This window comes from Pelophylax lessonae, assembly GCF_965119305.1.
Source record: "Pelophylax lessonae genome assembly, chromosome: 7".
NCBI classification, from domain to species: domain Eukaryota; kingdom Metazoa; phylum Chordata; class Amphibia; order Anura; family Ranidae; genus Pelophylax; species Pelophylax lessonae.
The window spans coordinates 2,109,154-2,170,101 of record NC_138774.1 but is presented as its reverse complement, the minus strand read 5'-3'; the positions used below and the strand labels follow the sequence as shown (position 1 = coordinate 2,170,101).

General features: G+C 48.6%; 1 protein-coding gene across 1 annotated transcript; it reads left to right on the top strand.

Moving 5' to 3' along the window:
• Window positions 1-224: 224 nt before the first annotated feature.
• Window positions 225-46,318, top strand: GPR4 (G protein-coupled receptor 4; the record flags this gene model as incomplete). Its single annotated transcript, XM_082263850.1, has 2 exons — window positions 225-395; window positions 45,088-46,318. The coding sequence occupies exon 2, from the start codon at window positions 45,254-45,256 to the stop codon at window positions 46,316-46,318; it is 1,065 nt and encodes a 354-aa protein (XP_082119976.1). The 5' UTR covers window positions 225-395; window positions 45,088-45,253.
• Between the last annotated feature and the right edge of the window lie 14,630 nt (window positions 46,319-60,948).

The following is a 60,948-nucleotide window of genomic DNA, read 5'->3' as shown; positions in this document are numbered from 1 at the left end:
GCTTTGTCTGGAGAAAAATGATCCCTTCTGCATTACTATTTCTAACTTCTTTGAACAACTTCACATTGCTCTGCAGGGAGAGACTGCGATGTGCTGCAATTTCCTCACTCAGTCTGCTTCACACATGGTTAATGGTTAGTCCAACCTCCAGTGCTCTCTCCATCTCAGAAGCTGGAGCTTTGTACTGTACCAGCTCCAGTCTGCCCAGAGCCCAGAGCGGAGACTCCTCTGTGAGCCAGAAGAAGGAGCTGTGCCTAGGAGACCGAGCTGTGCCTAGGCACCCACCTGCTGCCAGTCAGGACAGTCTGCACCGGCTGGGACATGCTGGGCTCTTCCCCAACAGGACGGTGCTGAAGAGGAGCAGAGGAGGGCGAAGCCCATTGTGGGGGACACAGGTAACCAAAACCTTTACTACAATAAACTATAATATACTCTATGAAGTATACTACACTTACTATACCATACACTATATAATATACTACACTTACTATACCATACACTATATAATATACTACACTTACTATACCATACACTATATAATATACTACACTTACTATACCATACACCATATAATATACTACACTTACTATACCATACACCATATAATATACTACACTTACTATACCATACACCATATAATATACTACACTTACTATACCATACACTATATAATATACTACACTTACTATACCATACACTATATAATATACTACACTTACTATACCATACACTATATAATATACTACACTTACTATACCATACACTATATAATATACTACACTTACTATACCATACACTATATAATATACTACACTTACTATACCATACACCATATAATATACTACACTTACTATACCATACACCATATAATATACTACACTTACTATACCATACACTATATAATATACTACACTTACTATACCATACACTATATAATATACTACACTTACTATACCATACACTATATAATATACTACACTTACTATACCATACACTATATAATATACTACACTTACTATACCATACACTATATAATATACTACACTTACTATACCATACACCATATAATATACTACACTTACTATACCATACACCATATAATATACTACACTTACTATACCATACACTATATAATATACTACACTTACTATACCATACACTATATAATATACGTCACTTACTATACCATACACTATATAATATACTACACTTACTATACCATACACCATATAATATACGTCACTTACTATACCATACACTATATAATATACTACACTTACTATACCATACACCATATAATATACTACACTTACTATACCATACACCATATAATATACTACACTTACTATACCATACACTATATAATATACTACACTTACTATACCATACACCATATAATATACTACACTTACTATACCATACACTATATAATATACTACACTTACTATACCATACACTATATAATATACTACACTTACTATACCATACACTATATAATATACTACACTTACTATACCATACACTATATAATATACTACACTTACTATACCATACACTATATAATATACTACACTTACTATACCATACACCATATAATATACTACACTTACTATACCATACACCATATAATATACTACACTTACTATACCATACACTATATAATATACTACACTTACTATACCATACACCATATAATATACGTCACTTACTATACCATACACTATATAATATACTACACTTACTATACCATACACCATATAATATACTACACTTACTATACCATACACCATATAATATACTACACTTACTATACCATACACTATATAATATACTACACTTACTATACCATACACCATATAATATACTACACTTACTATACCATACACTATATAATATACTACACTTACTATACCATACACTATATAATATACTACACTTACTATACCATACACCATATAATATACTACACTTACTATACCATACACTATATAATATACTACACTTACTATACCATACACCATATAATATACTACACTTACTATACCATACACTATATAATATACTACACTTACTATACCATACACTATATAATATACTACACTTACTATACCATACACTATATAATATACTACACTTACTATACCATACACTATATAATATACGTCAATTACTATACCATACACTATATAATATACTACAACACACTATATTATACTCTACAAAATATACTACAATATACCATACTGCAATAACCTTACACTATACAATACACTCTACTATAATATACTAAATAATACCCGAGGATATACAAAATATTATGCTACACTATACACTTTACTACAATATACTATTTTATACTCTATAAAACATACTACGCTTACTATACCATACACTATATAATATACTACACTTACTATACCATACACTATATAATATACTACACTTACTATACCATACACTATATAATATACTACACTTACTATACCATACACTATATAATATACTACACTTACTATACCATACACTATATAATATACTACAATAACCTTACACTATGCTATAACATACTAAATAATACATTATGATATACAAAATATTATACTACACTATACACTATGCTACAATACAAATCAGCATACTCACCATATACTATAGAATATACTACACAATACAATATATACACCGAACAATACACAGTACTATACAGTATTATATACTATACAATACAGACTATACCGTACATTACACAATCCACTATCCGGGGACGGAGCGTTCATTCTGAAACATTCATTAGACAACAATAGTTTCCGCAGCAGAGTACAGATCGGGAGAGGAGGATCTCAGTGTTCTCCTGCACTTCCCCATCGATCTTTATTTCCTCTTCTGATCCAGCACAGTATAGAGGAGTATAGATCAGCACAGTATAGAGGAGTATAGATCAGCAGAGTATAGAGGAGTATAGATCAGCAGAGTATAGAGGAGTATAGATCAGCAGAGTATAGATCAGCAGAGTATAGAGGAGTATAGATCAGCAGAGTATAGATCAGCACAGTATAGAGGAGTATAGATCAGCAGAGTATAGATCAGCAGAGTATAGAGGAGTATAGATCAGCAGAGTATAGATCAGCACAGTATAGAGGAGTATAGATCAGCACAGTATAGAGGAGTATAGATCAGCACAGTATAGATCAGCACAGTATAGAGGAGTATAGATCAGCACAGTATAGAGGAGTATAGATCAGCACAGTATAGATCAGCACAGTATAGAGGAGTATAGATCAGCACAGTATAGAGGAGTATAGATCAGCAGAGTATAGATCAGCACAGTATAGAGGAGTATAGATCAGCAGAGTATAGATCAGCACAGTATAGAGGAGTATAGATCAGCACATTATAGATCAGCAGAGTGTAGAGGAGTATAGATCAGCAGAGTATAGATCAGCACAGTATAGAGGAGTATAGATCAGCAGAGTATAGATCAGCACAGTATAGAGGAGTATAGATCAGCACAGTATAGAGGAGTATAGATCAGCACAGTATAGATCAGCACAATATAGAGGAGTATAGATCAGCAGAGTATAGATCAGCACAGTATAGAGGAGTATAGATCAGCAGAGTATAGATCAGCAGAGTATAGAGGAGTATAGATCAGCAGAGTATAGATCAGCACAGTATAGAGGAGTATAGATCAGCAGAGTATAGATCAGGAGAGTATAGAGGAGTGTAGAAGTGTAAAGATCAGGAGAGTATATAGAAGAATATTGATCAGACAAGTATAGTAGTGTATAGAAGAGTATAGATTAGGAAAGCATAGTAGAGTGTTAACCAGCAGAGTTTGGAAGAGAATAGAAGAGTATAGATCAGGAACACAAAATATAGAAGATTATAGATCAGAAAAGTATAGTAGAGTATAGACCAGGAGAGTATAGAAGAGAGTAGAAGAGCATAGAGCAGGAGAATAATGAAGAGTAGAGATCAGGGAAGTATAGAATATAGAAGATTATAGACCAGGAGAGTATAGTAGAGTATAGGCCAAGAGAGTATAGGAGAGTATAGATCAGTAGAGCATAACATAATATATATCAAGAGAGTATACAGTAGAAGAGTATAGATCATGAGAGTATAGAAGAGTATAGATCAGGAGAGTATAGAAGAGTATAGATCAGGAGAGTATAGAAGAGTATAGATCAGGAGAGTATAGAAGAGTATAGATCAGGAGAGTATAGAAGAGTATAGATCAGGAGAGTATAGAAGAGTATAGATCATGAGAGTATAGAAGCGTATAGATCAGGAGAGTATAGAAGAGTATAGATCAGGAGAGTATAGAAGAGTATAGATCAGGAGATTATAGAAGAGTATAGATCAGGAGAGTATAGAAGAGTATAGATCAGGAGATGAGGACCACAATCTGCTAATAACACCTTATCTCTGCCCTCCACTTCACTTTCCATCCTCACCCCTCTCCTGATCCAGCAGAGTATTGCAGAGTATTGGAGAGTATTGGAGAGTATTGGAGAGAATATCTATTCCTGAATCCTCTCTAATCCTACAGCTGACAACACACAATCCAATAATTACAAGTGTCACCCGGAACGACATTATTGGTCCAAACCTGAACTCCCGGACGGGATGACAAGTGTCTCCAGCAGTGAGGAGAACTCGGATCACACAAGAATTTTCCCCTAATTGTTGGAGTATCTCCTGTTCTGGTCCTGATCCCTCCGAAGGTCCTCACAGAATCAGGGTAGGATCACAACCAATCTATAACTTATCACTAAGAGAGGACAACCCAACTCTGCACTGTCCTCATTGTCCGCACTCTCTTCATTGTTCTCTACTATACTCTCCTGATCCTACACTCTCTCCTCTGTGATCCTACTATCTCTTCTCTGATCCTGCACTGTCTCCTCTCTGATCCTGCACTCTCTCCTCTGTGATCCTGCACTCTCTCCTCTGTGATCCTGCACTCTCTCCTCTGTGATCCCGCACTCCTTGTTCTATGATCCCGCACTCTCTCCAAGGATCCTGCACTCTCTCCTGGAAGCCTGCACTCTCTCCTCTGTGATCCTACTCTCTCCTTAGTGATTCTACACCCTCTCTTCAGTGATCCTGCGCTCTCTCCTCTGTGATCTTACTCTCTCTCTCCTCTGAAATCCTGCACTCTCTCCTATGTGATCCTACACTCTCTCCTCAGTGATCCTACACTCTCTCCTCAGTGATCCTACACTCTCTCCTCAGTGATCCTACACTCTCTCCTCTATGATCCTACACTCTCTCCTCTCTGATCCTGCTCTCTCTCCTCTGTGATCCTGCACTCCATGCTCTATGATCCCGTACTCTCTCCAAGGATTCTGAACTCTCTCCTGGAAGCCTCCAATCTCTCCTATGATCCTAATCTCTCTTCTCTGATCCTGCAATTTCTCCTCTGTGATCCTGCAATTTCTCCTCTGTGATCCTGCACTCTCTCCTCTGTGATCCTGCACTCTCTCCTCTGTGATCCTATACTCTCTCCTCTGTGATCCTGCACTCTCTCCTCTGTGATCCTATACTCTCTCCTCTGTGATCCTGCACTCTCTCCTCTGTGATCCTGCACTCTCTCCTCTGTGATCCTGCACTCTCTCCTCTGTGATCCTATACTCTCTCCTCTGTGATCCTGCACTCTCTCCTCTGTGATCCTGCACTCTCTCCTCCTTGATCCTGCACTCTCTCCTCTGTGATCCTACTATCTCTTCTCTGATCCTGCACTGTCTCCTCTGTGATCCTGCACTCTCTCCTCTGTGATCCCGCACTGTCTCGTCTGTGATCCTGCACTCTCTCCTCTGTGATCCCGCACTCTCTCCTCTGTGATCCCGCACTCTCTCCTCTGTGATCCCGCACTCTCTCCTCTGTGATCCTGCACTCTCTCCTCTATGATCCTGCAGTCTCTCCTCTGTGATCCTGCACGGTCTCCTCTGTGATCCTGCACTCTCTCCTCTGCGATCCCGCACTCTCTCCTCTGTGATCCTACACTCTCTCCTCCTTGATCCTGCACTCTCTCCTCTGTGATCCCGCACTCTCTCCTCTGTGATCCCGCACTCTCTCCTCTGTGATCCTGCACTCTCTCCTCCTTGATCCTGCACGGTCTCCTCTGTGATCCTACACTCTCTCCTCTGTGATCCCGCACTCTCTCCTCTGTGATCCCGCACTCTCTCCTCAGTGATCCTACACTCTCTCCTCCTGGATCCTGTACTCTCTCCTCTGTGATCCTGCACTCTCTCCTCTGTGATCCTGCACTCTCTCCTCTGTGATCCCGCACTCTCTCCTCTGTGATCCTACACTCTCTCCTCTGTGAACCTACACTCTCTCCTCTGTGATCCTGCACTCTCTCCTCTGTGATCCTGCACTCTCTCCTCCTTGATCCTGCACGGTCTCCTCTGTGATCCTGCACTCTCTCCTCTGTGATCCTGCACTCTCTCCTCCTTGATCCTGCACGGTCTCCTCTATGATCCTGCACTCTCTCCTCTGTGATCCTGCACTCTCTCCTCTGTGATCCTGCACTCTCTCCTCTGTGATCCTGCACTCTCTCCTCCTTGATCCTGCACGGTCTCCTCTGTGATCCTGCACTCTCTCCTCTGTGATCCTGCACTCTCTCCTCTGTGATCCTACACTCTCTCCTCCTTGATCCTGCACGGTCTCCTCTGTGATCCTGCACTCTCGCCTCTGTGATCCTGCACTCTCTCCTCTGTGATCCTGCACTCTCTCCTCTGTGATCCTGCACTCTCTCCTCTTTGATCCTACACTTTCTCCTCAGTGATCCTACACTCTCTCCTCTGTGATCCTGCACTCTCGCCTCTGTGATCCTGCACTCTCTCCTCTGTGATCCTACACTCTCTCCTCTGTGATCCTACACTCTCTCCTCTATGATCCTACACTCTCTCCTCTATGATCCTACACTCTCTCCTCTGTGATCCTGCACTCTCGCCTCTGTGATCCTGCACTCTCTCCTCTGTGATCCTGCACTCTCTCCTCTGTGATCCTACACTCTCTCCTCTATGATCCTACACTCTCTCCTCTATGATCCTACACTCTCTCCTCTGTGATCCTACACTTTCTCCTCAGTGATCCTACACTCTCTCCTCTGTGATCCCGCACTCTCTCCTCAGTGATCCTACACTCTCTCCTCTATGATCCTACACTCTCTCCTCTCTGATCCTGCTCTCTCTCCTCTCTGATCCTGCACTCCTTGTTCTATGATCCTGTACTCTCTCCAAGGATCCTGCACTCTCTCCTGGAAGCCTGCACTCTCTCCTCTGTGATCCTACACTCTCCTTAGTGATTCTACACCCTCTGTTCATTGATCCTGCGCTCTCTCCTCTGTGATCCTAAACTCTCCCCTCAGTGATCCTGCACTCCTTGCTCTATGATCCCGTACTCTCTCCAAGGATTCTGAACTCTCTCCTGGAAGCCTCCAATCTCTCCTATGATCCTAATCTCTCTTCTCTGATCCTGCACTCTCTCCTCTGTGATCCTGCACTCTCTCCTCTGTGATCCTACACTCTCTCCTCTGTGATCCCGCAATTTCTCCTCTGTGATCCTACACTCTCTCCTCTGTGATCCTGCACTCTCTCCTCCTTGATCCTGCACTCTCTCCTCTGTGATCCTGCACTCTCTCCTCTGTGATCCTGCACTCTCTCCTCCTTGATCCTGCACTGTCTCCTCTGTGATCCTGCACTCTCTCCTCTGTGATCCTGCACTCTCTCCTCAGTGATCCTGCACTCTCTCCTCTGTGATCCTGCACTCTCTCCTCTGTGATCCTACTATCTCTTCTCTGATCCTGCACTCTCTCCTCTGTGATCCTGTACTCTCTCCTCTGTGATCCTGCACTCTCTCCTCTGTGATCCCGCACTCTCTCCTCTGTGATCCTGCACTCTCTCCTCTGTGATTCTGCACTCTCTCCTCTTTGATCATGCACTTTCTCCTCTGTGATCCTACACTCTCTCCTCCTTAATCCTGCACTCTCTTCTCTGTGATCCCGCACTCTCTCCTCTGTGATCCTGCACTCTCTCCTCTGTGATCCTGCACTCTCTCCTCTGTGATCCCGCACTCTCTCCTCAGTGATCCTGCACTCTCTCCTCTGTGATCCTACACTCTCTCCTCTGTGATCCTGCACTCTCTCCTCTGTGATCCTGCACTCTCTCCTCTGTGATCCTACACTCTCTCCTCTGTGATCCTACACTCCTTGCTCTGTGATCCCATACTCTCTCTTAGGTTCCTGCACTCACTCCTAGAGGCCTGCATTATCTCCTGGGATCCCGCACTCTCTCTCTCTGTGATCCTGCACTCTCTCCTTTGTGATCCTACACTCTCTTATCATGTAATCTCTCCTGGAAGCATCCAATCTCTCCTGTGATCCTGCAGTCCCTCCTCTGTGATCCTACACTCTCTCCTCCTTGATCCTGCACTCTCTTCTCTGTGATCCCGCACTCTCTCCTCAGTGATCCTGCACTCTCTCCTCAGTGATCCTGCACTCTCTCCTCTGTGATCCTGCACTCTCTCTTCTGTGATCCTGCACTATCTCCTCTATGATCCTGCACTCTCTCCTCTGTGATCCTGCACTCTCTCCTCTATGACCCTGCACTCTCTCCTCTGTGATCCTCTACTCTCTCCTCTGTGATCCTACACTCTCTCCTCTGTGATCCTGCACTCTCTCCTCTGTGATCCTGTGCTCTCTCCTCTGTGATCCTGCACTCTCTTCTCTGTGATCCTACACTCTCTCCTCTGTGATCCTACACTCTCTCCTCTGTGATCCTACACTCTCTCCTCTGTGATCCCGCACTCTCTTCTGTGTGATCCTGCACTCTCTCCTCTGTGATCCTGCACTCTCTCCTCTGTGATCCCGCACTCTCTCCTCTGTGATCCTACACTCTCTCCTCTGTGATCCTACACTCTCTTCTCTGTGATCCTCTACTCTCTCCTCTGTGATCCTGCACTCTCTCCTCTGTGATCCTGCACTCTCTCCTCTGTGATCCTCTACTCTCTCCTCTGTGATCCTGCACTCTCTCCTCTGTGATCCCGCACTCTCTCCTCTGTGATCCTACACTCTCTCCTCTGTGATCCTACACTCTCTTCTCTGTGATCCTCTACTCTCTCCTCTGTGATCCTGCACTCTCTCCTCTGTGATCCTGCACTCTCTCCTCTGTGATCCTCTACTCTCTCCTCTGTGATCCTACACTCTCTCCTCCTTGATCCCGCACTCTCTCCTCTGTGATCCTGAACTCTCTCCTCTGTGATCCCGCACTCTCTTCTCTGTGATCCTGCACTCTCTCCTCTGTGATCCTACACTCTCTCCTCTGTGATCCTACACTCTCTCCTCTGTGATCCCGCACTCTCTTCTCTGTGATCCTACACTCTCTCCTCCTTGGTCCTGCACTCTCTCCTCTGTGATCCTGCACTCTCTCCTCTATGATCCTGCACTCTCTCCTCTATGATCCTGCACTCTCTCCTCTGTGATCCTGCACTCTCTCCTCAGTGATCCTGCACTCTCTCCTCTGTGATCCTACACTCTCTCCTCTGTGATCCTACACTCTCTCCTCTGTGATCCCGCACTCTCTTCTGTGTGATCCTACACTCTCTCCTCTGTGATCCCGCACTCTCTCCTCAGTGATCCTACACTCTCTCCTCTATGACCCTACACTCTCTCCTCAGTGATCCTGCACTCTCTCCTCTCTGATCCTGCACTCCTTGTTCTATGATCCTGTACTCTCTCCAAGGATCCTGCACTCTCTCCTGGAAGCCTGCACTCTCTCCTCTGTGATCCTACACTCTCCTTAGTGATTCTACACCCTCTGTTCATTGATCCTGCGCTCTCTCCTCTGTGATCCTACACTCTCTCCTCTGTGATCCTGTGCTCTCTCCTCTGTGATCCTGCACTCCTTGCTCTATGATCCCGTACTCTCTCCAAGGATTCTGAACTCTCTCCTGGAAGCCTCCAATCTCTCCTATGATCCTAATCTCTCTTCTCTGATCCTGCACTCTCTCCTCTGTGATCCTACACTCTCTCCTCTGTGATCCCGCAATTTCTCCTCTGTGATCCTACACTCTCTCCTCTGTGATCCTGCACTCTCTCCTCTGTTATCCTGCACTCTCTCCTCCTTGATCCTGCACTCTCTCCTCTGTGATCCTGCACTCTCTCCTCCTTGATCCTGCACTGTCTCCTCTGTGATCCTGCACTCTCTCCTCTGTGATCCTGCACTCTCTCCTCAGTGATCCTGCACTCTCTCCTCTGTGATCCTGCACTCTCTCCTCTGTGATCCTACTATCTCTTCTCTGATCCTGCACTCTCTCCTCTGTGATCCTGTACTCTCTCCTCTGTGATCCTGCACTCTCTCCTCTGTGATCCCGCTCTCTCTCCTCTGTGATCCTGTACTCTCTCCTCTGTGATCCTGCACTCTCTCCTCTGTGATCCCGCACTCTCTCCTCTGTGATCCTGCACTCTCTCCTCTGTGATCCTGCACTCTCTCCTCTGTGATCCTGCACTCTCTCCTCTGTGATTCTGCACTTTCTCCTCTGTGATCCTGCACTCTCTCCTCTGTGATCCTGCACTCTCTTCTCTGTGATTCTGTACTCTCTCCTCTGTGATTCTGCACTTTCTCCTCTGTGATCCTACACTCTCTCCTCCTTGATCCTGCACTCTCTTCTCTGTGATCCCGCACTCTCTCCTCTGTGATCCTGCACTCTCTCCTCTGTGATCCTGCACTCTCTCCTCTGTGATCCCGCACTCTCTCCTCAGTGATCCTGCACTCTCTCCTCTGTGATCCTACACTCTCTCCTCTGTGATCCTGCACTCTCTCCTCTGTGATCCTACACTCTCTCCTCTGTGATCCTACACTCCTTGCTCTGTGATCCCGCACTCTCTCCTCTGTGATCCTACACTCCTTGCTCTGTGATCCCATACTCTCTCTTAGGTTCCTGCACTCACTCCTAGAGGCCTGCATTATCTCCTGGGATCCCCCACTCTCCCACATAATCCAGCACTCTCTCTCTGTGATCCTGCACTCTCTCCTTTGTGATCCTACACTCTCTTATCATGTAATCTCTCCTGGAAGCATCCAATCTCTCCTGTGATCCTGCACTCTCTTCTCTGTGATTCTGTACTCTCTCCTCTGTGATCCTGCAGTCCCTCCTCTGTGATCCTACACTCTCTCCTCCTTGATCCTGCACTCTCTTCTCTGTGATCCCGCACTCTCTCCTCAGTGATCCTGCACTCTCTCCTCAGTGATCCTGCACTCTCTCCTCTGTGATCCCGCACTCTCTCCTCTGTGATCCTGCACTCTCTCCTCTGTGATCCCGCACTCTCTCCTCTGTGATCCTGCACTCTCTCCTCTGTGATCCCGCACTCTCTCCTCTGTGATCCTGCACTCTCTCCTCTGTGATCCTGCACTCTCTCCTCTATGATCCTGCACTTTCTCCTCTGTGATCCTGCACTCTCTCCTCTATGACCCTGCACTCTCTCCTCTGTGATCCTCTACTCTCTCCTCTGTGATCCTACACTCTCTCCTCTGTGATCCTGCACTCTCTCCTCTGTGATCCTGCACTCTCTCCTCTGTGATCCTCTACTCTCTCCTCTGTGATCCTGCACTCTCTCCTCTGTGATCCTGCACTCTCTCCTCTGTGATCCTCTACTCTCTCCTCTGTGATCCTACACTCTCTCCTCAGTGATCCTGCACTCTCTCCTCTCTGATCCCGCACTCTCTACTCTGTGATACTGAACTCTCTCCTCTGTGATCCTACACCCTCTCCTCTGTGATCCTACACTCTCTCCTCTGTGATCCCGCACTCTCTTCTCTGTGATCCTGCACTCTCTCCTCTGTGATCCTACACTCTCTCCTCTGTGATCCTACACTCTCTCCTCTGTGATCCTGCACTCTCTCCTCTATGATCCTGCACTCTCTCCTCTGTGATCCTGCACTCTCTCCTCAGTGATCCTGCACTCTCTCCTCTGTGATCCTACACTCTCTCCTCTGTGATCCTACACTCTCTCCTCTGTGATCCTACAATCTCTCCTCTGTGATCCTGCACTCTCTCCTCTGTGATCCTGCACTCTCTCCTCTGTGATCCTCTACTCTCTCCTCTGTGATCCTACACTCTCTCCTCAGTGATCCTGCACTCTCTCCTCTGTGATCCTACACTCTCTCCTCAGTGATCCTGCACTCTCTCCTCTGTGATCCTGCACTCTCTCCTCTGTGATCCTGCGCTCTTTCCTCTGTGATCCTGCACTCTCTCCTCTACGATCCTGCACTCTCTCCTCTGTGTTCCTGCACTCTCTCCTCTGTGATCCCGCACTCTGTCCTCTGTGATCCTGAACTCTCTCCTCTGTGATCCTGCACTCTCTCCTCTGTGATCCTGCGCTCTTTCCTCTGTGATCCTGCACTCTCTCCTCTATATTCTGCACTCTCTCCTCTGCGATCCTGCACTCTCTCCTCTTTGATCCTGCACTCTCTCCTCTGTGATCCTGCACTCTCTCCTCTGTGATCCCGCACTCTGTCCTCTGTGATCCTGAACTCTCTCCTCTGTGATCCTGCACTCTCTCCTCTGTGATCCTGCGCTCTTTCCTCTGTGATCCTGCACTCTCTCCTCTATATTCTGCACTCTCTCCTCTGCGATCCTGCACTCTCTCCTCTTTGATCCTGCACTCTCTCCTCTGTGATCCTGCACTCTTTCCTCTGTGATCCCACACTCACTCCTCTGTGATCCTACACTCTCTCCTGGGATCCCGCACTCTCTCCTGGGATCCCGCACTCTCTCCTGGGATCCCGCACTCTCTCCTCTGTGATCCTGCACTCTCTCCTCTGTGATCCCACACTCTCTTCTCTGTGATCCCGCACTCTCTCCTCTGTGATCCTGCACTCTCTTCTCTGTGATCCCGCACTCTCTCCTCTGTGATCCCGCACTCTCTCCTCTGGGATCCCGCACTCTCTCCTGGGATCCCCACTCTCTCCTCTGTGATCCCACACTCTCTCCTCTGTGATCCCACACTCTCTCCTCTGTGATCTCACACTCTCCCCTCTGTGATCCTGCACTCTCTCCTCTGTGATCCTGCACTCTCTCCTCTGTGATCCTGCACTCTCTCCTCTATGATCCTGCACTCTCTCCTCTGTGATCCTACACTCTCTCCTCTGTGATCCTGCACTCTCTCCTCTGCGATCCTGCACTCTCTCCTCTGTGATCCTACACTCTCTCCTCTGTGATCCTGCACTCTCTCCTGTGATCCTGCACTCTCTCCTGGGATCCCGCACTCTCTCCTCTGTGATCCTGCACTCTCTCCTCTGTGATCCCACACTCTCTTCTCTGTGATCCCACACTCTCTCCTCTGTGATCCCACACTCTCTCCTCTGTGATCCTGCACTCTCTCCTCTGGGATCCCGCACTCTCTCCTGGGATCCCGCACTCTCTCCTCTGTGATCCCACACTCTCTCCTCTGTGATCCCCCACTCTCTCCTCTGTGATCTCACACTCTCTCCTCTGTGATCCTGCACTCTCTCCTCTATGATCCTGCACTCTCTCCTCAGTGATCCTGCACTCTCTCCTCTGTGATCCTGCACTCTCTCCTCTGCGATCCTGCACTCTCTCCTCTGTGATCCTGCACTCTCTCCTCTGTGATCCTGCACTCTCTCCTGTGATCCTGCACTCTCTCCTGGGATCCCGCACTCTCTCCTCTGTGATCCTGCACTCTCTCCTCTGTGATCCCACACTCTCTTCTCTGTGATCCTGCACTCTCTGCTCTGGGATCCCACACTCTCTCCTCGGTGATCCCACACTCTCTCCTCTGTGATCCTGCACTCTCTCCTCTGTGATCCCACACTCTCTTCTCTGTGATCCTGCACTCTTTGCTCTGGGATCCCACACTCTCTTCTCTGTGATCCCGCACTCTCTCCTCTGTGATCCTGCACTCTCTCCTCTGGGATCCCGCACTCTCTCCTCTGTGATCCCACACTCTCTCCTCTGTGATCCCACACTCTCTCCTCTGTGATCTCACACTCTCTCCTCTGTGATCCTACACTCTCTCCTCTGTGATCCTGCACTCTCTCCTCTGCGATCCTGCACTCTCTCCTCTGTGATCCTGCACTCTCTCCTCTGCGATCCTGAACTCTCTCCTCTGTGATCCCGCACTCTCTCCTCTGTGATCCTGCACTCTCTCCTGTGATTCTGCACTCTCTCCTCTGTGATCCCGCACTCTCTCCTCTGTGATCCTAGACTCTCTCCTCTGTGATCCCACACTCTCTCCTCTGTGATCCCACACTCTCTCCTCTGTGATCTCACACTCTCTCCTCTGTGATCCTGCACTCTCTCCTCTGCGATCCTGCACTCTCTCCTCTGCGATCCTGCACTCTCTCCTCTGTGATCCTGCACTCTCTCCTGTGATCCTGCACTCTCTCCTCTGTGATCCTGCACTCTCTCCTCTGTGATCCTGCACTCTCTCCTCTGTGATCCTGCACTCTCTCCTGTGATCCTGCACTCTCTCCTCTGTGATCCTGCACTCTCTCCTCTGTGATCCTGCACTCTCTCCTCTGTGATCCTGCACTCTCTCCTCTGTGATCCTGCACTCTCTTCTCTGTGATCCTGCACTCTCTCCTCTGTGATCCTGCACTCTCTCCTCTGTGATCCTAGACTCTCTCCTCTGTGATCCTGCACTCTCTCCTCTGTGATCCTGCACTCTCTCCTCTGTGATCCTGCACTCTCTCCTCTGTGATCTCACACTCTCTCCTCTGTGATCCTGCACTCTCTCCTCTGTGATCCTGCACTCTCTCCTCTGTGATCCTGCACTCTCTCCTCTGTGATCTCGCACTCTCTCCTCTGTGATCCTGCACTCTCTCCTCTGTGATCCTACACTCTCTCCTCTGTGATCCTGCACTCTCTCCTCTGTGATCCCGCACTGTCTCCTCTGTGATCCTAGACTCTCTCCTCTGTGATCCCGCACTCTCTCCTCTGTGATCCTGCACTCTCTCCTGGGATCCTGCACTCTCTCCTCTGTGATCCTGCACTCTCTCCTCTGTGATCCTGCACTCTCTCCTCTGCGATCCTGCACTCTCTCCTCTGGGATCCCGCACTCTCTCCTCTGTGATCCTGCACTCTCTCCTCTGTGATCCCGCACTCTCTTCTCTGTGATCCCGCACTCTCTCCTCTGTGATCCTGCACTCTCTCCTGGGATCCTGCACTCTCTCCTCTGTGATCCTGCACTCTCTCCTCTGGGATCCTACACTCTCTTCTCTGTGATCCTGCACTCTCTCCTCTGTGATCCTGCACTCTCTCCTCTGTGATCCCGCACTCTCTCCTCTGTGATCCTGCACTCTCTCCTCTGTGATCCTGCACTCTCTCCTCTCTGACCTCTCATTCATATTTTGCATTGTCTGCACTCCTTCATGCTGGTTCTTATCTTCCTTTGTTATCGGTCACCTCCTCCGCCTTATCCTGCAGAAGAGATTCCACCCTCCCCGTTCCACACCATCTCCCTCATTCCAGACTTCCTAACTGGGTTCTGCTCTCGCTGTAAGTCACTTTCTAATCACTTCCAGTATGTAAATATTTATATACAAAGCAGGCAGCTCATTAATTATTGACACAGCTACCCTGTGCCCCGGTCCTAACATTCTAGAAGCTTCTATCCCTCTCCCATGACGGATAAAGTGTCAGAGAAGTCTCATTTGCTGTATTATCCAGACACAAAAACTGAGATCCCAAGGCAGCAGAGAGCGGCGCTCATTTCAACTCTTCTAAGGCGTCTCACTTCCACAGATAACCCCTCCTCCGCACCCAAAACTGATAAAAATACCCCCCAACCTAATACAGCCCCCACACTTTACCTCCGATACCCTAGAGCAAACACGCTCAACCAGCATTCCATGGAACCTTCTTTTACAGGTTCCTAAAGCTGTGGTAGATTGACTTTCCATATGGCGGTGCCTAACAATTTCCAGGTTCATCCCCACTTGACAGAGCCATGACACCAATGATCTTCTAAGGGTGGCATTCTATCTATCATTGTAGAGACAGAATTCCTCCCAACAACTCCTAATGGACTAATCATAGCAAGAGTGTTCCCTGAGACCAGAAAATGAAATGGGTTTTTCTGGGGAGGAAAAAAGATTCAGATAGGTTGTCCTAGAGCCTCCACATGTTGGAGCCATTTAAGATATACAAGCGAGGCCCAGGATGACCGGCGTCAAGTTCTCGCTCGAAGTTTCAGGAGGTCCATTGCAAGGCTATGTGTGGAGTCCACCACTTTACTGCGCTCCGTCCACAATCAGTGTGTTCACCCCAGGAAGATGAGACCGGGCCCCGTACTATTTCCAAGTAAAATACATAGCCCAGTCTCTGAAGTGATCCTGAAAGCCAGGCTCCCCAAAATAAAATATATAGTCTACTCTTCTACAGTGGAAGGAAAACCCCCCAATTCTGGTACAATCAAAAAAGATAATCCTGTCTCTTCAACAGCACTGGGAGCTCCATGGACACCCTTAATGCAAAACTCTCCTCTACAATATGGCTTCCCCCTCCACAGAATGGACCCCCCCCCCTTCATTGTCCTCCGTAGAATGGAACCCTTCTCTCTGCTCCCCTTCTCAATATGGAACCATTTCTCTGCTCCACTCCTTGGTACGGCACGCTGTCGTAGTCAGTATGGATCCCCCTCCACTCTCCTCCTCAGTATGGCACTGCCCTTTCCACTGTCCTCCCTAATATTGAACACCCCTCTCTGCTCTCTTCATCGGTATGGAACCCCACACCTTCTCTCTGCTGTCATCTGTTGTATTGACCCCCCCCCCCCTTCGCTCTCCTCAGTATGAAACCACTCCTCTGCTCTTCTCCTCACTATGGCACCCCCTTAGTATTGCATTCCCTTTCTCTCCATTCCCACTCTGTATGGCACCCCACTCTGCTCTTCTCAGGATGGCACCCCCTCTGCTTTATTCTCACTATAGCACCTCCACTCTCCTCCTCAGCCTGGCTTCACCCCACTTCTCTATTTGACATTCCTCCTCAGTAGGCCCAAAATTCTACCCCCACACATGTAGTTCTCCTAATTGATATGGCATCCCATCCCCCTCAGCTCTTTTTCTTAGTATGTCACCCCATCTGGTTATCTCCTTAGTAAAGCATTTCCCCCTCTCTGCTCTTGTTTTCCATATAGTACCCTCCTCTCCTCCACAGTATGACAACCTCCTCTCCACTCATGGAGAGCCTTGTGGGGTGAGCTTAGGTTTAGGATAGTTCAGGTTATTTTTCCACAATGAAGAGGAGGGCTAGGGGTTTCCATATTGAGAGAGTGGAGGGGTGAGATACTGAGGAGAAGAGCGGACTGGGGAGAGGTTGCCATACTGGGAAGAGCAGAGGGGGGAGAGGTTGCCATAGTGAGGAGAAGAGCGGAGTGGGTAGAGGTTGCCATAATGAGGAGAAGAGCAGAGTGGGGAGAGGTTACCATACTGAGGAGAAGGGAGGAGTGGGGAGAGGTTGCTCTACTGACAAGAAGAGCGGAGTGGGGGAGAGGTTGCCATAATGAGGAGAAGAGGGGAGTGGAGAGAGGTTGCCATAATGAGGAGAAGAGGGGAGTGGGGAAAGGTTGCCATACTGTGGAGAAGAGCGGAGAGGGGAGAGGTTGCCATACTGAGGAGAAGAGGAAAGTGGGGAGAGGTTGCCATACTGAGAAGAAGAGCCGAGTGGGGAGAGGGTGTGACAGACCCATCTGAGGCTAGCCTGCAGTCCCCTTCAAATGCCTCTGTCCCAGGTGGGTCTGTCACAGAGGGGAGTGGGGGGAGGTTGCCATACTGAGGAGAAGCATGGAATGGGGAGAGGATGCCATACTGAGGAGAAGAGCGGAGTAAGGCGAGGTTGCCATACTGAGGAGAAGATCGGAGTGGGGAGCGGTTGCGATACTGAGGAGAAGAGCGGAGTTGGGAGAGGTTGCAATACTGAGGAGAAGAGTTGAGTGGGGAGAGGTTGCAATACTGAGGAGAAGAGTTGAGTGGGGAGAGGTTGCCATATTGAAGAGAAGAGCAGAGTGGGGAGAGGTTGCCATAGTGAGGAGATAGGAAGAGTGGGGGAGAGGTTGCTCCACTGAGAAGAAGAGCAGTGTAGGGAGAGGTTGCCATAATGAGGAGAAGAGGGGAGCGGTGAAGAGGTTTCCATACTGTGGAGAAGAGCGGAGTGGGGAGAGGGTGCCATACAGAGGAGAAGAGCAGAGTGGGGAGAGGTTTCCATACTGAGGAGAAGGGAGGAGTGGGGAGAGGTTGCTCTACTGAGAAGAAGAGCGGAGTAAGGAGAGGGTGCCATAATGAGGAGAAGAGGGGAGCGGGAAGAGGTTGCCATGATGAGGATAAGCATGGAGTGGGGAGAGGGTGCCATACTGAGGTGAAGAGTGGAGTAGGGAGAGGTTGCCATACTGAGGAGAAGAGCAGAGTGGGGAGATGTTGCCACACTGAGGAGTAGAGCGGAGTGGGGAGAGGTTGCCATACTGAGGAGAAGAGCGGAGTGGGTAGAGGTGGCCATACTGAGGAGAAGAGCAGAGTGGGGAGAGGTTGCCATACTGAGGAGAAGAGCAGAGTGGGGAGATGTTGCCACACTGAGGAGAAGAGCGGAGTGGGGAGAGGTTGCCATACTGAGGAGAAGAGCGGAGTGGGTAGAGGTGGCCATAATGAGGAGAAGAGCAGAGTGGGGAGAGGTTTCCATACTTAGGAGAAGGGAGGAGTGGGGAGAGGTTGCTCTACTGAGAAAAAGAGCAGAGTAGGGAGAGGTTGCCATAATGAGGAGAAGAGGGGAGCGGGAAGAGGTTTCCATACTGTGGAGAAGAGCGGAGTGGGGAGAGGGTGCCATACTGAGGAGAAGAGCGGAGTGGGGAGAGGGTGCCATACTGAGGAGAAGAGCGGAGTGGGGAGAGGTTGCCATACTGAGAAGAAGAGGGTATGACAGACCCATCTGAGGCTAGCCTGCAGTCCCATCCAAAAGCCTCTGTCCCAGGTGGGTCTGTTACAGAGGGGAGTGTGGAGAGGATGCCATACTGAAAAGAAGCATGGAATGGGAAGAGGATGCCATACTGAGAAGAAGAGCAGAGTGGGGAGAGGTTGCCATACTGAGGAGAAGAGCAGAGTGGGGAGATGTTGCCACACTGAGGAGAAGAGCGTAGTGGGGAGAGGTTGCCATACTGAGGAGAAGAGCGGAGTGGGTAGAGGTGGCCATAATGAGGAGAAGAGCAGAGTGGGGAGAGGTTTCCATACTGAGGAGAAGGGAGGAGTGGGGAGAGGTTGCTCTACTGAGAAGAAGAGCGGAGTAAGGAGAGGGTGCCATAATGAGGAGAAGAGGGGAGCGGGAAGAGGTTGCCATGATGAGGATAAGCATGGAGTGGGGAGAGGGTGCCATACTGAGGTGAAGAGTGGAGTAGGGAGAGGTTGCCATACTGAGGAGAAGAGCAGAGTGGGGAGATGTTGCCACACTGAGGAGTAGAGCGGAGTGGGGAGAGGTTGCCATACTGAGGAGAAGAGCGGAGTGGGTAGAGGTGGCCATACTGAGGAGAAGAGCAGAGTGGGGAGAGGTTGCCATACTGAGGAGAAGAGCAGAGTGGGGAGATGTTGCCACACTGAGGAGAAGAGCGGAGTGGGGAGAGGTTGCCATACTGAGGAGAAGAGCGGAGTGGGTAGAGGTGGCCATAATGAGGAGAAGAGCAGAGTGGGGAGAGGTTTCCATACTTAGGAGAAGGGAGGAGTGGGGAGAGGTTGCTCTACTGAGAAAAAGAGCAGAGTAGGGAGAGGTTGCCATAATGAGGAGAAGAGGGGAGCGGGAAGAGGTTTCCATACTGTGGAGAAGAGCGGAGTGGGGAGAGGGTGCCATACTGAGGAGAAGAGCGGAGTGGGGAGAGGGTGCCATACTGAGGAGAAGAGCGGAGTGGGGAGAGGTTGCCATACTGAGAAGAAGAGGGTATGACAGACCCATCTGAGGCTAGCCTGCAGTCCCATCCAAAAGCCTCTGTCCCAGGTGGGTCTGTTACAGAGGGGAGTGTGGAGAGGATGCCATACTGAAAAGAAGCATGGAATGGGAAGAGGATGCCATACTGAGAAGAAGAGCAGAGTGGGTAGAGGTTGCCATACTGAGGAGACACATGGAATGGGGAGAGGGTGCCATACTGAGGAGAAGAGCAGAGTGGGGAAAGGTTTCCATGATGAGAATAAGCACGGAGTGAGGAGAGGTTGCCATGATGAGGATACGCATGGAGTGGGTAGAGGTTGCCATGATGAGGATAAGCATGGAGTTGGTAGAGGTTGCCATACTGAGGAGAAGAGCGGAGTGGGTAGAGGTTGCTATAATGAGGAGAAGAGCGGAGAGGGGAGAGGTTGCCATACTGAGGAGAAGAGCGGAGTGGGTAGAGGTTGCTATAATGAGGAGAAGAGCGGAGAGGGGAGAGGTTGCCATACTGAGGAGAAGAGCGGAGTGGGTAGAGGTTGCTATAATGAGGAGAAGAGCGGAGAGGGGAGAGGTTGCCATACTGAGGAGAAGAGCAGAGTGGGTAGAGGTTGCCATACTGAGGAGAAGGCTGGAGTGGAGAGAGGTTGCCATACTGATGGGGAAGAGTGGAGTGGAGAGAGGTTGCCATATTGAAGAGAAGAGCGAAGTAGGGGCTACCATACTATGCAGGAGAGCAGAGTAGGGTCATACTGAGAAGTAGAGGGGACTACATACCAAGATAGAGAGCTGGGTGGGGGCGATATAATGTGTGTTGTATTGAGAGGAGGGGGACATCATATTGATTTTTCTTTCTTCGGGTTGGTGGGAAGTTAGATACACTTTAAATCTACACATGCACTTCATCGGTCTGTTGGATTTTGGGTAGGGTTATAATGAAATGAGGAGTGCCTCTCCCATTATGATTGCAACACATGGGACTGGAATTAATACCTTAAATGGAAAATATCCGGGAAAGGAAAAAAGGAAAATAATTTGTATTCCAAGAAAAGAAAAGAATTGCGATCCACATCTGGCCATCTGGATGCAGCATACTGAGCAGATACATTGACTCCACTTCCCTATGTTTAATCTTCGGATCTTTCCCTCATCTGTATTTCCGGAACATTAAAGTGTATTTAGGTTGTATCACCAAACTGGAACATTCAATAAAATGTCTCTCTGCTGGTAATTCACTTTGTTTTGTGCTGGAGGAAACTCTGTGCTTTCCTTTATATTTTCTCTCCATAACATAGGCCCCACGCTCTGGTATAGGTGAGCACTATGTTGGGGTGCCTCCACCCAATTATTGGGTAGGGGCGTTCTACACTTTGTGACAATCTTCTCTCGTTACTTCATTGTCAGTCTTACTTCTCCTCCGGTATGATGGAGAGAACGATGATACCTCTATATTAGGACAACTTGTCCTAATACATTGCAATGTGTTTTCAATATCCAGAAAATATTGTTGAAAAGAGATGAAACATGAATGGAATGTGTTTATCGGGATGGAAATCCTCCAATCACATGCCTCGATTCCACGAACGCCAGCTATCTGCAGTCTGAACCTACGAGAAAATGTTGGCATTGTACCTTCTCAGCCTCTTTACCCTTCAGGAACCCTTGACATGACATTCTGATCTATAGCTCGTGGTTCCTTATTGCCGTTCGTAGTGTTAGTGCATTGCACACCGTGGAAGCCTTGGCCTTCTATTGGTGGTAAGTGGAAACCTCGACTTATATTTTGGAGTGTGAATGTTATTCTTAGCAGTGTGCCAGCCTGTAATAATGTTAATGTTAAACCTCCAATAATGGTAATGTTAAACCTCTAATAACATTAAGCTCTCACCCGCCATTCTTGACATGCCATTCAGCAGAGAGAGGTCATTGGCTTTCTAAGAACTGTGTGTTGTTTTATATGAAGCAATGTTCTTTTCATTGCTGAAATGCATGCTAGGACAGTGCTTCATAACTAGGGTGCTGTTGGGGTTCCCCTTGGGTGCTGCAAGCAGGGGACGCAGTTTTCTCTGGATTAGCCTCATGAGTTGTCAAGGTGTGGGCGGGTCGGCCACCAGTAACGTACCAACCACTGGCTCCATGATGGAAGAACTGTGTGGTTGGGCTGCTCTATGACGGGGGGCCTATTTGATTTTACTCTGTAATGACATGTATAGGGGGCCTTTGATGTATAGAGGTGACTCTAAAGTGATGAGGGTTCTTATGTATAGGCGGGCTCTGGTGTAATGGAGGGCCTCTGACACGAAGAGAGGTCTCCTGATGTGATGGGGGAACTCCAATGTGAAGGAAGGTCTCCTGACAAGATAGGAGACCTCTAAGGTGTGGAGGGGACCTTTAATGTGATGGGAAAACTCTGATGTGAAAGGGGGGGGGTCATCTCCTGACTTGATGGGGGACAGCTAAGGTGATGGGGGTCCTTTATATGTAGGGGGCCCCTGATGTGATGGGGGAACTCTGATGCATGGTTGGGTCTCCTATATGAAGGGGGCCCTGATTTGAAAGACAGCCTTTGATGTGATGGGGGAACTCTGATGAGAAGGGGGGTTTCCTGACATGATGCGGGGCCTCTGATATGAACGGGGGCCTTTGATGTGATGGGGGACCTCTGATGTAATAGGGGAATTTCTGACGTGATGGAGGACCTCTGATGTGATGGGGGAACCTCTGATGTAATGGGGGGAACCTATGATGTGATGGGGGACCTTTGATGTTATTGGGGAACCTCTGATGTGATGGAGGAACCTCTGATTTGATGGGAGAACCTCTGTTGTGATGGGGGAATCTATGATGTTATGGGAGGACCTCTGATGTGTTTGGGAAACCTATGATGTGATGGGGGAACCTCTGATGTGATGGAGGAACTTCTGATTTGATGGGGGACCTCTGATGTGATGGGGGACCTCTGATGTGATGGAGGAACCTCTGATGTGATGGAGGGACCTCTGATGTGATGGAGGAACTTCTGATTTGATTGGGGAACCTCTGATGTGATGGAGGGACCTCTGATGTGATGGGAGGACCTCTGATGTGATGGAGGAACTTCTGATTTGATGGGGGAACCTCTGATGGGATGGGAGGACCTCTGATTTGACGGGGGAACCTCTGATATGATGGAGGAACCTATGATGTAATGGGGGACCTCTGATATGATGGGAGAACCTCTGATTTGACGGGGGAACCTCTGATGTGATGGAGGACCTCTGATGTGTTGGGAGGACCTCTGATGCGATGGAGGAACCTCTAATGTGATGGGAGAACCTCTGATGTGATGGAGGACCTCTGATGTGTTGGGAGGTAATCTGATGTGATGGGGGAACCTCTCATGTGATGGAAGGACCTCTGATGTGATGGAGGGACCTCTGATGTGATGGGAGGACCTCTGATGTGATGGGGGGGAACTCTGATGTGATGTGGGGACCTCTGATGTGATGGGAGGACCTCTGATGCGATGGAGGAACCTCTAATGTGATGGGAGGACCTCTGATGTGATGGGGGGACCTCTGATGTTATGGGAGGACTTCTGATGTGATGGGAGAACCTCTAATGTGAAGTTCATTTCCTCGAGGTTGTGTCCATTGTCCCAGGTTCAGATTTCCTATGGATAAGTAACATTTAACCTCTTTATCCCCGCCCACCGTGCACATACTGCGGCACTCTGCAGTCCCACCGTTCGTCGCTCGCTCAGCCGCCTGTAGGGGGCGAGTGCGCTCCGCCCCCGCTAATTCCCTGGGGAGCTAGCGCGGGTGACTGGCGGCTCTGATGTCTGCCGGCCACTCACAATCTCCCACAGCAGAGGGAGAAAGACAGACGGCTGATGTAAACACAGCCGTCTGTCATTCTCCCTTAGATTATCACAGAGGCTATATAGGATCGCATGTCTCTGTGATGATCTAACAAGCCACGCCCCCTGACAGTTAGAATCACGCCCCTAGGGTCACACTTAACCCCTTGATCACCAATAAAGTTAACCCCTTCCCTGCCAGTGTCATTAGTACAGTGACAGTGCATATTTTTAGCACTGATTACTGTAGTAATGTCACTGGTCCCCCCCAAAAGTGTCAAAAATGTCAGTCAGGGGTCTGATCTGTCCGCCACAATGTCACAGTCCCGCAAAAAAAAAAAAACGCAGATCGCCGCCATTACTAGTTAAAAAAAAAAAACAATAAAAATGACATAAACCTTTCCCTGTAGTTAGTAAACGCAATAACTTTTGCGCAAACCAATAAAAATACGCTTATTGCGATTTTGTTTACCAAAAATATGTAGCAGAAAACAAATTGGCCTAAAATGTTAAAAAATTTTGATTTTTACTTTTTTTTTGAGAATTTCATATAAAAAATGCGAAAAATATTGTGATTTTTTCAAAATTGTCGCTCTTTTTTTGTTTATAGCCCAAAAAGTAAAAATCGCACCGGTGATCAAATACCACCAAAAGAAAGCTCTGTTTGTGGGAAAAAAAGGACGTTAATTTAGTTTGGGTACAGCGTCGCACGACCGCGCAATTGTCCGTTAGAATCACGCAGTGACTAATCGCAAAATAGGGCCTGGTCATTGAGCAGCCAAATCTTCCGGGGCTAAAGTGGTTAAGGTTTTATCTGGGACCTCCAGATTTTGGTTGCTTAGCACTGTTCCAGGAGGGAATGTTGGGTGTATGTTTTGTAACAAGAATAGTTGTCTCCCGCTTGTTAGAGATGAGCTGCTCCTCTCGCCCCATGCTGCTCACAATGGTGACCTCAGATGCCACAACCAGGAAGGGCTGATATCCATCCACCGGGGGGTAATAAAACTGAGTGCACCATTTGGCAGACACAAATCTATTGCAGCAGTAGCCTGTGGTGGGGTTAGTGAAGCCACCATTAGGCAGATAGGAATACACAGATAAAGTCGGAAGTGACAGAACCCCTGAGGATCTCTCATGGGACCCTAGGATTCTCTGGATCCCCGGCTGGTAAATCACTGTAGAATATGTTTGCAGTCCATCCCATGTTACCATCCTATGGGGGATAGGTGGAATATCAGAGGAGTCACACTCAAATCTTTGATGAACGTCTGACTTCTTTCATCTCACTTTAACCACTTCCGGACTGCCCACCATGTATTTATGTTGGTAATTTGACGGTAAATACCGGGGTTATGGCAGCAGATAGCAGCCATAACCCCGGTATTTTTCTACATGGCGGGCGGTCTTCTTTCACATAAAAGTGGTCCCAGCGGTGGATTCGCTGTGGGATCACTTTTACTGTATGAACGGCGGCCTCCCGGTCGTTTTTGTAATGATATCCTGCGCTGGATAAACGAAAGCTGTCGCAAGAAACCATTTTGTCAGAGCAGCCATGACAGTTTACAAAGCCCCTCACTCACCCAGCCCCCTCCTCGAGATAATTAATTCCTGGAATGCGGAGGGCTTCAACTTCAAAGAAACGGCCCCTCAAAGAAACCTTATCTCAGCACAGACAGAAATCCTAGCAGATGTCGTTTCTTCCAGAACAGGCCGATCATAAACGGAGCCAATCCATTAAGGCTGACCAGAGCAGTGCCATAAATGCCACAACAGCCAAGCTGTTCATTAGAACATCTAACAATCCATACACAATTCATAAATGCAGACAGGAACATGACACATTAACAATAAGTATACAGTGGGTACGGAAAGTATTCAGACCCCCTTAAATTTTTCACTCTTTGTTATATTGCAGCCATTTGCTAAAATCATTTAAGTTCATTCTTCTTCCTCATGAATGTACACATAGCACCCCATACTGACAGAAAAACACAGAATTGTTGACATTGTTGCAGATTTATTAAAAAAGAAAAACTGAAATATCACATGGTCCTAAGTATTCAGACCCTTTGCTGTGACACTCATATATTTAACTTTCCATTTCCATTTCTTCTGATCATCCTTGAGATGGTTCTACACCTTCATTTGAGTCCAGCTGTGTTTGATTATACTGATTGGACTTGATTAGGAAAGCCCCACACCTGTCTATATAAGACCTTCCAGATCACAATGCATGTCAGAGCAAATGAGAATCATGAGGTCAAAGGAACTGCCTGAAGAGCTCAGAGACAGAATTGGGGCAAGGCACAGATCTGGCCAAGGTTACAAAAAGATTTCTGCTGCACTTAAGGTTCCTAAGAGCACAGTGGCCTCCATAATCCTCAAATGGAAGACGTTTGGGACGACCAGAACCCTTCCTAGAGCTGGCCGTCCGGCCAAACTGAGCTATCGGGGGAGAAGAGCCTTGGTGAGAGAGGTAAAGAAGAACCCAAAGATCACTGTGGCTGAGCTCCAGAGATGCAGTCAGGAGATGGGAGAAAGTTGTAGAAAGTCAACCATCACTGCAGCCCTCCACCAGTCGGGGCTTTATGGCAGAGTGGCCCGACGGAAGCCTCTCCTCAGTGTAAGACACATGAAAGCCCGCATGGAGTTTGCTAAAAAACACCTGAAGGACTCCAAGATGGTGAGAAATAAGATTCTCTGGTCTGATGAGACCAAAATAGAACTTTTTGGCCTTAATTCTAAGCGGTATGTGTGGAGAAAACCAGGCACTGCTCATCACCTGTCCAATACAGTCCCAACAGTGAAGCATGGTGGTGGCAGCATCATGCTGTGGGGGTGTTTTTCAGCTGCAGGGACAGGACGACTGGTTGCAATCGAGGGAAAGATGAATGCGGCCAAGTACAGGGATATCCTGGACAAAAACCTTCTCCAGAGTGCTCTGGACCTCAAACTGGGCCGAAGGTTTACCTTCCAACAAGACAATGACCCTAAGCACACAGCTAAAATAACGAAGGAGTGGCTTCACAACAACTCCGTGACTGTTCTTGAATGGCCCAGCCAGAGCCCTGACTTAAACCCAATTGAGCATCTCTGGAGAGACCTAAAAATGGCTGTCCACCAACGTTTACCATCCAACCTGACAGAACTGGAGAGGATCTGCAAGGAGGAATGGCAGAGGATCCCCAAATCCAGGTGTGAAAGACTTGCTGCATCTTTCCCAAAAAGACTCCTGGCTGTATTAGATCAAAAGGGGGCTTCTACTAAATACTGAGCAAAGGGTCTGAATACTTAGGACCATGTGATATTTCAGTTTTTCTTTTTTAATAAATCTGCAACAATGTCAACAATTCTGTGTTTTTCTGTCAGTATGGGGTGCTATGTGTACATTCATGAGGAAGAAGAATGAACCTAAATGATTTTAGCAAATGGCTGCAATATAACAAAGAGTGTAAAATTTAAGGGGGTCTGAATACTTTCCGTACCCACTGTATATTTGGATGAGAAATGTCATACTGATCGAATTAAGACCAGGCATGACCACACTATCACATATAGAATAGAAGCTAGCTGTCAGATGCCTTGCGGGTCAGAGGTTACTTTGAGATGGCCTGTGTTTGGTATCTATGGATATGAAATTCAATGCTGCACAATAATCTATCAGTTTCAAGAAGGCAACTGGTAGATATTGGAAGATATGAATTATGTTATAAATCTGTCTATACGGGAGGTTCCTTGGTATTGTCGTAAACCTTAGGGCCGCCCATGGCCACTGTGTTTATTGGTCAGGGACCTCTGTTAACACCCCCTGTGGTCTCAGAGAAAAAGAGAGAGGCAGATGGGGTTAGAGAGTTCTCATGGTAACATCAAAAAAGGAACATCTATCAAGTTTGAGAACCAATCACACTGGCTCAGCTTCTGAAACTCTGATAATACTCAGGACATTGAATGCAAGTATCTGTAGTGTATTCACACAGACCAGGCTGTACAGGTTGCTTCTTTATTCACTGCACATCAGCATGCAACTAACTTCAGCCACACCCAGCTCCCAGACATACATAATTGTAACATTTTGCAGACAGCAACTTAACCTGTTGCTCACCATACTACAGTATCCTTATTTCTCAATTCTATCTTATTTTTCTAAATTGCTGAATTATGTCGCTATTTCTTTGAAACACTTTTTTCTGTAAATATCTTATTTGCACCAATTTTAACCTTTTTATTATTAAACTTTATTCTGAAAAGTGTTAATCTTGTCCCTAAGCTCTTAATGCAAACTAACAACGAACCTGTCTCTTGAAGAGCGCTACTGTAAAGAATAAATCCTCTGAACATTCCTGTCTGTGGTGACAGTGCGTGTTACAGATGATTATTCTAAAGTCATAATTGGTATTTCTAAAATTACGAGCGTCCGCTGGGCTCATAACGTAGCGGTGGTGGCAGTGGAAGGGTTAATTGCTTAATTAACCCGCTGACAATCGCTCTCAGCCTGCTGGCATCTAGATTGTGGTCCTGCAAGCTGGAAGTGACATTGTTACGCAAGTGACGGCAGAGTGTGAGATTGCCTGGTCCTTGGTCACGAGTTAGTGAGAAGGGCAGGGATCTGATACCCGCCACGTCACAGTTTTCTCTGCTTTCCGGAGCTGTCGGTAGCGGGGAAAACAATCTGGTCCTCTCCCCTCCTAGGCAGGAAGTCGAGTGAGGGCAAGATGGCCCCCACTCCACTCTATGGTCTTGGAGGACCGGAGCGATGTCAAACGTCACTTCCTCCCAATGGCCTTAAAGGGGCCATTTATTTTTTCTTGCAGAAAAAAAGTGACTTTTTTTTTAAAGTGTAGTGAGATGTGAGGTCTTTTTGACCCCAGATCTCACATTAAAGAGGACCTGTCCTGCTTATATCTTTTACAAGGGATGTTTACATTCCTTGTAATAGGAATAAAAGTGATACATTTTTTTTAAAGGGACAGTGTAAAAATAAAAGGTAAAATAAATAAGAATAAAAATTTTAAAGCACCCCATCCCTTCGAGCTCGCGCGCAGAAGCGAACGCAAATGCAAGTCGCGCCCACATATGTAAACGGTGTTCAAAGCACACATGTGAGGTATTGCCGTGATTGTTAGAGCGAGAGCAACAATTCTATTCCCCAAACTCCTCTGTAACTCTAAACTGGTAACCTGTAGACATTTTTAAACGTCGACTATGGAGATTTTTAAGTACCAATGTTTGTGGCCATTCCACAAGCGTGCGCAATTTTGAAGCATGACATGTTCGGTTTCTATTTACGCGGCGTAACATCATCTTTCACATTATAGAAAAAAATGGGTTAACTTTACTGTTTTCTTATTTTTTAATTTAAAAAAAGTGTATTTTTTCCAAATAAAATTGCGTTTGTAAGACCTCTGCGCAAATACGGTGTGACAAAGTATTGCAATGATCTCCATTTTATTCTCTAGGGTCTCTGCTAAAAAACATATATATAATGTTTGGGGGTTCTAAGTAATTTTCTAGAAAAAAATACTGATTTTAACTTGTAAACAAGTGTCAGAAATAGGCCCGGTCCTTAAGTGGTGCCAATCAGGCCCCTAGACACGATACCCTGTAATCACAATACTGTTTTTGCGAGGGTCTCCAATGTCTCTACCCCTTTAGTCAGCTGTCAGGGACCTCTGGGTTCTGCTCCCTCCTTCTGGTCCCCAGGCTGACCGCCTGTGACTGCGTGTCACTGCTACAGAGGAGGAGGCAGCCGCCACCCTCCCTCTGGGACTCTGCTCACCAGCCAAAGACGCCGCAGCACATGTGCTCCTGGCTTTTATACCACACCCCACAATGCACTGAGACAATCAGTATGTGCCAATCACTGGGGCTGTATCAAAGCCTGTGTACTCATTAGTCAGATTTCCTCCACTGTCCAATATGCCTCCCTTTTGGACCAGTATGAAACCCTCCCTAGACTAGATGAATCACACACTGAGCACCATGAGCAGACCTCACTCACAGATCCTGCTCTCTGGTAGGCAGAAAGCAATATAGATCTCCCTGTAGTTCCTCTGATAGACAGAGCCAAAACGATACTCTCTCACTAGCACCTATCTAGGAGGGTGCTACACTCACCCCCCACCAAACCGAGCCATGTCCTCACTAGCACCTACCTAGGAGAGTGCTACACTCACCCCCCACCAAACCGAGCCATGTCCTCACTAGCACCTACCTAGGAGGGTGCTACACTCACCCCCCACCAAACCGAGCCATGTCCTCACTAGCACCTACCTAGGAGGGTGCTACACTCACCCCCCACCAAACCGAGCCATGTCCTCACTAGCACCTACCTAGGAGGGTGCTACACTCACCCCCCACCAAACCGAGCCATGTCCTCACTAGCACCTACCTAGGAGGGTGCTACACTCACCCCCCACCAAACCGAGCCATGTCCTCACTAGCACCTACCTAAAAGGGTGCTACACTCACCCCCCACCAAACTGAGCCATGTCCTCACTAGCACCTACCTAGGAGGGTGCTACACTCACCCCCCAACAAACCAGCCATGTCCTCACTAGCACCTACCTAGGAGGGTGCTACACTCACCCCCCACCAAACCGAGCTATGTCCTCGCTAGCACCTACCTAGGAGGGTGCTACACTCACCCCCCACCAAACTGAGCCATGTCCTCACTAGCACCTACCTAGGAGGGTGCTACACTCACCCCCCACCAAACCGAGCCATGTCCTCACTAGCACCTACCTAGGAGGGTGCTACACTCACCCCCCACCAAACCGAGCCATGTCCTCACTAGCACCTACCTAGGAGGGTGCCCACACTCACCCCCCACCAAACCGAGCCATGTCCTCACTAGCACCTACCTAGGAGGGTGCTACACTCACCCCCTGCCAAACCGAGCCAAGTCCTCACTAGCACCTACCTAGGAGGGTGCTACACTCACCCCCTGCCAAACCGAGCCATGTCTTCACTAGCACCTACCTAGGAGGGTGCTACACTCACCCCCTGCCAAACCGAGCCATGTCTTCACTAGCACCTACCTAGGAGGGTGCTACAGTGGTTAATATCAAATCTGTGAATTACAAATAGTGAGTATAATTGTGCGGTTCACCGCTGGATCAGGGGTCTTCATACTATGCCCTCCAGTTGTTCAGGAACTACAATTCTCATCATGCCTAGTCATGTCTGTGAATGTCAGAGTTTACAATGCCTCATAGGATGTGTAGTTCCGCAACAGTTGGAGGGCCGTAGTTGTGGGATCCCTGTCCTAGATCTTCAGATAGATGGGGAAGGATGGTCACCGCGCCTGCACTGGTGAGACGGGAAATAGACTGAAGTCAATGTTTAGATCCCGGATAGAAGAAACAACAAATGCATTCCATTGACATCCCAATCTTATTAATTTCCAACACTGAAGACACATTGTCATATCCTGAGGAGAATTCCCGGAATATATCCCAGCCATTCCATACATATGAGAGATGAGCCGCTCCTCCGATCCCACAATGGTGACATCAGATGGCGTCCTATGAGATCAATCAGATCAGATATAGACACAACAACCCATGCAGCCGCTGTGGGGCCCAAGGGTGGGAAGGGGGCCCTGATGTCTCCATGACAAGTCAGACACTTGGGATAATGTTGTTACCAGTCACAGATCCTCTTCTTTACCCCCTCCCGGCATCTGTGAGAAGATTTATTGCCTCCAGAACTGCTCATCCTGGCCATGACCCCCGTAAGTGTAATGCTCGTCCGGCCATGACCCTGGTATGTGTAATGCCCGGCCACGACCCCGGCTAATATATTCAGCCCCAGCATCTACGTTTGCCCAGTTTTCTTGACTGGCTGAAGTCGCCGTATGGTTGAGAATTTTCCAGGGCCACCCACAGCTTGGATTGCGGCCGGTTCTTGCTGCTTGTCCTTGGCATACTTTATGTTAGGATCAATGAAACTATGGTGCCACGGAGAGGTCGCCCGGAGGCCCCATAAATGGTAGGTACACCCCTGGCTCCAGATACCTCCACTTCATCATATAGGAGAGGATATGAGATTAGAAAGTCATGAGGGCCGATCATCCCAGTGGAGGTCAGGTCATGGGCAGATCATCCCCGAAGGGATAAAACCCCCCAACTGTTTATATTAGAGAAAAGCAGGAAGTTCCCCTCATTTGTCATGAAGACATTCACCGATTCAGCACTCATATATACCAGATCTGAGGCTACAAAGTATATAAAGATAATGTACAAAATGTCCATGTGGTTTGCATTATACTGTGTATAAGAAGACGTGATTATCACCCACGCCCTGACGTCAGACCCTTGTCCTTCTCACCATCTCATGACAAAGGACAGGACAATCCAGCACCGCGCTGTCACTTGTGTAACAATGCCCCTCTCAGTCCCACCCGGGACAAAGATTTTCCAGCTTGTGGGACCCAATCTAGGTGCCAGCAGCCTGAGAGTAATTACCACTGCGTTAAGTTAACTACTTACCGCAAAGTGACGTAGGGGTACGTCGGCAGACTTTGCGGGGTTATACCGGGATGATGCCTTTAGCTAGAGGCACCACCCGGGTACCATGGTTTACAGCCAACAGTCGGCTTTCCATCGGTAACGACCGATGCGGCTCGGGAGCCGCTCGATTGTTACCCGGGTGAGCGGGAGGGGACGTTCCCCCCCTCCCGCCGCCTTCCGTGACTTTGCCCGGGCCTCCCGTCCCACCGGGAGACCCGAGCACCCATCCGCCGGCTGGATGGAGTCCCGATCTAAGCTGAAAGCAGCTTTGATCGGGTCTCCGATGACGTAACCCGGAGGCGGCGTCCATTACGTCACTTCCGGGTTACTCTGCTGCAAAAAGGCGGCAGATTAAAAAAAACGGCTGTATGCAAAAATGCTGTTTTCGGCATTTTGCATACATGGAGGTGTAGTGGAGGGGTCGAGGGTCTTTTAGACCCTCGATCCCTCCATAAAGAGTACCTGTCACTCCTATTACTGTCACATTCCCCCCGATCCCTCCATAAAGAGTACCTGTCACTCCTATTACTGTCACATTCCCCCCGATCCCTCCATAAAGAGTACCTGTCACTGCTATTACTGGCACATTCCCCCCCGATCCCTCCATAAAGAGTACCTGTCACTGCCTATTACTGTCACATTCCTCCCCGATCCCTCCATAAAGAGTACCTGTCACTGCTATTACTGTCACATTCCCCCCCCCCCCCCGATCCCTCCATAAAGAGTACCTGTCACTGCTATTACTGTCACATTCCTCCCCGATCCCTCCATAAAGAGTACCTGTCACTGCCTATTACTGTCACATTCCCCCGATCCCTCCATAAAGAGTACCTGTCACTGCCTATTACGGTCACATTCCCCCGATCCCTCCATAAAGAGTACCTGTCAGTGCTATTACTGTCACATTCCTCCCGATCCCCCAATAAAGAGTACCTGTCACTCCTATTACTGTCACATTCCCCCCGATCCCTCCATAAAGAGTACCTGTCACTGCCTATTACTGTCACATTCCCCCCCGATCCCTCCATAAAGAGTACCTGTCACTGCTATTACTGTCACATCCCCCCCCCCCCCCGATCCCTCCATAAAGAGTACCTGTCACTGCTATTACTGTCACATTCCTCCCCGATCCCTCCATAAAGAGTACCTGTCACTGCTATTACTGTCACATTCCTCCCCGATCCCTCCATAAAGAGCACTTGTCACTGCTATTACTGTCACATTCCTCCCCGATCCCTCCATAAAGAGTACCTGTCACTCCTATTACTGTCACATTCCCCCGATCCCTCCATAAAGAGTACCTGTCACTCCTATTACTGTCACATTCCCCTCAATCCCTCCATAAAGAGTACCTGTCACTCCTGTTACTGTCACATTCCCCTCAATCCCTCCATAAAGAGTACCTGTCACTGCTATTACTGTCACATTCCTCCCCGATCCCTCCATAAAGAGTACCTGTCACTCCTATTACTGTCTCATTCCCCTCAATCCCTCCATAAAGAGTACCTGTCACTGCTATTACTGTCACATTCCTCCCCGATCCCTCCATAAAGAGTACCTGTCACTGCTATTACTGTCACATTCCTCCCGATCCCTCCATAAAGAGTACCTGTCACTGCTATTACTGTCACATTCCCCCCCCATCCCTCCATAAAGAGTACCTGTCACTCCTATTACTGTCACATTCCCCCTGATCCCTCCATAAAGAGTACCTGTCACTGCTATTACTGTCACATTCCCCCCCCCCCCCGATCCCTCCATAAAGAGTACCTGTCACTGCCTATTACTGTCCCATTCCCCCGATCCCTCCATAAAGAGTACCTGTCACTGCTATTACTGTCACATTCCCCTCGATCCCTCCATAAAGAGTACCTGTCACTCCTATTACTGTCACATTCCCCCCGATCCCTCCATAAAGAGTACCTGTCACTGCTATTACTGTCACATTCCTCCCGATCCCTCCATAAAGAGTACCTGTCACTGCTATTACTGTCACATTCCCCTCGATCCCTCCATAAAGAGTACCTGTCACTGCTATTACTGTCACATTCCTCCCCGATCCCTCCATAAAGAGTACCTGTCACTGCTATTTCTGTCACATTCCCCTCGATCCCTCCATAAAGAGTACCTGTCACTGCTATTACTGTCACATTCCCCCCGATCCCTCCATAAAGAGTACCTGTCACTCCTATTACTGTCACATTCCTCCCCGATCCCTCCATAAAGAGTACCTGTCACTGCTATTACTGTCACATTCCCCCCGATCCCTCCATAAAGAGTACCTGTCACTCCTATTACTGTCACATTCCCCCGATCTCTCCATAAAGAGTACCTGTCACTCCTATTACTGTCACATTCCCCTCAATCCCTCCATAAAGAGTACCTGTCACTGCTATTACTGTCAAATTCCTCCCCGATCCCTCCATAAAGAGTACCTGTCACTGCCTATTACTGTCACATTCCTCCCCGATCCCTCCATAAAGAGGACCTGTCACTGCCTATTACTGTCACATCCCCCGATCCCTCCATAAAGAGTACCTGTCACTGCTATTACTGTCACATTCCCCCTGATCCCTCCATAAAGAGTACCTGTCACTCCTATTACTGTCACTTTCCCCCCGATCCCTCCATAAAGAGTACCTGTCACTCCTATTACTGTCACATTCCCCCCCGATCCCTCCATAAAGAGTACCTGTCACTGCTATTACTGTCACATTCCCCCCGATCCCTCCATAAAGAGTACCTGTCACTGCTATTACTGTCACATTCCTACCCGATCCCTCCACAAAGAGTACCTGTCACTGCATATTACTGTCACATTCCTCCCGATCCCTCCATAAAGAGTACCTGTCACTGCTATTACTGTCACATTCCTACCCGATCCCTCCATAAAGAGTACCTGTCACTGCTATTACTGTCACATTCCTACCCGATCCCTCCATAAAGAGTACCTGTCACTGCTATTACTGTCACATTCCTCCCCGATCCCTCCATAAAGAGTACCTGTCACTCCTATTACTGTCACATTCCCCTCGATCCCTCCATAAAGAGTACCTGTCACTGCTATTACTGTCACATTCCCCCCGATCCCTCCACAAAGAGTACCTGTCACTGCATATTACTGTCACATTCCCCCCGATCCCTCCACAAAGAGTACCTGTCACTGCTATTACTGTCACATTCCCCCCGATCCCTCCACAAAGAGTACCTGTCACTCCTATTACTGTCACATTCCTACCCGATCCCTCCATAAAGAGTACCTGTCACTGCTATTACTGTCACATTCCTACCCGATCCCTCCATAAAGAGTACCTGTCACTGCTATTACTGTCACATTCCCCCCGATCCCTCCATAAAGAGTACCTGTCACTGCTATTACTGTCACATTCCCCCCGATCCCTCCATAAAGAGTACCTGTCACTCCTATTACTGTCACATTCCCCCCGATCCCTCCATAAAGAGTACCTGTCACTGCATATTGCTGTCACAAGGGATGTTTTCATTGCTTGTGACAGCAATAAAAGTGATCAGATTTTTTTTTTTTTTTTTAAAAAAACCTGTAATAAAGTTAAAAAAAAAAAATAAATAGGAAAAAAAAATTTTAGCCGCACCCGTCACCGTTAGCTCGCACGCGAAAAAAACATATACGGAAGTCAAGCCGTGAATGAAATCGCTGTTCAAACCACACATGTGAGGTATCGCCGCGATCGCCAGAGTGTGAGCAATAATTAAAAAAAAAGAGCTACACTCTAACTCTAAACTGGTAACCGTTAAAAAAATTTAAAGCGTCGCCTATTGAGATTTCTATTGAATAGTTTGTCGCCATTCCACGGGTGTGCGCAATTTTAAACCGCAACATGTTGGGTATCTATTTACTCGGCGTGACATCATCTTTCTTAATATACAAAAAAAATGGGCTAACTTTACTGTTTAGTATTTTTTAAATGCAGTGAAATGTGATTTTTCCTAATTTTTCCAAAACAAATGGCGTTTTAAAGACCGCTTCGCAAATACCGCGTGACAAAAAATATTGCAATGACCGCCATTTGATTCTCCAGAGTCTTTGCTAAAAAAATATATATAATGTTTGGGGGTTCTAAGTAGTTTTCTAGGAAAAACTACTGATTTTATCTTGTGAACAAAAAGTGTCGGAAATAGGGCTGGGGTTTAAGTGGTTAATTAAGCAATTTCCCTTTAAATGCCACCACCAACTTTTACCGAAGAGTCGGAACTTTCACAAGATCAGCAATACCAACCATGATCTGAGAATAATCGTCTGTAACACACAGGTACAGCGCATGCGGAAAGTACTCACAGAGCTTCACTTCTTCCACATGTTATGTTACAGCCTTATTCCACAATGGATTAAATTCATTATTTTCCTCAAAATCCTACAAACCCCTCCCCCATAATGACAACGTGAGAGAAGTTTGAAATCTTTGCAAATTTATTAAAAATAAAAAAGGAAAAAAATCCCATGTACATAAGTATTCACACCCTTTGACATGTGCATAAGTATTCACACCCTTGTCCATGACACTCAAAAATTAGCTCAGGTGCATCCTGTTTGCACTGATCATCTTTGAGATGTTTCTACAACTTGATTGGAGTCCACCTGTGATAAATTCAGTTGATTGGACATGATTTGGGAAGGCACACACCTGTCTATATAAGGTCCCACAGTTAACAGTGCATGTCAGAGCACAAACCAAGCCATGAAGGAATTGTCTGTAGACCTCGGAGACAGGATTGTATTGAGGCACAGATCGGGGGAAGGGTACAGAAACATTTCTGCAGCATTGAAGGTCCCAATGAGCACAGTGGCCTCCATCATCTGTAAATGGAAGAAGTTTGGAACCACCAGGACTCTTCCTAGAGCGGCCGCCCGGCCAAACTGAGTGATCGGGGGAGGGGGGCCTTAGTCAGGGAGGTGACCAAGAACCCAATGGTCACTCTGACAGAGCTCCAGCGTTTCTCTGTGGAGCGAGGAGAATCTTCCAGAAGAACATCCATCTCTGCAGCACTCCACCAATCAGGCCTGTATGGGTGTGGCCAGACGGAAGCCACTCCTCAGTAAAAGTCACATGACAGCCCGCCTGGAGTTTACCAAAAGGCACCTGAAGGACTCTCAGACCATGAGAAACAAAATTCTCTGCTCTGATGAAACAAAGATTGAACTCTTTGGTCTGAATGGCAAGCGCCATGTCTGGAGGAAACCAGGCACCGCCCATCACCTGGCCAATACCATCCCTACTGTGAAGCATGGCGGTGGCAGCATTATGGAGTGGGGATGTTTTTCAGCGGCAGGAACTGGGAGACTAGTCAGGATGGAGGGAAAGATGAATGCAGCAATGTACAGAGACATCCTTGATGAAAACCTTCTCCAGAGCGCTCTGGACCTCAGACTGGGGTGAAGGTTCATCTTCCAACAGGACAACGACCCTAAGCATACAGCCAAGATAACAAAGGAGTGGCTACGGGACAACTCTGTGAATGTCCTTGAGTGGCCCAGCCAGAGCCCAGACTTGAACCCGATTGAACATCTCTGGAGAGATCTGAAAATGGCTGTGCACCGACCCTCCCCCATCCAACCTGATGGAGCTTGAGAGGTCCTGCAAAGAAGAATGGGAGAAACTGCCCAAAAATAGGAGTGCCAAGCTTGTAGCATCATACTCAGAAATACTGGAGGCTGGAATTGGTGCCAAAGGAGCTTCACCAAAGTATTGGGCAAAGGGTGTGAATACTTATGTACATGGCAAAGGGTGTGAATACTTATGTACATGGAGTTTTTTTATTTTTCATAAATTTGCAAAGATTTCCAACAAACTTCTCTCACGTTGTCATTATGGGGGATTGTTTGTAGAATTTTGAGGAAAATAATGAATTTAATAAATTTTGGAGTAAGGTCGTAACATAACAAAATATGGAAAAAGTGAAGCGCTGTGAATATTTCCGGATGCGCTGTATGTCCAGAGGATTTATACTATACAGTAGCGCTCTTCAAGAGACAGCAACATTTTTTTTTAGTTTGCATTGAAAGGTTTTTAGAGACAAGGTTAAAGGAGTTGTAAAGGCAGAAAGTGCATTCTATACTTTAAGATAAAAAGCCTTCTGTGTGTAGCAGCCCCCCTAATACTTGCCTGAGACCCATTTATATCCAGCGATGTCCATGAGTCCCTTGGCGGTCCGGGACTCTCCCTCACTCTCCCTCCTGATTGGCTGAGACACAGCCATGACACCATTGGCTCCCGCAGCTGTCAATTAACGCCAGTTAGCCAATCAGAAGAGAGAGGATAACAGAGAAAATTGTGAGTTGAAAAGGAAGAATACTTGCAATGTCCCGATTTCAGCAGAGTCCAGTCAAGGAGCAATGTGTTATTGCCTTTCATAACTTAGCAGATGTTCCTTGGTTGAGGGTACATGAGAACTGTCCTGGCATCCCTCTTTTCTCTGGGATCAAAGGGGTGTTGACAGAGGCCATCGGACCAATTAAGCGTCTGAGGAGTAGCCATCGTGTTTATGACTGTATCATGGCCCTACCTTACACACAGTTTTTTACCAACATGAATATCTTCCAATATGTACTGGTTGCATTCTGGAAACTGGTAGACTATTGTTCAGCATTTTATTTTGTGTCCAGTGATACCAGAGTATATCGGATGGGCCGGTCAACCAGGAGGTATGAGACTGCTATCTCCCCTTCTGTATGCTCTAGTGAAGAGTGGAAGGTGGTCCTCAGGGGGAGTCTCAGGGGTAAAAAAATGATCATCTTGGGGGCTCAAGGATGGAAAGGTGTAATTTGGGGGGGCTTGAGAGTGGACAGGGCTCCTCAGGGGAGGGGGCTTAAAAAGTTGAAAGCATTCCTCAGGGGGTTCATAAGGGTCCTGGGGGGGGTCTCAGGGGTAGAAAGCGATCATCTGGGGGGTCCAAGAGTGGAAGGCAGTCCTTGGGGGGGGGGTCTCAGGGGTAGAAAGGGATGACCTGGGGGGTTCAAGAATGGAAAGCGGTGCTCGGGGGGTCTCAGGGGTAGAAAGGGATCATCTTGGGGGCTCAATGGTGGAAAGGGGTCATTTGGGGGGCTTGAGAGTGGACAGGGCTCCTTAGGGGAGGGGGCTCAAGAGTTGAAACCATTTCTCAGGGTGGTTGAAAGGGATTAACCTCGATTTGTTCAGGAGAATATTCCCTATTCAAATATGCAGTCGACCCCTGCAAAGTCGCGGTTCAGAGTTCAGGCCTCAGTCGTTCGTGGATTTTTCCTTAGAGTCTAACTAATAATTGTTTGCGGAAGCCCCTGCAATTTCGCAGAAACCAAAAATATCCTCTGCCATTTATTTATGGCTTTTTTCGTGGTAATATATAATTTTTCATGCATTTTAACGCTAAATTATTAAGAACAATTTAATTTACTAATTTCGTAACACAAATATTAACATAAATTCCATTTATAGGCATATTTTTCACAGTTCACAGTTTTTCGTGTAGCAGTATTTCCAGGTCTTATGCCTGACGTGGGTCTGCCATTGTTACCGGTGACACTTCCAACACATTTGAGTTGTGACCCCAGGTGTGAGAACTGAGACAATGACCATTCCGGCATCTTTGGCTTGTTTTGTCTTATTGTATTTAGGGGATGGGGGAAGGGAATGAGTGGGATACTCCTCTGGCTCTACTAGGTTTGACTGGGACACTATACAGAAAAAATGCCCACTGGCGCTGTCTTGACGCCAGCTGAATGCTGACCAGCGCTTCCTGACGCTTAAAGATACCGTGATACTGAAATTGTGCTGGAACCTCGACTTTAACTTGACTGTTAACTCAGAAGATCCAGGACTGTGGATTACTTGACTCCTGACACTGCTTTAGCTCAAAAGTCAATGAACAGCTCCCTACAGGCTCCCTACAGCCCTGCACTGGCTGAGGCAGCTCCTTGGAAATACTGCAACTCTCAACTCTGTACACTTCCCACTATACACGGACTCTTCAGGGCCCTAACTGCAGGCGCCCCCTTTAACACTTCAGGGTCCTCTACCCAGGTACCCCCTCTACCACTTCAGGGTCCTCTGACTAGGTACCCCCCTCTAATACTTCAGGGTCCTATGACCAGGCACCCCCTTTTAACAGCTAGCTGACTCCTGGATCCCTAGAACCTTCTCCGGAGTGGTCCCCTCTGATGCTAGGCAGACCCTAAGGGGCAGTCCGCAGTACTCATGACCTTTGTAGGCTTTCCTGGAACTGGACCCCTCTCTCTCTCTGCTGGTTCTCGGCACACCGGACCCCTTTACAGCTCAGCTCAGCACTCTCTGGATTCTCAGGCAGCCACCCGAGACACCCGCTTCCTCTGACAGGAGGAGAGACAGCTGTACTCTTCCTCCCAGGACTCTGCTTCCCGCCAAAAACCCTGCTTAATGCGTTCCCCTCACACTTATACCCACTTCCAGAATCCTTTGTGGCAGAATATGCCTTCTGGGGTAGCTACAAGCCTGAATGAGTCTCTGATTGAGTTTCCTCCACTGCCCAATGAGAATCCTCTCATAGAGCCAGTGGGGAGACTCCCCTCTCAGTAACCTCACCTGGGTCCTCTACCTAGGTACTCTCTCTACCACTTCAGGGTCCTCTGACTAGGTACCCCCTCTAATACTTCAGGGTCCTATGACCAGGCACCCCCTTTAACAGCTAGCTGACTCCTGGATCCCTAGAACCTTCTCCGGAGTGGTCCCCTCTGACGCTAGGCAGACCCCCAGGGGCAGTCCGCAGTACTCACGACCTTTGTAGGCTTTCCTGGAACTGGACCCCTCTCTCTCTCTCCGCTGGTTCTCGGAACACCAGACCCCTTTACAGCTCAGCACTCTCTGGATTCTCAGGCAGCCACCTGAGACACCCGCTTCCTCTGACACGAGGAGAGACAGCCGTACTCTCCCTCCTGGACTTCCTGCCAAAGACGCTGCATCATGCGTTCCCCTCAAACTTTTACCCACTCCCAGAATCCTTTGCGGCAGAATCTGCCTTCTGGGGTAGCTACAAGCCTGAATGAGTCTCCGATTGGGTTTCCTCCACTGCCCAATGAGAATCCTCTCATAGAGCCAGTGGGGAGACTCCCCTCTCAGCAGAGACACCTTGGAGACATGAGAGCCCAGCTGAAATCATGGCCCTGCTGTTAGGCAGCCAAGGCCCACTATATTTTACCTAGCACCTACCTTGTACGTAACCCCAACCCCCCCCCCCCCCAATTTCGGGGGTCGACTGTATGCTTAATATTATTGTGTCTTGGTCCTGTTGGATTTTAAGTTGTGAATTGGGCAGAGGTCTAATGGAGGTCGCCCCACGTCTGGCTGCTTTCTTTGTTGACATGTTAATAAACGCTTTGTGTCCTTATTGATGTGATTGTCCTACAAACCACGGATGACAGAACTGAAGGATTTGGTCATAGTTTTACGATCGGTCAGAGGGAGGTGGTAATCTGTCGATTTTTTATGGTCAGCAGAAACTAACAGACATCCTGGCAGAACTCAACAAAGACAATAGAGTGGATGTATGGAGTCAATAGGCAGCATTCTTCTGTAGGGTCAGAATTTTCCCATATCATGGATCTTCTCCATTCCTAGGCATTGAGGAAATCCCAGTATCACCCGGGGTGACCGCTCCTCACAGAATATCATTTATTTTAGTTCTGGACTGTGATTGGTTGATCTGTATAGAGGTCACACCCACTTCTGGTATGTGTACTTTGCGTGCAGAATGGACAAGATCAGTGTAATGAGGGCCACTTCCCTTGAAGGACTGGTCTGTACTTTGGTGCTGCAACCAATTACAGTGTGTCTTATATAGAGGACCATCATTGGGCCATCAGTCTCACAACTCGGAGACTCTGGAACCAATTACAGTGTGTCTTATATAGAGGACCATCATTGGGTTATCAGTCTCACAACTCGGAGACTCTGGAACCAATTACAGAGTGCCCTATATAGAGGACCATCATTGGGTTATCAGTCTCACAGCTCGGAGGCTCTGGAACCAATTACAGTGTGTCTTATATAGAGGACCATCATTGGGCCACCAGTCTCACAGCTCAGAGGCTCTGGAACCAATTACAGTGTGTCTTATATAGAGGACCATCACTTCTCATACAGAGGACCCACCATTACTTCCTAAATACCTACCTTACAGATTAACCCTCCTCTCACAGAGCACCTGCCACTGCTTCCTCACTCCCTACCCCTAATAACTGCCCCTCCTCTCACAGAGTACCTGCCACTGCTTCCTCACTCCCTACCCCTAATAACTGCCCCTCCTCTCACAGAGTACCTGCCACTGCTTTCTCACTCCCTACCCCTAATAACTGCCCCTCCTCTCACAGAGTATCTGCCATGGCTTCCTCCCTACCTACCCCTAATAATTGCCCCTCCTCTCACAGAGTACCTGCCACGGCTTCCTCCCTACCTACCCCTAATAATTGCCCCTCCTCTCACAGAGTACCTACCACTGCTTCCTCACTCCCTACCCTTAATAATTGCCCCTCCTCTCACAGAGTGCCTGCCACTGCTTCCTCACTCCCTACAACTAATAACTGCCCCTCCTCTCACAGAGTACCTGCCACTGCTTCCTCACTCCCTATGCCTAATAAATGCCCCTCCTCTCACAGAGTACCTGCCAATGCTTCCTCACTCCCTACGCCTAATAAATGCCCCTCCTCTCACAGAGTACCTGCCACTGCTTCCTCACTCCCTACCCCTAATAACTACCCCTCCTCTCACAGAGTACCTGCCACTGCTTCCTCACTCCCTACGCCTAATAATTGCCCCTCCTCTCACAGAGTACCTGCCATGGCTTCCTCCTTACCTACCCCTAATAATTGCCCCTCCTCTCACAGAGTACCAACCACTCAGGGCCGGTGCTAGACTATTTTACGCCCTAGGCAAGACCCTGATGTTCCTCCATGTCACACCTGGGGACCTCAATCCCCCATAGCACACCCAGGGACTCCAGTTCCTCATGGCACACCTGGTGACCCCAAAACCCTGTTACACCCGGTGACCCCTAACCCCCATGGCACACCTGGTGACCCTGATTCCCTTTCACACCAGGGAACCTCCATGTCACACCCAGGGACCCTGATCCCCTGTTCTGGGGACACTCACTGGGCGGTATGCAGAGAGTAGCCCACACTCTGCCCTCCTTCACCGTGATCCTGCTGATTCCTTCTCCTAGGACGCTCCTCTCCAGGACCACAGTGCTCACCACAGCTCCATCCGGCTCCTGGTGGAGGGAGAAGCAGCAGTCAGAGAGCTTCGCACATCCCTAATCCCCAACCTCCTCAGACCATTCCGGTGCCTAGTCGTTTCTGCTCCAGCAAAGGTGCCGCCCTCCAGTGCCAAGCTTGGGGTCAGGTTCAGCTCTCCTCTGCTCCCTGCTTAATACCGACCCAGGGAAATGAACGGCTGCCCACCAGCTCAGTGCAAAGAGTCACTTCCTGCCTGCGGTTTACACCCCTCAGCTCCAGCCGAAGAGGATCATCATGCATGCAGCACTCCTGTGGGCTCCCTTCCTGCCTCTTGCCCCCCCAACAGCGGTGGAAAGCCAGGGCCTGGTAGTTCAGCCACTGCCCCAGACACCTGGCATCTTCCTCTGTCCATTCTTCCTCCCCCACTGCGGCCCCCTCCCCTCAGCTCACAAGGATCATTCATGATGGACAGAGAGTGCCGACTCATGGCTGCGCCCCTAGGTTGCAATGCGCCCTAGGTGGCTGCCTAGTTTGCCTAGTGGAAGCACCGGCCCTGCTGCCACTGCTTCCTCACTCCCTACCCCTAAAAACTGCCCCTCCTCTCACAGAGTACTTGCCACGGTTCCTCACTCCCTACCCCTAATAACTGCCCTCCTCTCACAGAGCACCTGCCACTGCTTTCTCACTCCCTACCCCTAATAACTGCCCTCCTCTCACAGAGCACCTGCCACTGCTTCCTCACTCCCTACCCCTAATAATTGCCCCTCCTCTCACAGAGCACCTGCCACTGCTTTCTCACTCCCTACCCCTAATAATTGCCCCTCCTCTCACAGAGTACCTGCCAATGCTTCCTCACTCCCTACCCGAATAATTGCCCCTCCTCGCACAGAGGGCCTGCCACTGCTTCCTAACTCCCTACCCCTAATAATTGCCCCTCCTCTCACAGAGTACTTACCATGGTTCCTCACTCCCTACCCCTAATAATTGCCCCTCCTCTCACAGAATACCTGCCAATGCTTCCCCACTCCCTACCCCTAATAATCGCCCCTCCTCTCACAGAGTACTTGCCACTGCTTCCTCACTCCCTACCCCTAATAATTGCCCCTCCTCTCACAGAGTACTTGCCACGGTTCCTCACTCCCTACCCCTAAAAACTGCCCCTCCTCTCACAGAGTACCTGCCACTGCTTCCTCACTCCCTACCCATAATAATTGCCCCTCCTCTCACAGAGTACTTACCACGGTTTCTCACTCCCTACCCATAATAATTGCCCCTCCTCTCACAGAGTACTTACCATGGTTTCTCACTCCCTACCCCTAATATTTGCCCCTCCTCTCACAGAGTACTTACCACGGTTCCTCACTCCGTACCCCTAATAATTGCCCCTCCTCTCACAGAGTACTTACCACTGCTTCCTAGCTTCCTTCCCTCAGCCTAACCCTTGTACACAAGCATCCTATTTGCTTCCCTTTCCCTCTTACACAAGGCCCCTGCTGGTCGGTATAGACCGGTTCCTATTGGTCAGTGCAGTCTATGAGAACTCCTCTTCTCGGTCTTTATGTGATTTCTCATCCTCTGATATTCTCTTTCCACAGATGCAGTGAGGGTGCCGCCCCCGAGGAGTCACGAAGGAGGACACGCCCCATAGATGAGCCTCCATATAGCACAACGCGCCCTACAAAGGGCAGGAAGGAGAGGAGCGGCGTACAGCGGACAAGTGAATGGACACAGCTGGTTGTCATCTTGCACCTTCCCTTCACCATGACTAACACCACCCCGGAGGCCTGCAATGTGGACTCGGATCTGGACAGTATCCTTCCTCCATCCCTCTATGCCGTAGTGTTTGTGGTCGGTCTTCCCGCCAACCTGCTGGCGCTGTGGGCAGCCTGGCTTCAGGTGCGGAAAGGTAAAGAACTGGGCGTGTACCTGCTGAACCTCAGCCTCTCCGACCTCCTTCTTATTTGCGCCCTTCCACCATGGACAGACTATTACCTGCGGCGGGACGTATGGGGCTACGGGCCGGGGGCCTGCCGGCTTTTTGGATTTGTCTTCTACACCAACCTGTACGTGGGAGCTGCCTTCCTGTCCTGCGTCTCTGCGGACCGATACCTGGCGGTGGCACACCCGCTACGCTTTCCCGGCACCAGGCCCATCCGTTCCGCCGCCGCCGTCTCTGCACTGGTCTGGGTTGTTGAACTGGCCGCTAATACTCCACCCTTGTTCAGCGACGCCATCACCCGGGACCGCTACAACCACACCTTCTGCTACGAGAGCTACCCCCTTTCAGGAACGGCTGACGCCCTGGCCAACGTAGGGAGGGTATTGGCGGGATTTTTATTGCCCTGGGGGATCATGCTGGTCTGTTATGCCGGATTACTGCGGGCTCTGAAGGACAGCGCATCGTGTGAACGAAGGGAGAAGAGGAGAGTGCGGAGACTGGCGCTGGGTCTTCCATGTGTGGCCCTCTTGTGTTACGGGCCCTATTACGTTCTGCTGCTCCTGCGCAGTGTGGTGTTTCTTATTAGCGGAGATGCCGGAGCCGCGGGGAAAAGCTGTGCACTGGAGGAAAGGCTGTTCCCAGCTTACCATGCGGCACTGGCCATGGCCACCCTGAACTGTGTCGCTGATCCTGCCCTTTACTGCCTGGCCTGCCCTGGGGCAAGAGGGGAGGTGGCAAAGGCAATAGGGCGGGTGGTGGCGTGGGTGATGGGGAAGGACAGAACTGGGTGGTGGGACAGGGGAGGGGAAGGGCGGGGGCTGGGGTATCGAGGAGAAGAACTGGGGATGGTGGACATGGCTGGAAGAGGAGCCGCCTCTGTAGTATGAGCCAGGGGGGCAGATGGGTGGCGGGGAGAATCCGCACAATGCAATAAATTATTCCAACATCTTCCAGAATAACGTGTCGCTTATTATAAGAGCGCGGCGCGGCCGTATGGCACGCGCAGAGGAGTGTGAGCCTTCCCAGAGTGATCATCTGCAGGTGGAAGAATGGAATAGTCTGCAGGTCTGCCATCTGTCTGCTGAGTCAGCGCAGCTTACGCAGACACCGCCGAGACGGCCGGGGCAATCGAGTTACAAGGGAACAGGGGAGCGGGTGAGTGCGGGGTACACAGCTGTCACCGGAGGAGGAGCGGGCTGTACCAGGCCACACATTACACCTCCGCCGTGCCAAGAATCTGCCTCAGATCTTCCTACACCGGCTGCTCTGCTACCGCCAAACATTCACCAATCATATTCACCCATAACGCCTATACAAACCTCCTCCTACAAATCCTCTACTACACACCGGGACCCCTCTACTACACACCGGGACCCCTCTGCTACACACCATAATCCCTCTACTACACACACCGGGACCCCTCTACTACACACCGGGACTCCTCCACCACACACCGCCAACCCCTCTACTACACACCGCCAACCCCTCCACCACACACCGGGACCCCTCTACTACACACCGGGACCCCTCTACCACACACCGCAACCCCTTTACTACACACCGGGACCCCTCCATCGCAACCCCTCCACTACACACCGCTACCCCTCTACTACACACCGTAATCCCTCTACTACACACCATAATCCCTCTACTACACACCATAATCCCTCTACTACACACCGTAATCCCTCTACTACACACCATAATCCCTCTACTACACACCGGCTGCTCTGCTACCGCCAAACACTCACCAATCATATTCACCCACACCGCCTATACAAATCCTCTACTACACACCGGGCCCCTCTACTACACACCGGGACCCCTCTACTACACACCACAACCCCTCCACCACACCGGCTGATCTGCTACCGCCAAACACACCAATCATATTCACCCACAACGCCTATACAATTCCTCTACTACACACCGGGACCCCTCTACTACACACCGGCTGCTCTGCTACCGCCAAACACTCACACCAATGTACTCACACACACCTCCTATACAATTCCTCTACTACACACCGGGACCCCTCTACTACACACCGCAACCCCTCTACTACACACCGGGACCCTCTTACACACACTGGGACCCCTCTACTACACACCGCAACCCCTCTACTACACACACTGGGACCCCTCTATTTCACACCGCAGCCCCTCTACTACACACCCCAATTCCTCTAAAACACCGGGACCCCTCTACTACACACACTGGGACCCCTCTACTACACACAGCAACCCCTTTATTACACACACTGGGACCCCTCTACTACACACCGCAACCCCTCTACTACACACTGCAACCCATCTACTACACACCGGCTGCTCTGCTACTGCCAAACACTCACACCAATCATATTCACACACACCTCCTATACAATCCCTCTACTACACACACCGGGACCCCTCTACTACACACTGCAACCCCTCTGTGTGCGGGGTACACAGCTGTCACCGGAGGAGGAGCGGGCTGTACCAGGCCACACATTACACCTCCGCCGTACCACGAATCTGCCTCCGATCTTCCTACACCGGCTGCTCTGCTACCGCCAGACACTCACCAATCATATTCACACATACCGCCTTTACAAATCATCTACTACACGGACCCCTCTACTACACACACCGGGACCCCTCTACTACACACACCGGGACCCCTCCACCACACACACACCACAACCCCTCTACTACACACACCGGGACCCCTCTTCTACAAACACCGGGACCCCTCTAATACACACCGCAACCCCTCTACTATGCCCTGCAACCCCTCTACTACACACCACAACCCCTCTACTACACACCGACTACTCTGCTACTGCCAAACACTTTCACCAATCATATTCACACATACCGCCTATACAGTTCCTCTACTACTCACCGGGACTCTTCTACTACACACCAGGATCCCTCTACTACACACCGGGACCCCTCTACTACACACACCACAACCCCTCTACTACACACCGGCTACTCTGCTATACACTGCAATCCCTCTACTACACACCGCAATTCCTCTACTATACAACGTGACCCCTCTACTATACACCGTGATCCCTCTACTACACACACTGTGATCCCTCTACTATACACTCCACCTATACAACCCCTCTACTACACACTGTGATCTCTCTACTATACACTCCACCTATACAATCCCTCTACTACACACCATGATCCCTCTAATACACACTGTTATCCCTCTACTACACATCACAATCCCTCTACTACACACCGTGATCCCTCTACTACACAGCGTGATCCCTCTACTACACACTCCACCTACACAATCCCTCTACTACACACCGCAATCCCTCTGCTACCACCCCACCTATGCAATTCCTCTACTTCACACACCACCTATACAATCTCTCTACTACACACCACAATCCCTCTACTACACACTCCACCTATACAATCCTGTAATGGATCAACCGGCACCCCAACTGGGTACCTTCGTTGACAGATGCTCCTAGTGCTTCCTGAGGGCTCCAAGCACTCCACCAGACACCATAACCACCGCAGACCCCATGAACCGCAGCAGCTTGGTTGGGGTCTCGCCATCTCCTACCCACCCTGGACCTACGACAAGGCTGCAGGTTCCAGTGGCTGAACCTCTCTGTCCCCAGATAGTGGAGCATGAACAGGAACAAGCTCTTACAAGAGCTAAGTGATTATTCAAGGGAATATGAAGAGCATAGCAATCCCTTGTAGCAGATTCCCCCAATAATAGACAGGACTCTAGATTGAGGGTGAAGTAGAACTCAAGGTTTAACGGTACAGCTGCTCTTTTATACAGTTTTTCCCCACAAGGTTAACTCCCAGGTGGCCCTTGTGGAGAACAGGACATGAAATTCACAATCCAATAAAAACAGAGTTTTACACTCAGTCACTCCAATACAGTGTACACAATCCCTCCCCTCTGCCTGATTACATTATCATATGCAGATAAAATTGTATACAGAAACAGAATTAACCTGAACTAATTATCTAGCCATCTGGACAGAACAATGTGAGGTCATTAACATTTAACAATGGGACAGGCAGACTTAAAACAATCCACATCCCACCTCAAAACTGACAATAGAACAAGACTGCCAATGACAGTCTGTCCGTCTCCTACATTGAAGTACATGAAATACACATCTATGTATTGCTATGATTATTTAGGTGTCACAGACTTCATGGCAACAGGCTATAGGTCTCACAGTGCAAAGTGGGATTAAATCTTCATATTTCTTGAGAGATATTGTTGATAAATATTACTCTCCTATTTGAAGTTTTCCAAACCATTTTCTCAGTGTCCCTTAAGTATCTGTCTTTCACTCCCAGTGACGGTGAGTACCATCACATATCTCCCCCCCAAAGGTAGACTAACCAGGTTCCAGACCTCCAATCCTTCTGTGCCTGCATTAGTCGGGAAACAAGTCCCAAAGAGTCAATCCATCATGGCAGCTTCCTTGACAAAGTTCCACATAGTTTGTAAGTTTGTCCCGGCAGGGCGCATGGAGCTCTCATATCGGATACATCTGTAGAAGTCTGGTTTGGGCAGGCCAGACTGGGATTCTTTGTTACCCTGTGTCTCTAATAGACACAGGGTGACTTAGACATAAAAGGGGCCTAGTGGGCTGAGAGAGGTATTTTCCAACCACTCTAAGGTAGGTTATGTTCCACGGGCCCTCCCAATGTCTGCACCCACCCAGTACCCCAAACAAATTATCTGGAAAACAGGGTTACTCATCCAGCCAACCTCTGCCTCTCTCGTAGAACATACCCACCGCTGGGGATAAGCCTGGACTGGCCCTTCTTCCGGGAGACCTTTCAGCTACTGGAGAGAAGACAGGGTTGTGGGGATCACTTCATCAGGCTGTTGGGGATCTGGGCCAACTGTCCAGCATCCCTGAGGTATACAAGTGAAGACTGTAGTCCCTTCCACTACCACAGAAACTCCATCTTTTGTACGTTGAGGGCAGAGGCCAGCAGCACTCGGCTCTGTTGCTAGCTCTTCTGCTGGGTTGGGGTCTGCTGTAGAGAGAAAGGATCGGCTACCTCCTCCTCCTGGTATTCCTGTGGGGTAGGTTGGGGATCTGGACCGGCCATCCAGCATCCCTGCAGGTCTGGTGCAGGGACCGCGGTCCCATCTGCACCATTGGGGTCAGGGCTGCTGTCTCCCTGTGGTTGGGGAGAAGGATTAGTTGTCTCCTCTCCCTGGAAGGTACACTGCCCCTGGGGAGGAAGGACGACACCTTCAGCTCCCTGTGACTCTGTCTGCCACTGGGGAGTAGAACCGACTGTCTCTATTCCCGGTAACTCCTGCTGTAGCTGGGGATCTGGGCTGGCCGCCCAGCCTCCCTGTAGGGCCAGTAGAGAGACCTCAGTCCCATCTCCACCTGCCATCAGTGGGTCTTCCCAGTACCAGTCTATAATGTCTCTCCAACTGAAGGGTTGTAGGTCTGGATCTGCCACCCAGCACCTTGGCTCTGCTTGCAGTGTAGATTGGGGCGGAATTATGCGGAGCAGGCATTGGTAGTCCTGCTCCAGTTCCCACTCCCTTCTGACCAGATGAATCAAGTCTGACCCCAGGTTGTCCGCTCTGGGGAGATCCAGTAGGGTTTCCCTGGTGTCGTGGATGTCCCAGAGCCGACACTCTGCTGGACATCCAAAGTCATTGCTCTCCTCAAAGGCCTCCCACAGTAAGCCCGGGCCATTATATTCCTCACCTTCCGGCATATTGTCCTCAGCCATCCAGTGGTTGCGCCGGGTGGCGTACCACTTTAGTGCCCGTTAAGCTTCATCCAGCCATAACTCCTTCCAAATCAGGTCCCACAGCTCTGTCACCCACTCATCCAGGGGTTGCCCTCCTAGGAATGGTAACCGCAGGGCAATGTATACCTGGAACCACTGTTCTTCACTGGGAAGGCTCTCTCTCCGCCTCCGCTGCACATCCTCTACGGCCTCATACCACAGTTCCTTTTGAGTGGCATCTCTCCAGTCAAGTAAACCTTCCTCTGATACAGGCCCATCCTGTTGGGCCAAGTGTTGCCGCAACCTCCAGAGAAACTCCTCCTCATATGGGGACGCTGCACGGGTGTTAGCTCGCTCCATAACTTTACCGGCGTCTCTGAGAGCTGCTTCTCCTCGCTTGCCACCAATGTGACGGATCAACTGGCACCCTGACTGGGTACCTTTGTTGACAGATGCTCCTAGTGCTTCCTGAGGGCTCCAAGCACTCCACCAGACACCATAACTACCGCAGAACCGCCGCAGCTTGGTTGGGGTCTCGCCGTCTCCTACCCACCTTGGACCTACGACGAGGCTCCAGGTTCCCGTGGGTGAATCTCTCTGTCCCCAGAGAGTGAAGCAGAAACAGAAACAAGCTCTTACAAGAGCTTAGTGATTGTTCAAGGGAGTATGAAAAGCATAGAAATCACTTGTAGCAGATTCCCCCAGTAAGAGACAGGACTCTAGATTGAGGGTTAAGTAGAACTCAAGGTTTAAAAGGTACAGCTGCTCTTTTATACAGTTTCCCCCCACAAGGTTACCGCCCAGGTGGACCTTGTGGGGAACAGGACATGCAATTCACAATCCAATAAAAGAGTTTCACACTCAGTCACTCCCATACAGTGCACACAATCCCTCCCCTCTGCCTGATTACATTATCATATGCAGATGAAATTGTATACAGAAACAGAATTAACCTGAACTAATTATCTAGCCATCTGGACAGAACAATGTGAGGTCATTAGCCACTTTAGCCCCGGAGGATTTTCCTGCTTAACGTCCAGGCCACTTTTTTCAACTTGGCACTGCGCGACTTTAACTGCCAATTGCGCGGTCATGCACCGCTGTACCCAAACTAAATTTACGTCCTTTTTTTTCCCACAAACAGAGCTTTCTTTTGGTGGTATTTGATCACCTCTGCGATTTCTTTTTTTGCAATATTAATAAAAAAAAGAGCGAAAATTTTGCGAAAAAATTGACATTTTCTACTTTGACAGTTAAAAAATATCCAATATATTCAATTTTTGTCATATATTTAGGCCAAAATGTATTTAGCTACATCTCTTTGACAAAAAAATTAAATGAGCGTATTTTTATCCACTTTAAGACCGGAAGATTTTACCCCCTTCCTGACCAGGCCATATTTTGTGATTCGGCAATTCGTTACTTTAACAGACAATTGCGCGGTCGTGCGACGCTGTACCCAAATTAAATTTATGTTCTTTTTTTTTCTCACAAATAGAGATTTCTTTTGGTGGTATTTGATCACCTGTGCGATTTTTAACTTTTGAAAAAAAGAGCCACAATTTTGAAAAAAAAAAAACAATATTTTTCACATTCTGATATAAAACATTCCCCAAAAAAATTTATAAATCAAAATTTTTTAACATTTTAGGCCAATTTGTTTTCTGCTACATATTTTTGGTAAAAAAAAAAATCACAATAAGCGTATTTTGATTGGTTTGCGCAAAAGTTATCACATTTACTAACTACGGGAAAGATTTGTCATTTTTATTGTTTTTTTTTTTTTACTAGTAATGGTGGCGATCTGCGATTTTTAGCGGGACTGCGACATTGCGGCAGACAAATCGGACCCCTAACTGACATTTTTGACACTTTTGGAGGGACCAGTGACATTACTACAGTAATCAGTGCTATAAATATGCACTGTTACTGTAATAATGACACTGGCAGGGAAGGGGTTAACACTGTTGGTGATCAAGGGGTTAAATGTGTGCCTCATGCTTACTGACGTGTGTGGGGGGAGGGGGTTGTGTGACACAGACAGAGATTGCAGGTGGAGCTATGCTGAATCCTGTAATCTGTCCCTGCCTGTCACAGAGAAGATCCGCCTGCTTTGTTTACACAAGTGGGCGGATTTCCTCACTCTTTCCCGACAATCGGGGAAAAGCGGCGGTGATCACCGCCTCTCCTCCCCTAGCCTGACTCCCGCTGTGTCTGAATACAGCAGAAGCGAGCCTCTGACCCAGCCGAGCCGCTCTGCTGCAGTAGCAGCACAGTGAGCCGTCGGCTAGTGGTTAACATTTAACAATGGGACAGGCAGACTTAACACAATCCACATCCCACCTCAAAACAGACAAAAGGACAAGACTGCCAATGACAGTCTGTCTGTCTCCTACATTGAAGTACATGGAATACACATCTACGTATGTTGGGGGTGGGAGCAGAGGCTCTCCTGTGTTGGAGGTGTGAACAGAGGTTCTCCTATGTCGGGGTGGGAGCAGAGGTTCTCCTGTGTCAGGGGTGGAAGAAGGCTCTCCTCTGTCCGGGTGTGGATGGAGGCTCTCCTGTATCGGGGGTGGGAGTGGAGGCTCTCCTGTGTCCGGGGGTGTGAGCAGAGGCTCTCCTGTGTCGAGGGTGGGAGCAGAGGCTCTACTCTGTCGGGGGTGGGAGCAGAGGCTCTCTTCTGTTGGGGGTGGGAGCAGAGGCTCTCCTGTGTTGGGTGTGTGAAAAGAGGCTCTCCTCTGTTGGGGGTGGGAGCGGAGGCTCTCCTGTGTCGGGGGTGGGAGCGGAGGCTCTCCTCTGTCCGGGTGTGGATGGAGGCTCTCCTGTATCGGGGGTGGGAGCAGAGGCTCTCCTCCGTTGAGGGTGGGAGCAGAGGCTCTCCTGTGTTGGGGGTGTGAAAAGAGGCTCTCCTCTGTTGGGGGTGGGAGCGGAGGCTCTCCTGTGTCGGGGGTGGGAGCGGAGGCTCTCCTCTGTTGGGGGTGGGAGCAGAGGCTCTCCTGTGTTGGGGGTGTGAACAGAGGCTCTCCTCTGTTGGGGGTGGGAATGGAGGCTCTCCTGTGTCGGGGGTGTGAACAGAGGCTCTCCTCTGTTGGGGGTGGGAGCAGAGGCTCTCCTGTGTCGGGGGTGGGAGCGGAGGCTCTTCTGTGTCCGGGGGTGTGAGCAGAGACTCTCCTGTGTTGAGGCGGGAGCGGAGGCTCTACTCTGTCAGGAGTGGGAGCAGAGGCTCTCTTCTGTCGGGGGTGGGAGCGGAGGCTCTACTCTGTCGGGAGTGGGAGCAGAGGCTCTCTTCTGTCGGGGGTGGGAGCAGAGGCTCTCCTCTGTTGGGGGTGGGAGCAGAGGCTCTCCTCTGTTGGGGGTGGGAGCAGAGGCTCTCCTCTGTTGGGGGTGGGAGCAGAGGCTCTCCTCTGTTGGGTGTGTGAACAGAGGCTCTCTTCTGTCCTTGTCCTGGCCCTCTTCTTCTGAGCACAGCTGGAAGACATCTGCATGGACCGTGTCCTGGGAATGTCATGTCCCCGGTCAGAGAGGACATACAGTCGCATGTACAGTGCTGGACATATTACTGTAATCCCCACAGGAATTCTCTTCTCAGCCACACAGTATGGAAGCACAGGGGCCACTGGGGGCCCTTCATTCCCTCACCTGACTCTTCAATAATCTGCAGAGAATTCCAGCCGGCTACAACGCATGTCTGACATATACACACCATACAGGCCAGAGGTTCCCCCATACATGGGGGGATGGGAAAAGCTCATTGCAGTAGGTGTCTGATAGGGAAGGGGTTGGGTGGGCAGTTTTCTATTATTGCTCTGGGCCCTTTGGACTAATAGGGCCCAAACCTATTGCATTACTTAGGGCCCCACTCTGCCTTAGGGCCCATACACAAGTTAACAAAATCGGAAGGAAAATTTTGTCTCGGATCGTTAGTGTGGTGCTTTCGCCAACCGATTACAAATTTTGGTAGGACAAAAACTGAATGCGCAGGCTATACAATTTTTTATCATTTTTTATTTAATTAGTACAGTTTTCATCTGAAAAAAAAATGTAAGAGCAAAACTACGCATGTTCGGAAACGAAAGAATACATACAAAACAATTCAGAAATAAAAAAGGGTTTTGGCGCAAATTGCAAGTATTGGTGCGCCCCCTGGTGCTGAATACAATGTTTAACCACTTGCCGACCACCGCAAGTACATAATACTGCGGCGGTCAGCCCCGTACAGGCAAAGTGACGTACCAGTATGTCACTCGCCCACGAGCCTCTAGGAGGCGAGCGCGCGCCGCCGGACGCGCTCCCGACCCCGCTCGTTCCCTGACATCGAGTGATCGGCGGCTCTGATGTCCTCCGGTCACTCACGATCTCCCGCTGGAGAGGGAGAAAGGCAGGCGGCTGATGTAAACAAAGCCGCCAGTCATTCTCCCTGGTGTAACTGCAGAGATCATATGATCCTGCAATGTAGGATCGTATGTCTCTGTGATTACATTACAAGCCACGCCCCTTGACAGTTAGAATCACGCCCCTAGGGATACATTTAACCCCTTGATCACCAATAAGGTTAACCCCTTCCCTGCCAGTGTCATTTTTACAATAACATTGCCTATTTATAGCAGTGATTACTGTAGTAATGTCACTGGTACCCCCTAAAGTGTCAAAAATGTCAGTCAGGGGTCCGATCTGTCCGCCGCAATGTCGCAGTCCCACAAAAAAAAAAAAAAAATCGCAGATCGCCGCCATTACTAGTTAAAAAAACAATAAAAATGACAAAAATCTTTCCCATAGTTAGTAAACGCAATAACTTTTGCGCAAACCAATCAAAATACGCTTATTGCAATTTTTTTTACCAAAAATATGTAGCAGAAAACAAATTGTCCTAAAAATGTCAAAAAATTTTGATTTTTACATTTTTTTGGAGGAGTTTCATATAAAAAAATGTGAAAAATATTGTTATTTTTTAAAAATTGTTGCTCTTTTTTTGTTTATAGCACAAAACGTAAAAATCGCACAGGTGATCTAATACCACCAAAAGAAAGCTCTGTTTGTGGGGGAAAAAGGACGTCAATTTCATTTGGGTACAGCGTCGCACGACCGCGTAATTGTCCATTAAAGTCAAGCAGTGCCGAATCGCAAAATAGGCCCTGGTCTTTGAGCAGCCAAATCCTCCGGGGCTTAAGTGGTTAAAACCAGTTGATGAGAGCCCATACATAGAAAGAAAAGTCCATATTCCGGCTCCTTCTCATGGCAGCTCAGTGTGCAAGGAAGATAAGGTGACCGGATTTTAAAAATGAAATCCGGGGACATTTGTTATCGGCAAATGTTAAACTATTTTATAAACGTATTTTCCTCAAATGATATATGCAGTGTATGTGGGATGTGTTTATGGAATGATTGTATGATATATACCTTATTTCTCACATTTCCTCCATGAGATTAAAAAAAAAAATAGATACTTCTTAGAGATATGACTACCAAATGTTATGAAGATAAGATAGAAAAAAAAACAGTGCAGAGTTCAGGAGTGCGTTACTTACAGAGTGAAGCGTTCAGGAGTGCATTACTTACAGAGTGCAGCGTTCAGGAGTGCGTTACTTACAGAGTGAAGCGTTCAGGAGTGCATTACTTACAGAGTGCAGCGTTCAGGAGTGCGTTACTTACAGAGTGAAGCGTTCAGGAGTGCATTACTTACAGAGTGCAGCGTTCAGGAGTGCGTTACTTACAGAGTGCAGAGTTCAGGAGTGCGTTACTTACAGAGTGCAGAGTTCAGGAGTGCATTACTTACAGAGTGCAGAGTTCAGGAGTGCATTACTTACAGAGTGCAGAGTTCAGGAGTGTGTTACTTACAGAGTGCAGAGTTCAGGAGTGCGCTACTTACAGAGTGCAGAGTTCAGGAGTGCATTACTTACAGAGTGCAGAGTTCAGGAGTGTATTACTTACAGAGTGCAGAGTTCAGGAGTGCGTTACTTACAGAGTGCAGAGTTCAGGAGTGCATTACTTACAGAGTGCAGAGTTCAGGAGTGCGTTACTTACAGAGTGCAGAGTTCAGGAGTGCATTACTTACAGAGTGCAGAGTTCAGGAGTGTGTTACTTACAGAGTGCAGAGTTCAGGAGTGCGCTACTTACAGAGTGCAGAGTTCAGGAGTGCGTTACTTACAGAGTGCAGAGTTCAGGAGTGCGTTACTTACAGAGTGCAGAGTTCAGGAGTGCGTTACTTACAGAGTGCAGAGTTCAGGAGTGCATTACTTACAGAGTGCAGAGTTCAGGAGTGCATTACTTACAGAGTGCAGAGTTCAGGAGTGCGTTACTTACAGAGTGCAGAGTTCAGGAGTGCGTTACTTACAGAGTGCAGAGTTCAGGAGTGTGTTACTTACAGAGTGCAGAGTTCAGGAGTGCATTACTTACAGAGTGCAGCGTTCAGGAGTGCGTTACTTACAGAGTGCAGCATTCAGGAGTGCGTTACTTACAGAGTGCAGCGTTCAGGAGTGCGTTACTTACAGAGTGCAGCATTCAGGAGTGCGTTACTTACAGAGTGCAGCATTCAGGAGTACGTTACTTACAGAGTGCAGCGTTCAGGAGTGCGTTACTTACAGAGTGCAGAGTTCAGGAGTGTGTTACTTACAGAGTGTAGCGTTCAGGAGTGCGTTACTTACAGAGTGCAGAGTTCAGGAGTGCGTTACTTACAGAGTGCAGAGTTCAGGAGTGTGTTACTTACAGAGTGCAGCGTTCAGGAGTGCATTACTTACAGAGTGCAGAGTTCAGGAGTGCGTTACTTACATAGTGCAGAGTTCAGAAGTGCGCTACTTACAGAGTGCAGCATTCAGGAGTACGTTACTTACAGAGTGCAGCGTTCAGGAGTGCGTTACTTACAGAGTGCAGAGTTCAGGAGTGCGTTACTTAGAGAGTGCAGCGTTCAGGAGTACGTTACTTACAGAGTGCAGCGTTCAGGAGTGCATTACTTACAGAGTGCAGAGTTCAGGAGTGTGTTACTTACAGAGTGTAGTGTTCAGGAGTGCATTACTAACAGAGTGCAGAGTTCAGGAGTGCGTTACTTACAGAGTGCAGAGTTCAGGAGTGCGTTACTTACAGAGTGCAGAGTTCAGGAGTGTGTTACTTACAGAGTGCAGCGTTCAGGAGTGCATTACTTACAGAGTGCAGCGTTCAGGAGTGCGTTACTTACAGAGTGCAGCGTTCAGGAGTGCGTTACTTACAGAGTGCAGAGTTCAGGAGTGCGTTACTTACAGAGTGCAGCGTTCAGGAGTGCTTTACTTACAGAGTGCAGCGTTCAGGAGTGCGTTACTTACAGAGTGCAGAGTTCAGGAGTGCGTTACTTAGAGAGTGCAGCGTTCAGGAGTACGTTACTTACAGAGTGCAGCGTTCAGGAGTGCGTTACTTACAGAGTGCAGAGTTCAGGAGTGCGTTACTTACAGAGTGCAGCGTTCAGGAGTGCTTTACTTACAGAGTGCAGCGTTCAGGAGTGCGCTACTTACAGAGTGCAGAGTTCAGGAGTGCGTTACTTACAGAGTGCAGCGTTCAGGAGTGCGTTACTTACAGAGTGCAGAGTTCAGGAGTGCGCTACTTACAGAGTGCAGAGTTCAGGAGTGCGTTACTTAGAGAGTGCAGCGTTCAGGAGTACGTTACTTACAGAGTGCAGCGTTCAGGAGTGCATTACTTACAGAGTGCAGAGTTCAGGAGTGTGTTACTTACAGAGTGTAGCGTTCAGGAGTGCATTACTTACAGAGTGCAGAGTTCAGGAGTGCGTTACTTACAGAGTGCAGAGTTCAGGAGTGCGTTACTTACAGAGTGCAGAGTTCAGGAGTGCGTTACTTACAGAGTGCAGCGTTCAGGAGTGCATTACTTACAGAGTGCAGAGTTCAGGAGTGCGTTACTTACAGAGTGCAGAGTTCAGGAGTGCATTACTTACAGAGTGCAGAGTTCAGGAGTGCATTACTTACAGAGTGCAGAGTTCAGGAGTGCGTTACTTACAGAGTGCAGAGTTCAGGAGTGCGTTACTTACAGAGTGCAGAGTTCAGGAGTGCATTACTTACAGAGTGCAGAGTTCAGGAGTGTGTTACTTACAGAGTGCAGAGTTCAGGAGTGCGCTACTTACAGAGTGCAGAGTTCAGGAGTGCGTTACTTACAGAGTGCAGAGTTCAGGAGAGCGTTACTTACAGAGTGCAGAGTTCAGGAGTGCATTACTTACAGAGTGCAGAGTTCAGGAGTGCATTACTTACAGAGTGCAGAGTTCAGGAGTGCGTTACTTACAGAGTGCAGAGTTCAGGAGTGCGTTACTTACAGAGTGCAGCGTTCAGGAGTGCGTTACTTACAGAGTGCAGCATTCAGGAGTGCGTTACTTACAGAGTGCAGCGTTCAGGAGTGCGTTACTTACAGAGTGCAGCATTCAGGAGTGCGTTACTTACAGAGTGCAGCGTTCAGGAGTACGTTACTTACAGAGTGCAGCGTTCAGGAGTGCGTTACTTACAGAGTGCAGAGTTCAGGAGTGTGTTACTTACAGAGTGTAGCGTTCAGGAGTGCGTTACTTACAGAGTGCAGAGTTCAGGAGTGCGTTACTTACAGAGTGCAGAGTTCAGGAGTGTGTTACTTACAGAGTGCAGCGTTCAGGAGTGCATTACTTACAGAGTGCAGAGTTCAGGAGTGCGTTACTTACATAGTGCAGAGTTCAGAAGTGCGCTACTTACAGAGTGCAGCATTCAGGAGTACGTTACTTAGAGAGTGCAGCGTTCAGGAGTGCGTTACTTACAGAGTGCAGAGTTTAGGAGTGCGTTACTTAGAGAGTGCAGCGTTCAGGAGTGTGTTACTTACAGAGTGCAGCGTTCAGGAGTGCATTACTTACAGAGTGCAGCGTTCAGGAGTGCGTTACTTACAGAGTGCAGCATTCAGGAGTGCGTTACTTACAGAGTGCAGCGTTCAGGAGTGCATTACTTACAGAGTGCAGCATTCAGGAGTGCGTTACTTACAGAGTGCAGCATTCAGGAGTACGTTACTTACAGAGTGCAGCGTTCAGGAGTGCGTTACTTACAGAGTGCAGAGTTCAGGAGTGTGTTACTTACAGAGTGTAGCGTTCAGGAGTGCGTTACTTACAGAGTGCAGAGTTCAGGAGTGCGTTACTTACAGAGTGCAGAGTTCAGGAGTGCGTTACTTACAGAGTGCAGAGTTCAGGAGTGCGTTACTTACAGAGTGCAGCGTTCAGGAGTGCTTTACTTACAGAGTGCAGCGTTCAGGAGTGCGCTACTTACAGAGTGCAGCATTCAGGAGTACGTTACTTACAGAGTGCAGCGTTCAGGAGTGCATTACTTACAGAGTGCAGAGTTCAGGAGTGCGTTACTTACAGAGTGCAGCGTTCAGGAGTGCGTTACTTACAGAGTGCAGCGTTCAGGAGTGCGTTACTTACAGAGTGCAGAGTTCAGGAGTGCGTTACTTACAGAGTGCAGCGTTCAGGAGTGCTTTACTTACAGAGTGCAGCGTTCAGGAGTGCGTTACTTACAGAGTGCAGAGTTCAGGAGTGCGTTACTTAGAGAGTGCAGCGTTCAGGAGTACGTTACTTACAGAGTGCAGCGTTCAGGAGTGCGTTACTTACAGAGTGCAGAGTTCAGGAGTGCGTTACTTACAGAGTGCAGCGTTCAGGAGTGCTTTACTTACAGAGTGCAGCGTTCAGGAGTGCGCTACTTACAGAGTGCAGAGTTCAGGAGTGCGTTACTTACAGAGTGCAGCGTTCAGGAGTGCGTTACTTACAGAGTGCAGAGTTCAGGAGTGCG